The 71,138-nt window shown below is 43.8% G+C and overlaps 4 protein-coding genes across 5 annotated transcripts in view; all 4 read right to left on the bottom strand.

The window, feature by feature from the left end:
• Window positions 1-1,976: 1,976 nt before the first annotated feature.
• On the bottom strand, window positions 1,977-9,572 carry LOC311103471 (ATP-dependent RNA helicase DHX58-like). The gene is made up of 12 exons (XM_084145038.1): window positions 9,427-9,572; window positions 9,031-9,250; window positions 6,796-7,000; window positions 6,257-6,447; window positions 5,997-6,110; window positions 5,773-5,905; window positions 5,429-5,614; window positions 5,043-5,293; window positions 4,607-4,918; window positions 4,194-4,384; window positions 3,985-4,075; window positions 1,977-2,909 (listed from the first exon to the last, which is right to left on the bottom strand). The coding sequence occupies exons 2-12, from the start codon at window positions 9,205-9,207 to the stop codon at window positions 2,724-2,726; spliced, it is 2,037 nt and encodes a 678-aa protein (XP_084001164.1). The 5' UTR covers window positions 9,208-9,250; window positions 9,427-9,572; the 3' UTR covers window positions 1,977-2,723.
• A 530-nt stretch (window positions 9,573-10,102) lies between these two features.
• On the bottom strand, window positions 10,103-18,115 carry LOC311104127 (histone acetyltransferase KAT2A). 2 transcript variants are annotated; one of them, XM_084145800.1, is made up of 18 exons: window positions 17,893-18,115; window positions 17,428-17,554; window positions 16,661-16,806; window positions 16,436-16,525; window positions 16,154-16,335; window positions 15,777-15,968; window positions 15,547-15,653; window positions 15,270-15,380; window positions 14,935-15,071; window positions 14,550-14,758; window positions 14,310-14,436; window positions 14,026-14,136; window positions 13,801-13,944; window positions 13,507-13,621; window positions 13,366-13,402; window positions 13,171-13,234; window positions 12,910-12,994; window positions 10,103-12,677 (listed from the first exon to the last, which is right to left on the bottom strand). In XM_084145800.1, the coding sequence occupies exons 1-18, from the start codon at window positions 18,100-18,102 to the stop codon at window positions 12,484-12,486; spliced, it is 2,388 nt and encodes a 795-aa protein (XP_084001926.1). In that variant the 5' UTR covers window positions 18,103-18,115; the 3' UTR covers window positions 10,103-12,483. The 2 variants fall into 2 exon arrangements, with proteins under 2 accessions (XP_084001926.1, XP_084001927.1); XM_084145801.1 differs by lacking the exons at window positions 10,103-12,677; window positions 12,910-12,994; window positions 13,366-13,402.
• Window positions 18,116-19,179: 1,064 nt separating this feature from the next.
• On the bottom strand, window positions 19,180-44,217 carry LOC311104128 (ras-related protein Rab-5C-like). Its single transcript, XM_084145802.1, has 6 exons — window positions 44,020-44,217; window positions 28,220-28,586; window positions 26,583-26,734; window positions 22,021-22,143; window positions 21,704-21,797; window positions 19,180-20,528 (listed from the first exon to the last, which is right to left on the bottom strand). Exons 2-6 carry the CDS (start codon window positions 28,383-28,385, stop codon window positions 20,401-20,403), a joined length of 663 nt encoding a protein of 220 aa, XP_084001928.1. The 5' UTR covers window positions 28,386-28,586; window positions 44,020-44,217; the 3' UTR covers window positions 19,180-20,400.
• A 3,528-nt stretch (window positions 44,218-47,745) lies between these two features.
• Window positions 47,746-71,138, bottom strand: part of LOC311103882 (voltage-gated delayed rectifier potassium channel KCNH4-like) — a gene marked incomplete at both ends in the record, with an annotated part of 27,353 nt that continues 3,960 nt past the window's right edge. Inside the window, 15 exons of the mRNA XM_084145512.1 lie at window positions 47,746-48,831; window positions 49,323-49,399; window positions 49,663-49,742; window positions 49,992-50,347; window positions 54,833-54,871; window positions 54,966-55,180; window positions 55,479-55,728; window positions 57,131-57,330; window positions 57,628-57,822; window positions 58,456-58,663; window positions 59,350-59,507; window positions 60,049-60,292; window positions 61,878-62,011; window positions 63,720-63,866; window positions 64,388-64,621. Coding sequence (XP_084001638.1) covers window positions 47,746-48,831; window positions 49,323-49,399; window positions 49,663-49,742; window positions 49,992-50,347; window positions 54,833-54,871; window positions 54,966-55,180; window positions 55,479-55,728; window positions 57,131-57,330; window positions 57,628-57,822; window positions 58,456-58,663; window positions 59,350-59,507; window positions 60,049-60,292; window positions 61,878-62,011; window positions 63,720-63,866; window positions 64,388-64,621 — 3,623 coding nt within the window. The remainder of the gene's footprint in view (window positions 48,832-49,322; window positions 49,400-49,662; window positions 49,743-49,991; window positions 50,348-54,832; window positions 54,872-54,965; window positions 55,181-55,478; window positions 55,729-57,130; window positions 57,331-57,627; window positions 57,823-58,455; window positions 58,664-59,349; window positions 59,508-60,048; window positions 60,293-61,877; window positions 62,012-63,719; window positions 63,867-64,387; window positions 64,622-71,138) is intronic.

The following is a 71,138-nucleotide window of genomic DNA, read 5'->3' on the forward strand; positions in this document are numbered from 1 at the left end:
CAGCCTATAGGGAGGAGGTCAGAGATCTGGCCGTGTGGTGCCAGGACAACAACCTCTCCCTCAACGTGACCAAGACAAAGGAGATGATTGTGGACTACAGGAAAAAAAAGAGGACTGAGCACGCCCCCATTCTCATCGACAGGGCTGTAGTGGAACAGGTTGAGAGCTTCAAGTTCCTTGGTGTCCACATCACCAACAAACTATCATGGTCCAAACACACCAAGACAGTCGTGAAGAGGGCACGACAAAGCCTATTCCCCCTCAGGAGACTAAAAAGATTTGGCATGGGTCCTCAGATCCTCAAAAAATTCTACAGCTGCACCATCGAGAGCATCCTGACTGGTTGCATCACCGCCTGGTATGGCAACTGCCTGGCCTCCGACCGCAAGGCACTACAGAGGGTAGTGCGTACGGCCCAGTACATCACTGGGGCAAAGCTTCCTGCCATCCAGGACCTCTATACCAGGCGGTGTCAGAGGAAGGCCCTCAAAATTGTCAAAGACTCCAGCCACCCTAGTCATAGACTGTTCTCTCTGCTACCGCACGGCAAGCGGTACCGGAGTGCCAAGTCTAGGTCCAAAAGACTTCTCAACAGCTTCTACCCCCAAGCCATAAGACTCCTGAACAGCTAATCATGGCTACCCGGACTATTTGCACTGCCCCCCCCACCCCATCCTTTTTACGCTGCTGCTACTCTGTTAAGTATTTATGCATAGTCACTTTAACTCTACCCACATGTACATATTACCTCAACTACCTCAACTAGCCAGTGCCCCCGCACATTGACTCTGCAACGGTACCCCCCTGTATATATAGCCTCCCTACTGTCACTTTATTTTACTTCTGCTCTTTTTTTCTCAACACTTTTTTTGTTGTTGTTTTATTCTTACTTATTTTGTTTAAAATAAATGCACTGTTGGTTAAGGGCTGTAAGTAAGCATTTCACTGTAATGTCTGCACCTGTTGTATTCGGCGCATGTGACCAATAAAATTTGATTTGATTTGATTTGGGCATGGTCCGGGAGAAACAGTAAATTCTTTGCGTCAGACTCATTAAAGAAAAAATCTTCATCCAGTTTGAGGTGAGTAATTGCTGTTCTGATATCCAGAAGCTCTTTCCGGTCATAAGAGATGGTAGCAGCAACATTATGTACAAAATAAGTTACAAACAATGCAAAAAAACACTAAATATCACAATTGGTTAGGAGCCCGTAAAACGGCAGCCATCCCCTCCGGCGCCATTATGTCGATGGCTAAATCTAGCCTTTAGAAGTTGCTAAACCCAAACAAGTTTTTTCAAGGATGGAGTTGAGGAGCAAAGAAAGCTTTGCACTGGAAATAAATATTGCCTTTCGTGATTGACGTTTAAACGTTCCATTGACCAACCTTCTAGGTCTAACCTTCTCATTAGCCACTAGAGAACCAGGTAAGCAGACTGAATTACAGTTAGTGATCATATCTGCTCATTTCTGATATAAACATACAGTGCAGCAATGTATGCACATTTACTGAAATATCCCATGGATAGGAGAGCAATATCTAACTCTTCCTCACTCTTACACAGCCCGGGGTTATGGAATCTCAGCAGGGCCCGGCTCCAAAAACAACAGCCAGTATTCATTCATACACTCAAATCATTATTATTGGTCACATACACATATTTAGTAGATGTTATTGTGGGTGTAGCGAAATGCTTGTAAATGCTCCCTATACCTTGAAACCTATAGCAGCCAACAGCACAGACACCTGTTGATGACCATGGCCACATACACAATCTTCCCCCATACTAAACTAAAGGGCACAGGTTAGGGAAAGAAGGAATCTAAAAACATAAGTTCCCTCTACTGCAGGTATGGAAGTAGACATTGGAGGGCTAAGAGCGCCATCTTGTGCAAGAGTTTATGAAGACAGGAATGAAGGTGAAATCTATATACTTCTATTATTTATTTCTATTAGTTATCTATTATTTTATTTTTCATTTATAACATTCAATATAGACATGTGCAGACAAATAATGTCAAATTATTTATCAAGAATAAAAAAAGTAATTACAGTAGAACATTTCATTTGTTTTAGGCAAGGAAAGGCACACAGTTCTGAACACATTAATATAGCAAAAATATTTTGAAATCCCAATTTGAATGTTTTCATACATGATCAAGTAGCAGCAAGTTTCAGGCAGTATCAGGAGGGTGCATACGTTTCAGGTTCAAGCTAAAACAAAGACAGTACAGATTCACACAATCAAATTCATGACAAAATATGGACGATGCTGATAGTACTTTGCTAAAAATAGAAAAACTGATAATTTGAGTTAATCTTAGAACAGGGCTGCTAAGTTCATATGTTTTTGCGTGCTTGGCTGCGATGCAGCAGAAGAAACCCACACGTCTCTGGTGAGGGAGGGAGAGAGGACCTTGGGCATAAACAAAGCTGTCGTGCTAATTCTAACCCTGACCATTGTGTAACATGCTTTAGCACACTGCCGCGTCACACCGCCTACAGCAGCGTGGCGGCCAGACCTGATTTACCGGGCCAACCATACCCAAGGCACAGCATCTCTCCCCCGTCATAGGACTACGACACACTTCAGGATCATGCATAAGGAACACAAAAGTAGTCTAGACTAAGCAACACAGACTGAGAGACAGAGAGAGAAAGGAAGAGAAAGGTGAAAACCATGAAAACACCAGTTGTAGTCCTTCTTCCAGTGTAATAGTGTATCAATCGAACATGCCAGGGAACTTGTTATTACAGTACGTGGTGAAGTTAAACTCCTCCACTGTAAACTCAACGTCCTTCCACTTCTTGGCTAGTTTTCTTCCCTCTGGAGTCTCCATGGCAAAGTTCTCGATGGCCAGAATGGGCAGCAGGGCAATCTCCTTATATACCATTTCCATTCCCCATTGCTGTTCAGATATAAATATATAAACAAATATACTGATGTAGATTTCCATATATAAGCATGTTAAAAGACAATAGAATAGTCCTAGTAACATAAGATAAACGGAAAGGCTGCGGATACAAATTCTACTGGACCTTTCTTCCCGGGGTGTAAAAGTCCCGAAGTTTCTGTGCATGTGCAGGATTCTGTATTTACGCACAGTCTCTGCTCTACTCCTAGAGAACAGGCTATTCTGGCGAATGGTTCTCGTTTAATAAAGTGAGATCAAAGCTGAATCAATTTCTGCAAGATCACATAATGATAGTATTGTACATAACAGAACTGAATATACACTGAGCGTACACAACATAAGGAACACCTTCATAATATTGAGTTACACCCCCTTTTGCCCTCAGAACAGCCTCAATTCATCGGGGCATGGTCTCTACCGGTGTGCCTGGCACCTACTACCATACCCCGTTCAAAATCACTTAAATATTTTGTCTTGCCCATTCACCTCTGAATGGCACACATACACAATCCATGTCTCAATTGTCTCGAGGATTAAAAATCCTTCTTTAACCTGTCTCCTACCTTTCCGCTACACTGATTGAAGTGGATTTAACAAGTGACATCAATAAGGGATCATAACTTTCACCTGGATTCACCTGGTCAGTCTATGTCATGGAAAGAGCTGGTGTTCATGTACACTCAGTTTAATAGCATAGTGTAATGTTACTGTAAGACAAAAAACACCACCTCAGGTTTTAGAATGGTGACCTTTTTCTCTCATGCAGCCACAACACAACAGCGCGCCACTAGACAAAATATCTGCCTACGGATCCGCAGCCTCGGCCTAAAATAAAAAGCTAGAGATTAAAGGCCAACCTCACCTTGCCACAGGAATCTAAAAACATAAGTTCCCTCTACTGCAGGTATGGAAGTAGACATTGGACGGCTAAGAGCGCCATCTTGTGCAAGAGTTTATGAAGACAGGAATGAAGGTGAAATCTATATACTTCTATTATTTATTTCTATTAGTTATCTATTATTTTATTTTTCATTTATAACATTCAATATAGACATGTATGAAACCTCACCTTGCCACAGGCAGCACAGCTGATCACACGGCCTGGCTCCCAGTCCTCAAAAGTCTTCAGAAGGGTCTGCCCATTGGTTTTATAGTACCTCCTGAAAACACACACACATGCACAGGTTAACTCCTCACACACAAACACACTGATGCAAAAACACTTCCAATATGTGACAGTGACAGTATCGGGACAGACATTAGAGAAACACAACTTACTCAAAGTCAGGGTTGATGTTGACATGGTGTGCGTTTTCAATTACTTTAATGTCATTGCCGAAGGCCACGAGCACAAAACAGCCTCGACACGAGAGCTGAATGCTAGCAGCACTGAAACGACCCTTCTTCTTGATCTTCAACTGTTCTTTCAACTGTCTGGTCAACAACGCTTCTGTCTGGAGCTCAGTGATCTAATAGTGGAGACAGAGAGAGAAAATATCTAGTGAAAAAGAGATTAGAGAATGAGGAATTGGCATGCTCAACTCAAAAATAATTTGGGTGCCGGGTTCAAAAGACATATACTGGAAAAAAGGAAAGTGAGTGAGTGTAGGTTTTTCCAAAGAGATGAGATACTTGCAGGGGTAGTACATAGAGAAAGATACCAGCCTCACCACCATGAGGAATAGCCTCACCTTCATTTGGAACTCCCTGGGCTCCATCCTCTGCACTTCGCTGATGGCCCTGCCAGTCAATTCCTCCAGACATTCATTGAGATGTTCCCGACGCACCTCCCGCCCCCCTGCCTGGGCCACCACAGAGTAAACGCTGTCACTCGCCCGAGCCCGGCCACTGGCCTGCTGTTGTGCGATCTCATTGGTCAGCAGCCCATAGCGCACCACCAGGTTGCATTCTGGGATGTCCAGGCCCTCCTCGGCAACGCTGGTGGAGATCAGGAGGTTGAGGGAGCCCTGGCGGAAGTTTTTGATTGTGTCCTTCTGCTCATTCTACAAGCGCACCAACAGAAACACACAAACAGAGGTCAGTTGTTGGTATGACACAGGCATTGGCACTTTCCAACCCACCTTTCTATACCTCCAAAAGTTCTGACTGTGTTTAATGTCAGGTTACCTGGGTCATGTAATTGATGCCGTTGCCAGCGCCTGTCAGAATGGCTGCCCTGATACCAGCACGCTGCAGGGCTGGGTTCTTGGACACCCAGTCATACAAGCAGTGGGTGCTTTTACGGGTCTTGGAGAAGAGGATGCCTCTGGAGTGCTCACCCTGGTCAAACTGCTCCAGCAGGGTGCTCTGAAGCTTCCCCATCTTAGGGTTTTCAAACCGGTCATCGCCTGCCAGTTTCCTCAGCTCCACCTCGTTCTCTGTTGAGGATCAGGACACTGACTATCAATGTTCAGAAGTTGAACTTCCTATACTCTTAATATTCCCAAGAATCACACGCATACAGTATGTGAGAAAGTGGGAGAGATTGTTCCAAGGGAATTGCAGGTTCTCACCCTGGTAGAGTCCAAGCAGGAAGAAGTCAGTTCCATCCATGGCAGTGGAGCTCTTGGTGCTATAGTAGGCCTCTAGGACCCTAAAGGCATCCACCATGCGCACTGTGTCGTTGATGAGCAGGGCGTCGTTGTACTGACGCAGGTGGAGAGCACACTGTGCCAGTAGTCTGTTCCTGTCCGTCACACCTACACCACGAAACACACATGCAAAATAGGTTTTAATATGGAATTCAAAAGTATGGCATTGACTGAGGAAGGTTCCTTGTGTGATTTGGTGCATGAAAATGATTCCTATGCTTTGCTTCTATAATGTGGTATTATTTCATATTAAGAGGATGATTTACCCTTCTTCTCCAGAATCACCACGTCTGCCTCATACTCCTGCGTGCCAAACTCCCTGATAGAAAAGTCAGGACCTAAGGCCATGAAGTCATGGATAAACTGCATCATGAACTTCAGGTGATCCCCAAATGGGTCCTGAGACAAAACAACAGGAGTTTGTTGAATTCAAACCAATACAGCTCTCAAGTTCAAAGGCTATATGTTTATAGAACAGAATTGAACTCACCTGAGGTCTTCTGTCAACGATGTCAAACCTTTTCCTGGGTCTGGGGACCTTTTTCTTCAGCTCAGGGGCATACACTTTAGACGACACAATCACTGAGTCCAGGTTGGCACAAATCTGAAGGCGATAAATAACGAAATTAACTAAATGTAAAGGGTAAACATAAAGTGTTAGATCAGGGTCATTATTAGGTTTTACCCAGGGTGAACGTTTGGGCTGAAGAAATAGCATGTAAAGACCACCAGAGAGAGAGAGAAACTGACCTGCAGCACATGCCCCACAGCTCCTTTGATGCTCTTGGCTCCCCCTGTCCCAGGAGAGGCAGTGAGGCCCAGGATCTGTGGCAGCCGCCTCTCCCCCTTCAGCTTCTGCGCCACGTAGCGCCCCATGATCTTATTATAGACACCGTCCTTATGCGTGTGGTGGCACTCATCAATGATCAGCAGAGTGAACTCTATGGTGGGAGAAAGGAACACAATGGTATTGTGACCTCAATGGAATACAATGGTCTTACTGTATAATAGTTCAACATATGGTTTAAACCTAAGATTTGGACCAGTCTTTTAGGTGTGTTAGCTTAGGTTCCAGAGCTTTAGTGTGTCAGGTATAGATACTCTTTATCATGTAGTGTCTGTCAATTGGGATTGATACCAAGGGCTACTGGTGCACAGTGGAACAAAGCCTGGGAGCCATTTTACAACAACCTAACTTCTGAATAATTAGTAACAAGTAGCGTGTACTACACATACCTCACAGTAATAACATGATTCAATATGTGGTAGGCAGCAGAGTAGCCACTCACGTGAGAGCTCGACATGTTTTCCCTCCTCCTGGTTGGTCAGGGCATTCTCCAGTATCTGTGCTGTACAGATGACCAGGTCAGAGTTCTTGACCTCGCAGCCAAAGAAGTCCTTCTGGTCACAGTCCCCACTGATAGACACCAGGCTATAGTCCCGACCCAGGTAGGGTTTGAACTCTTTGTTGTAGTGCTGGTCTACCAAATGAACCTGGAAAACATAATGTAAACTGTAATGTCCCACTGTTTAGATTGCTTATCTTTTTAAGAACTGAGGTCGGGGCGTTCATATACAGTGAGGGAAAAAAGTATTTGATCCCCTGCTGATTTTGTACGTTTGCCCACTGACAAAGACATGATCAGTCTATAGTTTTAATGGTAGATTTATTTGAACAGTGAGAGACAGAATAACAACAAAAAAATCCAGAAAAATGCATGTCAAAAATGTTATAAAATGATTTGCATTTTAATGAGGGAAATAAGTATTTGACCCCTCTGCAAAACATAACTTAGTACTTGGTGGCAAAACCCTTGTTGGCAATCACAGAGGTCAGACGTTTCTTGTAGTTGGCCACCAGGTTTGCACACATCTCAGGAGGGATTTTGTTCCACTCCTCTTTGCAGATCTTCTCCAAGTCATTAAGGTTTCGAGGCTGACGTTTGGCAACTCGAACCTTCAGCTCCCTCCACAGATTTTCTATGGGATTAAGGTCTGGAGACTGGCTAGGCCACTCCAGGACCTTAATGTGCTTCTTCTTGAGCCACTTCTTTGTTCCCTTGGCCGTGTGTTTTGGGTCATTGTCATGCTGGAATACCCATCCACGACCCATTTTCAATGCCCTGGCTGAGGGAAGGAGGTTCTCACCCAAGATTTGACGGTACATGGCCCCGTCCATCGTCCCTTTGATGCGGTGAAGTTGTCCTGTCCCCTTAGCAGAAAAACACCCCCAAAGCATAATGTTTCCACCTCCATGTTTGACGGTGGGGATGGTGTTCTTGGGGTCATAGGCAGCAATCCTCCTCCTCCAAACACGGCGAGTTGAGTTGATGCCAAAGAGCTCGATATTGGTCTCATCTGACCACAACACTTTCACCCAGTTCTCCTCTGAATCATTCAGATGTTCATTGGCAAACTTCAGAAGGGCCTGTATATGTGCTTTCTTGAGCAGGGGGACCTTGTGGGCGCTGCAGAATTTCAGTCCTTCATGGCGTAGTGTGTTACCAATTGTTTTCTTGGTGACTATGGTCCCAGCTGCCTTGAGATCATTGACAAGATCCTCCCGTGTAGTTCTGGGCTGATTCCTCACTGTTCTCATGATCATTGCAACTCCACAAGGTGAGATCTTGCATGGAGCCCCAGGCCGAGGGAGATTGACAGTTCTTTTGTGTTTTCTTCCATTTGCGAATAATCGCACCAACTTTTGTCACCTTCTCACCAAGCTGCTTGGCGATGGACTTGTAGCCCATTCCAGCCTTGTGTAGGTCTACAATCTTGTCCCTGACATCCTTGGAGAGCTCTTTTGTCTTGGCCATGGTGGAGAGTTTGGAATCGGATTGATTGATTGCTTCTGTGGACAGGTGTCTTTTATACAGGTCACAAACTGAGATTAGGAGCACTCCCTTTAAAAGTGTGCTCCTAATCTCAGCTCGTTACCTCTATAAAAGACACCTGGGAGCCAGAAATCGTTCTGATTGAGAGGGGGTCAAATACTTATTTCTCTCATTAAAATGCAAATCAATTTATACAATTTTTGACATGCATTTTTCTGGATGTTTTTGTTGTTATTCTGTCTCTCACTGTTCAAATAAACCTACCAATAAAATTATAGACTGATGATTTCTTTGTCAGTGGGCAAACGTACAAAATCAGCAGTGGATCAAATACTTTTTTCCCTCACTGTACATATACATACTCAGAAGTATGCTGGCATTACATGGTTCACATGGTATATCACTCCCACTATCTGGCTACTGTAAAACATGGAACTGGAATCCCACAGTACGAATACACGGACTGGATTATGGCATAATGTTCATTACATTACATCAACAACAGTTAGCCATGGTTTCCATGGGAAGAGCAGAACATTTATTTTCTGGCTTTGTATAGGATTAACAACACACCCATACTAAAGGTCAGACTACCTAGATAACATTACACGGGTGGGTCAGTTATCTGGCCAGTTACTCTGAAACAACTGCTAAATAGGTCCAAAGCTCTATTAACCCCTCCCAACCTACCTTGTTTACCAGCACGGCCACCTTAGCTCCAGGGTTATTCTCCAGATGTTTTTTGGCCACATATACAGCAGCCCGGGTCTTTCCTCCTCCGGTGGGCAGCCAGATGATGATGTTCTCCCCTCGGAGAGCCCTCTGAACCACCTCCTCCTGGTACCCATACAGCCCAAAGTCTGCCATCCTACTGGTCTACTGGTCCACACACAACACCTGACTCCTTGTCCTTAGAAATAAAAACACTCATTAGACAAAAGGCACCACAAGGCTATTTTTAAACTGAAATGCAAAACACACTGCAAATGTCCTGCTACATGTCCTTACAGTACTACAACTTAATACTACTACCATTTGTGGCAGTCTGCTATATATGAAGTCAAGCCATTTTAAAACTCAGCTCACCAAGTGTTTCTGAAGCAGCTCTATGTTTTGGATCAGCAGCAGATAATGTCCATGGTCCGTTGTGGCCAGGTTTTGAGTACAGAGGGGTTTTCACTGACGAAGATCCACCAGAACTGACACCCAAATAGAAAAACGAAACCAAAAGCACTTCCGTGTGAAGAGGGGTCCTATTCAAGGGAGTTCTTGAGGTCCAACAAAGTATGTCTAAGTAAAAGAAGTGACACAAGGATATGAATTACAGGAAGATTAGAAGAGTTGTAGAGATATTAATACATGTAAGGAGCCGTTTCAGTCATGGAATCTAGTACTGTAGGTCTACCAAACTGCAGATGTGTTAATCTAGTGGTATTGTATTGAGAGGGACTGGTATGTTTGTAACTATTTGCAGTCCAGAAGAAAGCCGTTGCAGATTTCTGTCGGCCCCTGACAAAGCACCCAGAGCCCTTAATGGGCCCCATTCTTACCAGCTGTGACATCAGGAAAACAAAACTGCAAGTCACATTGGGAAACACCCTTACAGCATGTCTGAATGGCATTTAACCCTGCTGAATTAACTTTATGGTCACACCTACTAAACAACACTGCATGGTTACTGGAACATAAAAACACATTACTGTATACTGTAACTAGCTGCCATCTTATAAGGTAATATTAAGCACAGACATCTTTTACTATAAAAACTTTATTTTCATGAACAGTAATACAGTAAAGAGCTCTTCAAACCATATAACTAAAAGAAACTGTAGCAATCTTAATATTTTAACATTTCACTCACACAGTATTTTCAGAATCTTAATGCAGCATACATAGGTAGATTGAGAGATACATAACTGACAACCCTGAATAACGAAACACTGACATCACTTTAATTGCTCAAAGCAAGTCATGATTCAAGTATACAATAAACACACACACACACAACAGTTCAGTGGAATACTCAACCAGCAGGCTCAACCACCCAGCACAGACCAGTCATTTCCCCCACAACGTTTTACAAAATAGCAGAGAACCAAAGGCATCTCAAGAGGCAGACAATCAATCAGACACTGACCATGAACAAGAAGTGGGTTTGAGTGAATAGTCATGGCCATTTTAGTAAAAATATAACAGAAATTGATGCAGATTATAGTTCTACACCATGCAATACTGCTTGTGAGTATGGAGTGAATACCAAACCGGACACTTGTTTTTTGTGTGTTTGTCAGCCATTATCATAACAACACAATGCATATCCAACATAGAAGAGAGACAGAATCAGCAGGGAGGGTAAGTGCTGTGCATCCTCCACATACTGTATTGACTGGGCTCTATGGCCTTTCAGTGAAATACTGACATATCAAATGGTCATGTTCACCACTGTGGTTGGATCCTGTACTTCCATCAGAAACAGGTTATTTCTAGGACAAACAGAAACCTAAACAAAAGGGTGGCACAGTAACCCTCAGAATAGTCTCCCTAGGCAGATGGGTTGGCTCCCACATTAACAATGCTCCTGCTGTTGCCCTTGGTCTGGGATTCCAGAGACTACCCTCAGATCAGACAACACCATTAAAACAACAATGACACACTACTACGCCATCTCTGCTATTTCCCAAAGAAAAACAACCATGTTTGAGATCAGTGACATGGCCATACTGGCCCAGAAGAGAATGGGAAAAGAACAGTATAGACGACTGACTACTTACATTAGGCCCAAGTAACTTCAAATGTAGCGGTAGGTTTTCATTATACTGTTCAGGTGAAATAAAAAATAAATAAAAAGTTCAACATACAGTAGTTGTCGGGAAATTATTTGAGGGCAACCATTAAGTTTAAACGTATTGGTAAGATGGAAGTTTTTCTACTGACCAATCACATGATGTCAAATCCAACATAATGTTGTAAGTTGCTCTGGCGGCAGGTAGCTTAGTGGTTAAGAGCATTGTGCCAGTAACCGAAAGTTCGCTGGTTCTAATCCCCGAGCTCACTAGGTGAAAAATCTGTCGATGTGCCCTTGAGCAAGGCACTTAACCCTAATTGCTCCTGTAAGTCGCTCTGGATAAGAGCATCTGCTAAATGACTAAAATGGATAAGAGCGTCTGCTAAATGACTAAAATGTCAATGTAATGTCAGACAGGGATATCTATGATCACGTTTCAGGCTGACTACATTTCAGTTGTTGCATTGTATCAACCAATGGTTGCGTTTCCTGTTACATGATGTGGTAACTGATTGTTAAATACCTATCCAGGCCTTGTGAGATCTGGCAGGCGTCTGCGATGTAGTCAGCCTGGAACGTGACTGTAACCTGACTTTGACAATGTGAAGAGTCTGAACATGTATTGTGTTCTAACTCAAGGGCACATTGTATTTCTACCCTCCAAGTCTACTGGCCTCTTTTCAAGTGTATGTCAGTACAGGAAGGCAACAACGGCATAGGTCCCCAAGTTCAGCCTACTCACGTTTCCATGTCAGTACCAAACATAAAACTCCCATCTTGAGGAGCTGTGAGTGTGAATGTCTAAGCGGGCATTATTTTATCCGATTGAGAAACAATTCAGTGAAAATGCCATCCTATAATTTGAACGTAACCTATGTGGAAAGTTTGACATGATCTGCTGCGGGACCAATCATTTTGGTACAGGAATACGTTGCATTCTTGAGCAAGAATGAAACCAGAATGAGACAGCAACACACAGAGATTCTATACTACAGAGGGTAGTGAGAGAGAGATAGATGGAGACAGACAGAGAGGGAGGGATTGATGGAGTCATTTCGACAGATTAACTAACTTAACTGGCCCATAGAGCCTTTCCAATAACCTCCACAATTTTATCATCATACCCCACAGCTCCCTTCACCCACCAGTAATACAAACATGCATAAACACGCACAGCCATTCATAAAGGCTTCCTAAAAGAAAAGACAAGGAAAAAAGGGTTAAAATATGGCTAGCAATGATCCCCTGACTATGTCATCACAAGACAGTGTGTATGGTGTGTGTGTGTGTGTCCACGAACGCTCCTTCCTGCTGTTCCACAGTGGGGCTGTTGTGCATGGTGACCTGTGACCCTAGCTTCACTTCTCAATCAAGCCCCCTTCCTTCAGCTTGAAGTAGAAGAACTTCTCCAGTGTGTTGGCACACTTGCAGTACTCGCTGTCCGGGGGGTTGTATTCACGGCAGTTGGTAATGACGCGCTGCAGGTCTGCTATGAACAGCTTCTTGGTCACGTAGTATCTGTTCTTCAGCCTCTCCGTCATGGTCTTCAGATCTACAGGAAGGAGGGAGAGTGGAGAGGGGGACAAGTAGGTTATATTTGAAATATTCCTTCAGCGGCTTTACCGACATATCCAGACAGACTTACAATTAAAAGCGCATCGAGTTGGTGAAACATGGAATGCTTTTTTATATTTCAATATCAAAATTTGTTCAAATAAGTAGATAATTGTCATGGCTGGGACATATAAACAAGCCAGGGAATAATGAGCGGATGATATACTTACCAATGGGGAAGCGTATGATCTCGTAGTAGTCTGGAGCCTCAGACTTTTTCACAGGTTCCATGAAGGGCCAGGCATCAGGGTGAGTCTGGGAGAGGAACACAACCACAGTTATGACTTCCTTTCTGAATCCCAAATGGTCCCCTATTGAGTGCACTACTTTTGATCAGGGATTATATAGGGAATAGGTTGCCATTTGGGACACAGATCAGTCTGACCACTCCTAAGGTTGACCACTGACTGGGGTGCTTGTCAGTGTCTTACCTTGACCTGGGCCAGGAGATTCTTCAGCATGTTGTACAACACGTCAGGGTCTTTCAACTCTTTCCTACAAGACAGGATAGGTAATAGTATATCAATTCAATGACAAATGAGTGTGATTGTAAATGCTGCCAGTTGTTTTATGACAATACGGCATATAATTGTTTTTATTGCTGAATGACCAAACATTCAGCTTACACTTTCTCCTTGGCACTAGGCTTCCAGCCTGTCTCCCCTAGAGAGAGAAAAAGGGAGAGAAAACTGAAAACATGACATCAGACAAGGCATTAATAAGTCTGTTCCCTGAACATGGTATTGAAAGGACCCACACACACTTACTGATGCCAGGGATGCTCTCCACAGGGATCTGCCGTACCCCCTCTTTGAAGCAGGTGAGTCCTGGGTACACCTTCCTGATCTGGGTCTGCTTCCTCTCGATCAGCTTCTTAATGATCTGACCAGTCATGGAAACACAGGGACACGTTGACCAAAACACACCAACATGGACATTAACACTGTCCTTTCATCAACAAATGGAGCTGGAGGAAGGTAGAGGTGCATAACTGTCCACTGACATTCACCTCAACCTGTGTGCCCCACAATGTGAGGACTTCCCACAGAGAGTTATCTCACCTCTTTCTGCCTCTTGATGATATGAGATAGCTCTGTGTAGGGGATTCTGGGATTTAGCTCACACTCCATGAGGGTAGCCCCCTCGTAGTCCTTGATGTAACCAAGGTAACGACTCTTCGTCACTTTGATGTCTTTGGAAAATCCCTGTGATGACAAAACAAGCCAGAGGGGAGAGGTCAGAGGTGAGGTAGAGAGAGAGGTACATGTTATCATCCTATACCATACCTGCTTCTTGAAGTAGCCAATGGCGTACTCATCAGCGTAGGTGAGGAAGTACAGGATGCTGTGCTTGATGTGGTACTCCTTTAGGTGGTTCATCAGGTGAGTACCGTAGCCCTGAAACCACAATGGCAAACAATCAGGGGAAAATGTCGGCCTCTTGGTCCAACACATACATTCAAACTCTGACAGATACCGTGAGTACAATAACAAGCCATTAAGTCCAACTTACCCAGCTAATTTATTTCAGTATTTGTGCTGTTGCATGTAAAGGAGAGGTGTGTCCATACCTTGACTTGCTCGTTGGATGTGACGGCACAAAAGACGATCTCTGTAAAGCCCTGGGTTGGGAACATCCTGAAACAGATGCCCCCGATGACACGGCCATCCTTGATTAGGGCCAGCGTCTTGTGCTTCCTGGACAGAGAACAGTGCAAGAGAGTGGGGAGAAATGGTCAAAAAAAGTTCATTTCAAGAAGCTTCACTGAAGACATAACAGGTGAGAGAAACTGTTAAAACTGTCTACGTACGGGTCAAACACTAGGCGTGTGATGTACTCTTTGGGCATGCGAGGCAGCTGGTGGGAGAAGACGTTCTGCAAGCCCACCAGCCACATCAGGATCTTCTTGTTGGACTTCTGGGAAAGAGAGTTCCCTATGACATGGAACTCTATGATGCCCCGCCTCTCCTCCAGCCTGGCTGTCTCATCACGAGCAGCATTGGCAGACAGCAGACTCGTCTAGCAGAGAGTGACAGTGATTATCAACATAGTTCATTATTATATTCATTCTAACAAACATCCCGTTTCCATACTTAGATGTTAGACTTGATCAAACATATCAGTCAACATAAATATTCATGTTGCACTGGCGAATGGACATTAAATGACGCGTCTCAGTCTTGGGCAGCACTTACCTCTGGGCCCAACATGGCAGCCGGGTCAGTGATGGTCATCATTACCTCGTTGACCAACTCCATGGGGATGTCGCCCATCACCCTGATCCTCTTGGCGTCCTCCAGGGTCAGAGCTTCTGGAAGCTTCCTCTTCTCTCCTGAGGGGAAACAGTACAAAACATTACTATAACCACCATGAATTTATATGATGTTTATGTGTCTGAGGCTATCACACGGAGGCATTGGAAATACAAGCTCCCACATCAACAGGCAAGACATAAAAACAAACGTCAGCTATTACTTCACACCCAGTACAAAGCAAAAGTTAGCTTGGCGGGGCTGCCAGAGTTACTGACCTGTTATGGGCTCGGCCACGCCAGAGTCCAGCCCCAGACTGCCTAGCGAAGAGCCACTGTTCATGCCCTTAGAGATGGAGGGCGAACCCGACACTGCAGCAGGGCTGATCACTGCCAGGATCAGAAACACAGGACAATGACCGAGACCAGACAGGATTATTGAAAATGGAGAGAGGGAAAAGTATCATATCATCACACATTACATGTTGTACAACCTATAAGTGCCTTTATGGATCTTATGAGAACCACTTATTTAGTTGTAACAGGTACCCCCTACCTAACTGGTGACCCAGCTGGCCCCCCTCTGAGGCAGGCATGGTGAAGTCAGCCTCCCAGATGGGAGAGTTTTCCCCATAGATCTCCTCCTCTAGCATAGACAGAAACCTGGGACGCAAACACTTTGTTACAATCCACAGATTCACAGCGTCCATCTCACTCACTCCAGAATCTTGGTTTGATTGTAACTCGAGGGAGAAACACAATAAGTATCAACGTGACACCACGTACTTGGGAAAGTGTGTGAGGATTAGTGTGCGTTTCTCTGGTAGGAGCTTGTCCTTCTCCACTCTGAACTTCTCCAGGAGCTGGCGGCGCGTCACGGTGAAGATTGACTTGAGCAGACTGCGGCCAAACACCTGGGTGGTCTCATAGCGCGGCAGGCTGTCGTTACTCTGGGGGACATGGCAGTAGCACAGCCACCTGGGAAACAAGACACAGATTAGATTACAGTAGTTGTGAGTCACTTTTGATGGGAACAAAATGAGAAGTCAGCAGTGAGACCTCTACATTAACAGAAAATAAACAAGATGCAATACAACAACAAAAAACAAGACGCAATACATTGCAAAAAAACAAACATTTTCCACAACAGATGTCACACACACCTGGTGTAGTCCACTTTGTAGGCTGTGCCATCATCCTTCTGGGACCGCTGGCGGAACTGTGTGGGAGTCTCCAGCTTCCAGTAGTTGAGGCACAGGAGGAACATCTTGGAGAGCTCAAACATTGTCTGCCTCTCTCTGGGTGCCAGGTGGCTGAATTTGTACTGAACGAAGTTCAACACTCCCTGAGAAACAAAATAAAACAAACTTATACAAAAAGTATTTTACTGTTGGGCAAGAAGGAAAGAACAGCTTGACAAACAGGTAGGAAGGAGACTTGTCTACCTGCTCTATGTTGGGCTTCTGAAAGGGGGGACTCCCCAATGATCCCTCCACTATCGGCTGACTCATCTGCAAGATGCATTTTCTCAGCAGCTGGGGGATAGAGATGAAAAGAGAGAGAGGGTCAAGATGTGCAAAGCCAGATATTGACTCCAGTGGCAGGAAAGTGGAGGTTATGGCCATTTACACTTGTCTGTCTGGTTGGAATGGAGGGAAGTGATGTCATACCTTGAAGAGGTAGAAGTAGACCTGCTTGGTGTCAGTGTCCTCCTCCTTGTGCACAGACATAAAGAGGTTCTCCACATCCACCACCATCCCCAGCAGCCTGTTGATCTCCTCCTCTGACACGTTCTCTAGGTGGGACACATGGGCCGCTGCACAGGAGGGGTTCAATAACAGATCAGCATCTTAAAGTGTCAATCAGAAGTTGAAACAATAACAAAGGAACTCCACACAACTGTTTCGGTAAAAAGTTTATGAATGGGGCTGGAGAAAAGTAACTACTCTCAAATTCATAGACAGAGCTACGTATGCAAGGACTGACCATCCATAATATTAAAATGATTGTTTTAACCATGTTTTTAGGCTATACAGTGTTTCTTTACATTTACATTGTTTACAAACATTGGAGTAAAACAAGCTTATATTTTGGGTTCTGATGGGGTACGACAGTTGAACTAAGCTCATGAAGCATTTATAAGTTATAGTCTTCAAGAATCAATAGGTACATATCATTAATTTATAAGCACAAAAATTGATGTAGCAACTGCTGACTGCCCCTTTAAAGGGGGAATAGCTAAGGATTGTTACTTTACTACTCACTCAATAAAGAGATGAGGCTGAAACCTACATTGTGCAATTTATATGATCATAATTGCTATTATGGAATAGCATACACATTCTATATCTATGATGTGTATTGATGACATTAGGTTCAGTGTGATCATGAAGCATATATATCCTTCAAACTAGTGTTGAGTAATAAGGCAGCCTACCCAGGGCATGCCCGCAGCTGCGGCAGGACTCGCTCAGGCTGGCCGCTTGTTGCTGTAAGTCCATACTACGGGTGGCTGTCGGCGGTTGTGGGTTCTTCCAGCCATTGCACTTGCATGTGTCACTAGCCTAAAGATAAGAGGAAAATAAATCAGAAGCCCACACTAGCATAATAAAACAGATTCATGCTAGTTGGCTGCCTAGCTAGCTACTACCAAAGTTGGTTAGCCTTGCTGTTGCTAACTATATTCTTGACAGTAACGTTAGCTACGCATGTACGCCATATACATTTATGAAGGATATTATTGCATGTTAGAAACCAAATGCAAATGATAATGGTGTTTTGTTTCTGTTTGTTTAGACGGTTGTGCAAGTAGGGGAAATGGCTAGTTAGCTAGTCATTGTTTTGGTGAACTTGGCTATGCTAGCTAGCCTAGCCATATAGCTAACGTTAGCTATTTAGCTACCTTGCAAGCGGAGAAGACTCCGAGTTTCTCGAGCTTTTTCGCCCGTGGAAAAGCTCTGACTTGGGCTTTTTTCTGACTCGCCCGCTGTTGTTGGCTAAGACCTGGTCTGACTGGGTCACTGTTCCCCGATCCAGATCCCGCCCCAGCAGTCCCACCAGACTGAGCTTGATGTAGCCGGGGTTGCAAGGCCTGTGCCGCCGGGTCCGACATATCAAAACGCACGCTTCACTGCAGCCTGTTCCACTCAATGGTACGTATACACATCATTGGTTCCACTCCACCCCTTTTTTGGGTCGCTCACCTCTACCCTCGCCCTGGATTTGAAGAAAGGCAGTATGGGTACTGTAGTCTCAGTGGCCCCTGCAGTCTGCCTAAAGTATTGAAAGTAGCCGGAATTGTCAAAGTTTGCAATGAAAACATACAAATGCATTTACATAGAACAATACAGAATTACACTGTGTTGAATTAGCTACACTATTTATTGACCACCATTGAGTATAAATTCTACTTTAACGATCCAGTAGAGGTCAGTAGAGCACACTAACTTTCTAACTTCAATGAGGACTGTTGTGAGAGGTTCTTGTGTAACATGTAGGATAAATAATCGAAATAACTTAAAATGTGTACTTATCCCTTTGCGTTTGAAATGAAAGGTTTCAGCTTTGGGGCAACAGCTGTTTCCAATTAGTCTGGTAAAGTATAATCTGCCCCAGCCATTACTGTCATGTCAGAGAGAGAGCAAAGTAGTTTTGGCCAACTAAATCCACTGGCGGGACGACGACGACCACGACTGTGGAGCAGGAATGTGAGGAATTCAGTCAGACCATAGTGTGAGATTTTTCAGCAGAAAGAATCTCACTGAGCTCAGCTGGCTTCTTAGACTGATGAGGATCTATTGATGAGATTGAGAATTAGAGAAGATCGAGAATTAGAGAACAAAGGCTTCTGTATGACTGGAAACAACTACGGTACGCCCAACATGTCGGTAAAGATACTCATAGCTGTTAGGTGAAAACTAAGTGAAACATCTTCTACTCGAATACCCATTGTCATACAACAAATGAGAAGACAGGCAGACAATGAGATACCTTCCCCCTTATTTATTGGTAAAATTACAATGTTGTTTTGCTTTGTTTACCCCTGCCCTCCCCATGTCCCCCATCTCACAGCAGTGACAGCTGCAGGTACTGTTGTGCTAATCATTGATGTCATAACAGACTATCCCTCCCCGATATGAAAAAGTAAAAAAAGAACAGAGAAAAAGAAAAGCAAAAGAAACTGATAAAATCTGAAATCACAAGAGATGACAGAACCAGTGCACCCCATACCAGAGAATCTTCAGAAACAAAATAATTGTATACAAATAAAAAAGACATCTTTACATGACAAAAATAATTGAGGTTGACAAAGTATCATGCTGAGATTGGGAAGGTATTGTATTGACAGTAACTACTGACTGGTTACATATTTGAAGAAAATAATTATACAAATAATAGCAACATGTTTTCAATACACAATTGTGATTTTGGTCAGGAAAACAAATCTTGCTTTGTGTTTTATTCCACTTTCGTCATTGTATATGAATGATTCAGAGACATTATATTAATGCTAAAAATGACTTATTGGTGACAATGATGTTAATGCACTATGTATATGGTTGGATATCATAGATTAATGATTGGAAAACCTTAGGTGGTCTAGTCTTTGAAATCATACTGTTTAACTTGTGCCAAAAATAAGTGAAAGTAATAACAATAATAATAACAATGTAATAGTTCAGTTCATCTACACAACTGCTATATCTGGAAGGAAACAACTGTTCTCCTAACTCCTTATTTGGGGTTGAGGAGTTGAACACTCTCCCTTCTTTTGCCCAAGGGTGACGATCGGGAACAAGACAAAATTAAATCATGAGAATTGCTACATTCACCCACCACCAAACTAAACAGGGTTAGAACAGTGACAGAAGACATACGTTGAAATACTGTAGTATTATGGTAAAGAAATGACAAGAGAGAGGGAGAGACAGAAAGGAGAGGGCCAAAGAGCCTGTTCATTATTCCTCCCAGTTGCGTTAGATTTTTTCTTTTTCTTACAGAAATACAGTGAAACAAAGAAGAACAGTGCTCTGTTAAGTGCGATTGGTAAGGATTGATATTTTTTTCCTCCCTAAGTGGGGTTGTTGTTTTTTGCCTGGGTGTTGTCAGATGTCCATAGTTTCGTTGCAGATAATGGGGTTGTTATGTCCTCGGGTAAGTTAAAACAGTTGTAGGTCATCATGTTGGTCATAATTGTGTCATTTGTCTGTTGGTCGGATCATTGGAACCTTGGAGTTGTGTGTTGACAGTTGATTGGCCTGTGAGCTGGTTTGCTTATCAGTTGATCGGTGCAGTATTGGTGCATGGTGGTTGGTCAGACCGTCGGTTGGTTTGACCGTGGGATGTGTTTGTCAGCTGGTCTGGTCAGTTGGTTGATACTGCAGGTTGGTTGGTGTGTCGGTCCAGTTGGTTAGTTCCCACCTCCACAGCACTTGCTACCACCAGCCTGTGGGGCGGCTTCCTGCAGGTCCACTCCTGCCCGGCCACTGGCCCGGCCACTGGCTCCACCTGCTGGCTCGTTCTTAGGAAGCTTCTTGGCTACAGGAGAAGGACAAAAAGAAACAGTGAGTAGGAAGCCTTCATGGTTTCTACACATTTAATTTGTTCTGGGAAGAAATGTACACCGAGTATACAAAACATTATGAACACCTGCTCTTTCCATGACAGACTGACCAGGTGAAAGCTATGATCCCTTATTGATGTCAATTGTTAAATCCACTTCAAAATCAAGCGTAGATGAAGGAGAGGAGACATGTTAAAGACAGATGTTTAAGCCTCGAGACAGTTGAGACATGGATTGTGTATGTGTGACAAAGGAGATGATTGTGGACTACAGGAAAAAGAAGAGGACCGAGCACACCCCCATTCTCATCGACGGGGCTGTAGTGGAGCAAGTTGAAAGCTTTAAGTTCCTTGGTGTCCACATCACCAACAAACTAAGATGGTCCAAGCACACCAAGACAGTTGTGAAGAGGGCACGACAAAACCTATTCCCACTAAGGAGACTGAAAATATTTGGCATGGGTCCTCAGATTCTCAAAAGGTTCTACAGCTGCACCATCGAGAGCATCCTGACTGGTTGCATCAGTCAGGTTCTACAACTGCTAAAAAGGTTCAACTACAACTAAAAATTGTCAAAGACTACAGCCACCCTAGTCATAGACTGTTCTCTCTGCTACCGCACGGCAAGCGGTACCGGAGCGCCAAGTCTAGGTCCAAGAGGCTTCTAAACAGCTTCTACCCCCAAGTCATGAGACTCCTGAACATCTAATCAAATAGCTACCCAGACTATTTGCATTGGTATTCTTTCTTAAAATTGCATTGTTGGTTAAGGGCTTGTAAGTAAACATTTCACTGTAAGGTCTACACCTGTTGTATTCGGCGCATGTGACAAATAACATTTGATTTGTGTATGTGCTGGGTTTGGATTGTGTATGTGCTGGGTTTTTCACGCTTAACAGTTTGCTGTGTATATCAAGAATGGTCCACCACCCAAAGATCATCGAGCCTACTTGACATAACTGTCGAAAGCATTGGAGTCAACATGGGCCAGCATCCCTATGGAACGCTTGACACCTTATAGAGTCAATGCCCCAAAGAATTTAGGCTGTTCCGAGGGCAAAAGCGGGGGTGCAACTCAATATTAGGAAGGTGTTTCTAATGTTTGATATACTCAGTGTATACATGCACACATAATAATGTGGTACACGTACCTATGGCCATAAAGATCTCATTGACGTTCATGGCCGTCTTGGCTGAAGTCTCCATGAAGAGCAAACTGTTGTCATCTGCGTACGCTTGTGCTTCCTACAAAAAAACAAAGGAAGGACAGAGATCTTTAGAGGTCTATCACAAACATATAGATACACTCAGTAATAACCCAAAGCTTTGAGAGTTTGTGAGCATTCATGAATATCAACAGAAATGATAAAAATGTCATTTGTAGACATTCTACTGTTTAAACAACCTTAACATTTCCCACTAATAGTCCAGTGGGAGCAGCATCTAACTGTTAGGAGTTCCTCAGTACCTGGAAGTCCACAGCTCTTTTGTTGGAAAGGTCAGCTTTGTTCCCTGCCAGTGCAATGACGATGTTGGGGCTGGCTTGTCGTTGGAGCTCCTTCACCCAGTTCTTTGCGCGTGTGAATGTATCCTGCACAGGAAAAAAACACTTGTGATTTGATGAAATACACTGCTCAAAAAAATAAAGGGAACACTAAAATAACACATCCTAGATCTGAATGAATGAAATAATCTTATTAAATACTTTTTTCTTTACATAGTTGAATGTGCTGACAACAAAATCACACAAAAATTATCAATGGAAATCAAATGTATCAGTCTGTGGTGCAACGTGGCGTTGGTGGATGGAGCGAGACATGATGTCCCAGATGTGCTCAGTTGGATTCAGGTCTGGGGAACGGGCGGGCCAGTCCATAGCATCAATGCCTTCCTCTTGCAGGAACTGCTGACACACTCCAGCCACATGAGGTCTATCATTGTCTTGCATTAGGAGGAACCCAGGGCCAACCGCACCAGCATATGGTCTCACAAGGGGTCTGAGGATCTCATCTCGGTACCTAATGGCAGTCAGGCTACCTCTGGCGAGCACATGGAGGGCTGTGCGGCCCCCCAAAGAAATGCCACCCCACACCATGACTGACCCACCGCCAAACCGGTCATGCTGGAGGATGTTGCAGGCAGCAGAACGTTCTCCACGGCGTCTCCAGACTCTGTCACGTCTGTCACATGTGCTCAGTGTGAACCTGCTTTCATCTGTGAAGAACACAGGGCGCCAGTGGCGAATTTGCCAATCTTGGTGTTCTCTGGCAAATGCCAAACGTCCTGCACGGTGTTGGGCTGTAAGCACAACCCCCACCTGTGGACGCTGGGCCCTCATACCACCCTCATGGAGTCTGTTTCTGACCGTTTGAGCAGACACATGCACATTTGTGGCCTGCTGGAGGTCATTTTGCAGGGCTCTGGCAGTGCTCCTCCTGCTCCTCCTTGCACAAAGGCGGAGGTAGCGGTCCTGCTGCTGGGTTGTTGCCCTCCTACGGCCTCCTCCACGTCTCCTGATGTACTGGCCTGTCTCCTGGTAGCGCCTCCATGCTCTGGACACTTTGCTGACAGACACAGCTCACATTGATGTGCCATCCTGGATGAGCTGCACTACCTGAGCCACTTGTGTGGGTTGTAGACTCAGTCTCATGCTACCACTAGAGTGAAAGCACCGCCAGCATTCAAAAGTGACCAAAACATCAGCCAGGAAGCATAGGAACTGAGAAGTGGTCTGTGGTCACCACCTGCAGAACCACTACTACTCTCCGAGATGGGCATCTCCGGCGCGGCTCACTCCTGGATTGCGTCCTACCTGACCGGTCGCTCCTACCAAGTGGCGTGGCGGGAAGCTGTCTCCGCACCACGTGCTCTCACCACTGGTGTCCCCCAGGGATCGGTTCTGGGCCCTCTCCTTTTCTCCCTATACACCAAGTCACTTGGCTCTGTCATATCCTCACATGGTCTCTCCTATCATTGCTACGCTGACGATACACAACTAATCTTCTCCTTTCCCCCTTCTGATAACCAGGTGGCGAATCGCATCTCTGCATGTCTGGCAGACATATCAGTATGGATGACGGATCACCACCTCAAGCTGAACCCTGGCAAGACGGAGCTGCTCTTCCTCCCGGGGAAGGACTGCCCGTTCCATGATCTCGCCATCACGGTTGACAACTCCGCTGTGTCCTCCTCCCAGAGTGCGAAGAGCCTAGGCGTGACCCTGGACAACACCCTGTCGTTCTCCGCCAACATCAAGGCGGTGACCCGCTCCTGCAGGTTCATGCTCTACAACATTCGGAGAGTGCGACCCTGCCTTACACAGGAAGCGGCGCAGGTCCTGGTCCAGGCACTTGTCATCTCCCGTCTGGACTACTGCAACTCGCTGTTGGCTGGGCTCCCTGCCTGTGCCATTAAACCCCTACAACTCATCCAGAATGCCGCAGCCCGTCTGGTGTTCAACCTTCCCAAGTTCTCTCACGTCACCCCCCTCCTCCGCACACTCCACTGGCTTCCAGTTGAAGCTCGCATCCGCTACAAGACCATGGTGCTTGCCTATGGAGCAGTGAGGGGAACGGCACCTCTGTACCTTCAGGCTCTGATCAGTCCCTACACCCAAACGAGGACATTGCGTTCATCCACCTCTGGCCTGCTGGCTCCCCTTCCTCTGCGGAAGCACAGCTCCCGCTCAGCCCAGTCAAAACTGTTCGCTGCTCTGGCACCCCAATGGTGGAACAAGCTCCCTCACGACGCCAGGACAGCGGAGTCACTCACCACCTTCCGGAGACATTTGAAACCCCACCTCTTTAAGGAATACCTGGGATAGGATAAAGTATTCCTTCTAACCCCCCCCCCCCCCCCCCCCAAATTGTAAAGTGGTTATCCCACTGGCTATAGGGTGAACGCACCAATTTGTGAGTCGCTCTGGCTAAGAGCGTCTGCTAAATGACGTTAATGTGCCCTTGAGCAAGGCACTTAACCCTAATTGCTCCTGTAAGTCGCTCTGGTTAAGAGCGTCTGCTAAATGACTAAAATGTAAATGTAAATGTTTATTGGGGGTGTCTTGCTAATTGCCTATAATTTCCACCTGTTGTCTATTCCATTTGCACAACAGCATGTGAAATTTATTGTCAATCAGTGTTGCTTCCTAAGTGGACAGTTTGATTTCACAGAAGTGTGATTGACTTGGAGTTACATTGTGTTGTTTAAGTGTTCCCTATTTTTTTGAGCAGTGTACATGACAAAGATAGATTTCACAATGGATGTTTGTTTTTCACACAAGAGCTCTATTATATATACAGTGGGGAAAAAAAGTATTTAGTCAGCCACCAATTGTGCAAGTTCTCCCACTTAAAAAGATGAGAGAGGCCTGTAATTTTCATCATAGGTACACGTCAACTATGACAGACAAAATGAGAATTGTTTTTCCAGAAAATCACATTGTAGGATTTTTTATGAATTTATTTGCAAATTATGGTGGAAAATAAGTATTTGGTCAATAACAAAAGTTTCTCAATACTTTGTTATATACCCTTTGTTGGCAATGACACAGGTCAAACGTGTTCTGTAAGTCTTCACAAGGTTTTCACACACTGTTGCTGGTATTTTGGCCCATTCCTCCATGCAGATCTCCTCTAGAGCAGTGATGTTTTAGGGCTGTCGCTGGGCAACACGGACTTTCAACTCCCTCCAAAGATTTTCTATGGGGTTGAGATCTGGAGACTGGCTAGGCCACTCCAGGACCTTGAAATGCTTCTTACGAAGCCACTCCTTCGTTGCCCGGGCGGTGTGTTTGGGATCATTGTCATGCTGAAAGACCCAGCCACGTTTCATCTTCAATGCCCTTGCTGATGGAAGGAGGTTTTCACTCAAAATCTCACGATACATGGCCCCATTCATTCTTTCCTTTACACGGATCAGTCGTCCTGGTCCCTTTGCAGAAAAACAGCCCCAAAGCATGATGTTTCTACCCCCATGCTTCACAGTAGGTATGGTGTTCTTTGGATGCAACTCAGCATTCTTTGTCCTCCAAACACGACGAGTTGAGTTTTTACCAAAAAGTTATATTTTGGTTTCATCAGACATTCTCCCAAACCTCTTCTGGATCATCCAAATGCACTCTAGCAAACTTCAGACGGGCCTGGACATGTACTGGCTTAAGCAGGGGGACACGTCTGGCATTGCAGGATTTGAGTCCCTGGCGGCGTAGTGTGTTACTGATGGTAGGCTTTGTTACTTTGGTCCCAGCTCTCTGCAGGTCATTCACTAGGTCCCCCCGTGTGGTTCTGGGATTTTTGCTCACCGTTCTTGTGATCATTTTGACCCCACGGGGTGAGATCTTGCGTGGAGCCCCAGATCGAGGGAGATTATCAGTGGTCTTGTATGTCTTCCATTTCCTAATAATTGCTCCAACAGTAGATTTCTTCAAACCAAGCTGCTTACCTATTGCAGATTCAGTCTTCCCAGCCTGGTGCAGGTCTACAATTTTGTTTCTGGTGTCCTTTGACAGCTCTTTGGTCTTGGCCATAGTGGAGTTTGGATTGTGACTGTTTGAGGTTGTGGACAGGTGTCTTTTATATTGATAACAAGTTCAAACAGGTGCCATTAATACAGGTAACGAGTGGAAGACAGAGGAGCCTCTTAAAGAAGAAGTTACAGGTCTGTGAGAGCCAGAAATCTTGCTTGTTTGTTGGTGACCAAATACTTATTTTCCACCATAATTTGCAAATAAATTCATTAAAAATTCTACAATGTGATTTTCTGGATTTTTTTTCCTCAATTTGTCTGTCATAGTTGACGTGTACCTATGATGCAAATTACAGGCCTCTCTCATCTTTTTAAGTGGGAGAACTTGCACAATTGGTGGCTGACTAAATACTTTTTTTCCCCACTGTATCTACAGAAGTGTCAGTTACGAGAGCAAAGGATACTTGTTGAGGGTTTGAATAATCATCAACCTCAGCTAAATATAGATGCAGAGTGCTGACAACACTCAGGGGCTAGTTCCACACGTGACCAGCAGCAGTCACTCACTGTGTTGGTGATGTCATAGACCACGATGGCAGCCTGCGCTCCTCTGTAGTACATAGGGGCCAGGCTGTGATACCGTTCCTGCCCTGCAGTGTCCCAGATCTCAAACTTAACTGTTGTGTCGTCCAAGCAGACAGTCTGTGTGAGGAAGGCAGCTGAAGAAATGAAGAGACATATCATAGACTTAGTTTCAGGCGCTATTTTTATTTTGAGGTCTGCTAATGCTCTACACATAGAAAAGAGGTGTACATTTTACTTCGCCTGTACATTTCCTCACAGTGGAGTAATGCTCAGTATCTGTACAGGACAGGTATTCTGTTTTCTTCCTTTGATAGTGTCGTAGGGGTATAGTTGTCCCGATTTGACATGGCTGAGTTAAACTAGCACAAGGCAAACATAACCCCAACAGCCAAGGCCATGAGACAGTTAAGAGGAAACATGATCAGTGGCTTAATGAGAACTTGTGAGGAGAATTGGGAGTCTTCCAACGTTAGAGAGAGGAGGAAGGGACAATTATTATGTAAGTAAACAAGATTGAGTCGCAGAGCACTAAGCACTGGGTAAAATGTTACTGCGAGAAAAGTAGTGAGAGTAAAATACACTAAACAAAAGTGAGTGATGGAAAGAGAGAACAAAACATGTGGCTGTCTATTGGCTAATACACGGAACATAAGGATTCTGCTTATTCAGCCCATTGTGTCACATGGCTGAGGGAAATGTGCAGCAGCGCTCATAGAGGAAGCCCGCTCCATACTAAAGCTTGGTGACCTTAGACCAGACAGCTGACGACAGGTTTTAAAAAAAGAAAAAAAATGCTGACTCGTCCTAAGGCTTTGGCTAGTGTAAGCACCGAGCATCCTGTCTCTCCAGCCTCACCCTCCTGTGGCTCATGCTGCATGATGTGACTCGGTGTAAATCATAATGAAAGTTCCCAACACCTGTGTGTAGGTTTAAAACACTAGGTGAAGCTGAAAAGACATAGTTACTCATTACCCAACTTTTGCAGTGGAATTCTTTGAATGTTATAACAGAAACGTGAGCGCTCTTTGAGGACAGGTATCCATCTAGCCATCAAGTATTGGTTTCCAGATGCTATTAGAGAAGTTCCAGGACAAAATCCCATTGTTGACCGACTTCCTTCCTGTTTTAAAGAGTCCACAGAGAGAGACCCCCTTCTCTCTGCTCCACTCCGGCTAGCATTAAGTCAATACATACGTTATTAGACAGATGACAAGTACCTCTTTCTAGCACATATCTATTTTCTGTTTTCAGTTTGAACATTCTCTATAAGGCTTTCTGTGGCCAAGAGTCAGGACATCCCACTCCTTGTGGCATATTTAAAGTGTCAGTCTGAGAGGTTTGGCTGCTCATGCGAGAGTCAGGTGATCAGCTGCCAAGAAATAACTGGTTCTGCAGCTCAGGTCTGCTCCTGATCTGGCCTTGAACACAGCCCCAGTTAAGAAGGCATTGTAAATGGTCTTCCTTCAGTCTACTACACATTCACACTTCCATTCTATTTGATATTTATAACATGATACTGACTCAACACAAGGACAGCAATAAATCAACACAAACACTAAGCATGACTAAGACACAGTCAGAAGAATAACAATCCCAATGCAAACAGCGTCCCTACTCACCTCCGATGGTGCTCTCCTGGTACTCGTGGAACTGGCCCTTGACGAAGCGCAGCACCAAGCTGGACTTGCCCACCGCTGACTCTCCCAGCAGCACCAGCTTGAACTGGCAGATCTTGTTGCTGGCCGCCGCGCCGTTGGTCCGTGCTGGTCCTCCTCGACCTGCCATGCTGCTGAGCAGAGAGCTTCACCAGTGTAAGAGGCTCTTGGTGGAGGATGAGGCTGCTCTAGGTGGGTGTGTCTGGGGCGGAGGACTGGGGCTCTGAAGCTGAGCAGGTGCTGGAGCTGAGACAGGCCAGGCGAGGGTGGGCTAAGCTGGGTCAGGAGAGTCAAGGCGGGCTGGAGGAAGAGGGGACTTCACCTGTGGGGGCTGGAAGAAAGAACAGACTGTGACTAATAACATCACAAGTTGGCGGCCAGTATGATACAGGAAAACTTTAGTAAACTAGAGTGCCTTCAGAAAGTATTCATAACCCTTGAATTATTCCACATTTTATTCAACCACCTACACACACAATACCCCATAATGACAAAGTGAAAACATGTTTAGAAAATGTTACTCATTTATTGAAAATAAATAAATAAATATCTCATTTACATATGTATTTACAACCCTGAGTCAATACTTTGTAGAAGCACCTTTGGCAGTGATTACAACTGTGAGTCTTTCTAGGTAAGTCTCGAAGAGCTTTCCACACCTGGATTGTGCAACATTTGCCCATTATTCTTTTCAAAATTCTTCAAGCTCTGTCAAATTGGTTGTTGATCATTGCAAGACAGCCATTCAAGTCTTCCCATACATTTTCAAGAAGATTTAAGTCAAAACTAACTTGGCCACGCAGGAACATTCACTGTTTTCTTGGTAAGCAACTCCAGTGTAGATTTGGCCTTGTGTTTTAAGTTCTTGTCCTGCTGAAAGGTAAATTCATCTCCCAGTGTCTGGTGGAAAGCAGACAACCAGGTTTTCCTCTAGGATTTTGCCTGTGCTTAGCTCCATTTTGTTAATTTTTTTATCCTGAAAAACTCTCCAGTCCTTAACGATTACAAGCATACCCATAACATGATGTAGCTTAAAAATATGGAGAGTGGTACTCAGTAATGTCTTGTATTGGATTTGCCCCAGACATAACACTTTGTATTCAGGATAAAAAGTTAAATGCTTTGCCACATTTTTTGCAGTATTACTTTAGTGTCTTGTTGCAAACAGGATGCACATTTTGGAATATTTGTATTCTGTCCAGGCTTCCTTCTATTCACTCTGTCAGTTACGTTAGTATTGTGGAGTAACTACAATGTTGTTGATCCATCCTCAGTTGTCTCCGCCATTAAACTCTGTTTTAAAGTCACCATTGGCCTCATGGTGAAATCCCTAAGCGGTATCCTTCCTCTCCGGCAACTGAGTTAGGAAGGTTGCCTGTATCTTTGTAGTGGCTGGGTGTATTGATACACCATCCAAAGTGTAATTAATAACTTCACCATGCTCAATGGGTTATTCAATGTCTACCAACAGGTTCCCTTCTGTGCGAGGCATTGGAAAGGGACCTTACAGATAATTGTATGTGTGGGGTTCAGAGATTAGGTAGTCATTCAAAAATCAGGTTAAACACTATTATTGCACACAGAGTGAGTCCATACAACTTATTATGTGACTTGTTAAACAAATGTTTACTTCTGAACTTATTTAGGTTTGCCATAACAAAAGGGGGGGGGGGGGGGGGAGTATTTGATCCCCTGCTGATTTTGTATGTTTGCCCACTGACAAAGACATGATCAGTCTATATTTTAATGGTAGGTTTATTTGAACAGTGAGAGACAGAATAACAACGAAAAAATCAAGAAAAACGCATTTTAATGAGGGAAATAAGTATTTGACCCCCTCTCAATCAGAAAGATTTCTGGCTCCCAGGTGTCTTTTATACAGGTAACGAGCTGAGATAAGTGTGTGTATAAGCGCTATAACAAAAATGCAATGTACAGTAGTAGAAATATTAGAATGAGCTATGTGAATAATACAGTATATGAATACACAGTGTGAAAAACAGTATAAAAGAAACGGGAAGTGTCCAGTGTTTAATGTCTCTATGTACATGGGGTAGCAGAGTTGGCTGCTTGTGTACAGTTGAAGTCGGAAGTTTATATACAGTGAGGGAAAAAAGTATTTGATCCCCTGCTGATTTTGTACATTTGCCCACAGATAAAGAAATTATCAGTCTATAATTTTAATGGTAGGTTTATTTGAACAGTGAGAGACAGAATAACAACGAAAAAATCAAGAAAAACACATTTTAATGAGGGAAATAAGTATTTGACCCCCTCTCAATCAGAAAGATTTCTGGCTCCCAGGTGTCTTTTATACAGGTAACGAGCTGAGATAAGTGTGTGTGTATAAGCGCTATAACAAAAATGCAATGTACAGTAGTAGAAATATTAGAATGAGCTATGTGAATAATACAGTATATGAATACACAGTGTGAAAAACAGTATAAAAGAAACGGGAAGTGTCCAGTGTTTAATGTCTCTATGTACATGGGGCAGCAGAGTTGGCTGCTTGTGTACAGTTGAAGTCGGAAGTTTATATACAGTGAGGGAAAAAAGTATTTGATCCCCTGCTGATTTTGTACGTTTGCCCACAGATAAATAAATTATCAGTCTATAATTTTAATGGTAGGTTTATTTGAACAGTGAGAGACAGAATAACAACAAAAAAATCCAGAAAAACGCATGTCAAAAATGTTACAAATTGATTTGCATTTTAATGAGGGAAATAAGTATTTGACCCCCTCTCAATCAGAAAGATTTCTGGCTCCCAGGTGTCTTTTATACAGGTAACGAGCTGAGATTAGGAGCACACTCTTAAAGGGAGTGCTCCTAATCTCAGTTTGTTACCTGTATAAAAGACACCTGTCCACAGAAGCAATCAATCAATCAGATTCCAAACTCTCCACCATGGCCAAGACCATAGAGCTCTCCAAGGATGTCAGGGACAAGATTGTAGACCTACACAAGGCTGGAATGGACTACAAGACCATCGCCAAGCAGATTGGTGAGAAGGTGACAACAGCTGGTGCGATTATTCGTAAATGGAAGAAACACAAAATAACTGTCAATCTCCCTCGGCCTGGGGCTCCATGCAAGATCTCACCTCGTGGAGTTGCAATGATCATGAGAACGGTGAGTAATCAGCCCAGAACTACACGGGAGGATCTTGTCAATGATCTCAAGGCAGCTGGGACCATAGTCACCAAGAAAACAATTGGTATTGGTAACACACTACGCTGTGAAGGACTGAAATCCTGCAGCGCCCGCAAGGTCCCCCTGCTCAAGAAAGCACATATACATGCCCGTCTGAAGTTTGCCAATGAACATCTGAATGATTCAGAGGAGAACTGGGTGAAAGTGTTGTGGTCAGATGAGACCAAAATGGAGCTCTTTGGCATCAACTCGCCGTGTTTGGAGGAGGAGGAATGCTGCCTATGACCCCAAGAACACCATCCCCACCGTCAAACATGGAGGTGGAAACATTATGCTTTGGGGGTGTTTTTCTGCTAAGGGGACAGGACAACTTCACCGCATCAAAGGGACGATGGACGGGGCCATGTACCATCAAATCTTGGGTGAGAACCTCCTTCCCTCAGCCAGGGCATTGAAAATGGGTCGTGGATGGGTATTCCAGCATGACAATGACCCAAAACACACAGCCAAGGCAACAAAGGAGTGGCTCAAGAAGAAGCACATTAAGGTCCTGGAGTGGCCTAGCCATTCTCCAGACCTTAATCCCATAGAAAATCTGTGGAGGGAGCTGAAGGTTCGAGTTGCCAAACGTCAGCCTCGAAACCTTAATGACTTGGAGAAGATCTGCAAAGAGGAGTGGGACAAAATCCCTCCTAAGATGTGTGCAAACCTGGTGGCCAACTACAAGAAACGTCTGACCTCTGTGATTGCCAACAAGGGTTTTGCCACCAAGTACTAAGTCATGTTTTGCAGAGGGGTCAAATACTTATTTCCCTCATTAAAATGCAAATAATTTATAACATTTTTGACATGCGTTTTTCTGGATTTTTTTGTTGTTATTCTGTCTCTCACTGTTCAAATAAACCTACCATTAAAATTATAGACTGATCATTTCTTTCAGGGATCAAATACTTGTTTTCCCCTCACTGTACTTATTGACTCAAGACGTTTCAGCTTTTAATCAACTTGTAATATTTCAAAAAACCTATTTCCACTGACATTATGGGGTATTGTGTCTAGGCCAGTCCAAAAGAAATCTAAATATAATCCATTTTAAATTCAGGCTGTAAAACAAGGGGTGTGAATACTTTCTGAAGGCACTTTATATACAGGTTATAGTACAGTTGCAGCCAAATATGTCCAGAAACTGGGTCTCCATTGAAGGTTGCGGGTTTTCCAGCAGGACAACGACCCCAAAACACACATCAAAAAGCACCCAGGAATGGTTCAATAAGAAATGCTGCACTATTCTGGACTAACCAGCGACGAGTCCAGATCTGAATCACATCTATGACCTGCAACAGCAGTTGGTGGAGGATACCCCTCAAACATTGAAGAATCAGAGCAGTTTGCTGCTGAAAAGTGGGCAAAATTGTCAGTAGAAAGGCGTAGCAAGCTCATTGATGGCTACAAGAAGAGTTTGTCTGCAGTTATCTTGGCCGAAGGCTGTGCAACCAAGTACTAGCTCCAGGTTGGCAATAATTTTGTCCATGCCGTTTGTTTTAATTTTCTAAATTAAAATTGTAAACATAAGTTTACAAAAATAAAAATTGGTTATGCCAACTGAGTGTACGAAACAATAGGAACACCTAATTTTGCCCTCAGAACAGCCACATTTCATCGGGGCATGGACTACAAGGTGTCGAAAGCCTTTCACAGGGATGCTGGCCCATGTTGTCTACAATGATTCCCACAGTTGTGTCAAATTGGCTGGATGTCCTTTGGGTGGTAGACCATTCTTGATACACACGGGAAACTGTTGAGCATGAAAAACCCAGCAGCATTGCAGTTCTTGACACACTCAAACCTGTGCATCTGGCACCTATTACCATACCCTGTTCAAAAGGTACTTAAATATTTTGTCTTGCCCATTCAACCTCAATGGCACACATACACAATCCATGTCTCAAGTCTTAAAAATCCTTCTTTAACCCGTCTCCTCCCCTTCATCTACACTGATTGAAGTGGATTTAACAGGTAACATCAATAAGGGATCATAGCTTTCACCTGGATTGTCATGGAAAGAGCGGGTGTTCCTAATGTTTTGTACACTGTATTTGGCCTAGGGATGTTAACATTTAACCGTTAAATCGGTTAGCTGCTGAAAATACATTTGACCGGTCATGCTTATCAGTCTATAGGTTAACTTGCATAATTTAGTGGAATTAAATTGTTGTGTATGTATTTTCATTAGTCGGCATGTATCTTATCACACGCGAACAGCATACAGAGCGTAGTTTGAGGAGCGTAATGGCCCATCACCTGTCAGACAGTGTGAGAGCAGCCCCTTAAAAAAGCTGGTACTGGAATGAAACGTGCTTTTATAAGCCCAGTCATTGCGCAACAAATAACAATTCTAAATGCAATCGCGTGTTAAAACCGGTTTTGATGGCCACGATTAAAAAGAGGTACTATTTTTATTTCTCAGTCTCAACTCGTAATTAAAGCGCACCTCCCATTCATTCGCGTGCATAGGCTATAGTCAACGGTTGGCAGGCTATAGTCAACGGTTGGCAGGCTATAGTCAACGGTTGGCAGGCTATAGTCAACGGTTGGCAGGCTATCAGCACGGCACCCACCACTTTGCAATGTGAGCTTGAGGCAGTATAACTGTTTGAAACCTGAACGCTTTACTTTACTTCAAATAATGAGGAATGCTTTGCGTGCTTCAAATTAGCCTAGCCAAAATCCAACCATAGAAACGGGGAGGTAATTATTTTATAAAGACATCCTCATACCATTAACCAGCATTTCTCTCCTGTTCTATTGGTTTTCATATCAACTTTCTTTCAATATCCAGCAGCCAAAGGCACAATCATAGTCATATTAGCAACCCATCCAAGTTGTTGCTATTAGATTCCCCCTCTTTCTAAGTTTCTAAAGGAGATGTTCCTCTCTGTCATATATGGAACTGCTCGCCATTAGGTGCGCTCTTTAGAACAGTGTTTTCCCTCTAATTGCATTTGGCAAATTTTGAGAAATGAAGTTTTATTTGCTGCTTCATTACAGCTGTTGCATGTTCAATAATAGACTTCAGCTTTTTGACTAAGATGACAGGCTTGATATTGTTGCATGTTTTCATTAAGCTCTTAACAAAGAATATCTGTTCCTTGTATGCATGCATAGTATTTTCTGTTGGTCATGTCATGACTGTTTGGATTTTTTTTTTTACCCTTTATTGGCTGGTTATGAGGGTCGGTTATTCGGCTGCAAAATGGACCAAAATGTGCATCCCTTACAGGAGCAATTAGGATTAAGTGCCTTGCTCAAGGGCACAGACAGATTTTTCACCTAGTCAGCTTGGGGATTCGAACCAGCGACCTTTCGGTTACTGGCCCAATGCTCTTAACCGCTAGGCTACCTGCCACCTAAATCATAGGCTGATCTGCATTCTTTGTAAATATAACCTGTATATAGTTTACTCAAGTTGTCCTGCATCATACTGGCCACCTACTCGTTTTCTTTCCTGGATTACCTGCCATTTAGGGGCCTACCTTCCACTGTCTTCATCTCACCAGTAATAACATCACCAAATTACATATGCTTACAATCAATAACAGTTTCTATGCACGCCATTTAGAGCCAATCGAGGTGAATATAAGAGTAATTATGTCCATTATCATTTCTTATAGCCTTGCCTAAGCAGTGAGCAAAGTGTTGAGGGCAAGGAGACAATGATGTCATACCAAGCAGGCTACTCCCAAAAGTGTCTGGTAAAAACTCATCTGCTTTCATGTTCCAATGTAGTGCGTTCTTTGTATCTTAGCCTTTGACTGGGCTTATTATTCAGGTTCAAACAAACCTCTTCTTTAAAATGGTCCTGATGTGCATCAATTCCTCATTAAAACCCCAAAATGCCTAAAATCAATGCCTAGCAGACTAATTATTCTGCTCCAGTTGACCAGTGTTGTAAATCAATAATGTTCTGATAAACACTATTGTCGGGGAACATCTCAGTGCTTCTAAACACCACCATAGTTTGACAAGAAAACAGGTCAAGGTTTAAATGAAGGTTATTTTCTGATAGGTCTACTGAACCTACATTATGTGGTCTGGACGTCTGTGTTTCAATGTAGCCAGGACAGGACAGGGAGATAAGCCTTGCCCTCTTATCTTTTAATTATATTTACTTTAGACTCAACAGTCAAATACAGCAGTGAAGGAAATATCTTGGGGTCAAAAGCAACATTTAGATATGCAGACTAGGCCATGATGAGTATGACCACAATTAACCGTGAGCATTCACAATCATGACGCTTGAACGACACATTTTTGGGGAGATAAGCCCCCCCCCACACACCTCTGTTTCGAGGGAAAGATGAACGGAAAGCCGAATTCAACTCTGTGTACACATCCAACCCAATGCAACCCGTTTGTGTTGTGTGTGTTGTGGTCAGTGTGTGTGTATGTGTGTGTGTGTTCTCAGAGACCACAGAGCTGAGGACCACAGTGAAAATACAGAACAGGAACTGATAGTCTGAGTCGCCTGCCCCAATGACTCCTGTTTCTGTGTTACAATCCACCTGGGCCTGTACACATCCATCTTAAAGTAGATAGGTCTACGTTAGTTACATGATGATGTGCAGATTGAGTACACTGGCCCAACCATAAGATTACAGAGTCCAAGTGGAGGAATATGACTACAGTAAGATAAACTGTTAAAATCTAATCTTCCATAGTGCTACTTTACACGAGGTCAGTCAGCTTCTGCTTGGTGAAAGGGACAGGAAACTGAATGAATATCAAAGCAGGAAGTGAACATTTCAGAAGGACAGAGTAGCACATACATGCTGTACTGTTGGCCCTTTATACTAAACCATTTGCTGTTAGGACAACTAGCCTAGGCTAGCCTACAAAGCTAAAATCCATAATAAGTGTGAAACATCACAAAATAGGTCTACACAACACTCTACAGTGTATAGGCCTCTTTCAGCAGTGAGTGCATTCAAAGATGGAAAAAACACACTTGACTAGAGGGGGGAGAGTAATGTCTGGGGGGGGAATTAACTTGGGCAAATTAATTACTTTTCTAATAAATTCAATACATTTTTGAATATTGTTGAATTCTGTTTTATTGTCTGGATTCCGTGATTCCGTCTGCAGCACGGATTTTATAGGGCCCTGGTTAAGGAGAGAGAGGTAGGCAAGCCAGAGTGGGGTTGCTGTTGGCGCTCAGTCTGTCCCAGGCCAGGCAAGAGCCTAATCTTCTGCATGTGACAGAAGATCACCCTGTGTTGGTACCCCACACTGGCCTGAGAGGGTCAGCCCAGCACAGAGCAGACAGTACAGCAAGGTAGCACACCACATATACATTACACACCGTCCGAGGGATTCCTAGACGCACCACAGTGAGAGTCTGGGGAGAAATAGCAGCATGTTCATTGGCTCAACATGTAATTCCCCTACGTGTCAAATATGATGAAGCTGAGGTTCAAACAAGAGAGGAAGTTGTAACAAAGCTAACATAGACCAAGGCAGTGGAACTAAGCCTAATGTCTTTGTGTTTCTGAGAAGAATGTAGAAACATCCTGGTATTTCTTCTAATTAAGCTAGCCTAAGCAGGTCACTTCTGTCAAATGTTTTGAGGCACTTTTTACACAACATGTTTACCCTTACCTGTCTGTCTACCTCTTGGCATTCTAAGGCAAAACAACAGGTGTGACTGCTCTCCAAACCTGATAGCCTACTACACACACACTATGGAAATGAAGAGGTCAGCATGCCGCACTGCCCCAGGACAGGGCTCCACAGCTAAGGACAGGGAGGGAGGGGAGGGAGAGAGAGAGAGAGAGAGATTCACAGAAACCAAAACAACAGTAAAAGAGTGAGAACATTTAACCTAGGCTAGTCATATGAGCCCATATTGTACATTAGTGTCAGTAACACTGATGTTAACACTCAATATAATATAAACACACGTAGAGGACAAATATAACAACTCAAATCTGATGCACATCAAAAGCCCTGTGTTCAATCCACCATTATAAACTAAAACTGTGGATTTAGGCCTGTGAGTTTAGGACATGGTTATTGAACAGTATAGTGAACAGGCTGTCCTGTTCTCCTAGGTAATATGATTGACTGATTGCTAGAGGGCTGCAGTGGCTGGCCCAACACTCACTCACTCACTCCTGTTCTGAGAGCCAGACAGAACAGCATCCTGCATCTAAGCAGCCATTTGCTGGCATCTTTAATAGGCTCTGGAGACCTCCACACTGAAGTGGGTCAGAGAGATGGAGGGAAGAAAAGATGGGTCAAAGAGAGAGTGGGCGAGGGGGATGGAGAGAGAGAAAGGGAGGGATAGTGAAATATTCATACAGCCTCCCGTGGGCTTTGCTGCCAGCTTGACATCCAAGCACTTAGTGAAACACAGCCACTGAGAACTAGTAGAGCCACACACAATTAACTACATACATACAGATATTGCATGCATTGCCCTCATGATCCAATCAGCAGTTTTTCACTCGCATGCATGGGGTAGATTTTAACACTATACAAGACAATACATGCACAGATCTATCAAATGAAGAAGCTACGTTTATGACGGACATGATGACCAAACCGACTCCGCGCGTGCATGTTGATGTCTATCTCCACCAGACGCGTTCATGACACGCAGGTTAAAATACCAAAACCAACTATGAACCACCTATATTAATTTGGGGTCAGATCGAAACACACATTCATCGACATTTAGCTAGCTTGCTGTTGCTAGATAATTGGTCCTGGGAGATAACCATTGGGTTGTTATTTTACCTGACATGCATATGGTCCTTTTTTAGCTGGATCTTGGTAGAATTTGGACCCCTTTTGAGTCATACAAAACTGTCTTCTCTACAGTTTGGATGAAATTATTGAATAAAATGAATGTGTACATTTATTTTGCAACACTCCGGCACACAATGCGGTCAGTTTTGTCAGCATGTTAGTAAGTCTGAAAAAGAGTGTGGGGAGGGGAAATTCTCAGTAACTGTTTAGTTTCTATTTAACATGACCAGTGAAATCAGTAACCATCACCTTGTTGGTTTCGTCTTATACTTGACATCCCAAACATCACACACACAAAATGACTGGTCCACACACCTGGCCTTAAGTTGGCTAACTTTGGAAGTACCCACTCCCATATTTAGCCTTGAACCCCATCCGCTATACCCCACACTACTCTTAACTAGGGCCGGGACGATACCAGTATCACGATACTCGTTAGTATCGTGGCAAGGAATCAAAACACTAAGTGGATTTAACTTTAGGTAAACAGCCCTAATGTTGGAAACAAACATCATTATGTTGTCATCCAGAGTAACATTTATATTTTTTCCAAGCTATAGCACATACAGCAGGTTTTTAAAGGACCAAAGAGTAAGGTCTGCATCATGTCTTAATTTTTGCCATGGAAAAAGCCCTCACAGCCAACCACATTGTTGACCACAACTAGCCTAAAGGTATGCTTCAGTCACAGCTCACAGAGAACATACTAACTAGCCTCTCCCACTCTGCTCTGCTGTCAGGTACAACTTAGCCTGGGTGCCAGTCCTTTTCTGCTCTCTTGACAACTCCTTATAGAATTGTCATGCCAAACACGGCTGAAAGGCTTGACAATGACAATGGAGTAGGCAAAAGCACAAACAGATCTGGAATTAGGCTAGGTAAAACTCATAGGCCAGTACTGGTCATGGTAATCAGCAGAGGGTGGAACAGGACTGATCAGAAAGAGTAACTGATGTTACTGGACTGGACAGAAGGTAGTTGTACTATGAGAATGCACAGAATTCCTTTAAAACAACTGATTAGGCTAGCACTGCTAACAATACACAGCCCAATAGGCCTATGAGCTGTGTTCCCAAAGGACAATTCAAACAAACAGTCTCCCACTCCTACAGTACTCCTGTTGAAACATCAGCTAGCCCATTTCCTGGCACAGCCATTATCTACAGATGTGTCAACGTGCATTCATCATCAATGTCATGGAACTAGATGTGCAACAAGCTGTCAGGAAGGCAGACTACATTTAACCAGTTACCTAGGAATAAGTGGTGATATGACAACAGGTTCTCTGAACTCCAAGGGTGGAGGGACCAGAGGAATTAGATGTAATGGGGAGGGAGGGAGGAGCTAGCAGCAGCCACCCTGCCTGGCCTGCATCCCGCTGTTAGCTTTCATTTGAAGTTTAAAATGGTTGGGCCTGGATGGGAAACCGTCAGGGAGGATAAACCCAGAGACGGAAGAGAAAGCGAGACAACCCAACTGCTGTTTTTTTCTGATTCAATGAAAGTCAATGAACTAAGTAGATCAGACCCAGCTGCTATTGCACTGGTGTCTATTGGAGACAGACCCTGTTAAGTAAACTAGAATTGAAAAAAAGTAATCAATGGTAAACGCCCTGAGTGAACTATCTTCATTTATTCACCATCTTTGATAAACCCTGTTGCTGCTGGCCTGGATGCTTAGAGACTGAAAAGCCAGTGGGGGGCATATTTCCTGAAAAGGTCCTGAGCTGAGTGTGACATAACTAGACATTCCACAACCTTTATAAACAGGGGAAGAGGAAACCTTTCTGAACATTGATACAGGGAAACCGTTAGTTTAGAATAGCCTAGTTCACCTCTGATGATAAAGGTCCGGCTTCTGGGACTGGCTAAAACCTTTACATGTGTTTGGTTGGTAACCTTTTAGGGAGTACTACAGTGGACTATTTGAATATGTCTGCATGATAAACTATAGTATGATGACTAAGGGATGGGTCAATTGAAAGGGGAGAGGAATGGTGACTAAGGCTGCGTTTAGACAGGCAGCCCAATTCTTATCTTTCTTTTCACTCATTGGTCTTTTCACTAATCAGATCAGCTCTAAAAAAAGATCTGATGTGAAAAGACCTGATGTGATTGGTCAAAAGACAATTAGTGAAAAAAATTATCAGAATTGGGCTGCCTGTCTAAATGCTGTTTAAAAGGCACAGTCAATTTAGTGTATGTAAACTTCTGACCCACTGGAATTGTGATACAGTGAATTATAAGTGATATAATCTGTCTCTAAACAATTGTTGGAAAAATTACTTGGGTCATGCACAAAGTAGATGTCCTAACCGACTTGCCAAAACTATAGTTTGTTAACAAGACATGTGTGTTTTTTTAACCAAATAAGATCGGTTTAAAATGGAGAAAATAGAATGACAAAGCTGTAAAACATCATACTAAATATCAACCAACTTAGTGAATACCATATTGGTGTAAAATACAAGGGTTTCAGGCAGCATAAAATATCCATTATATATATTTTTACACACTTGTATTTATTTTCCTATGTCAATATGTCTTTGTAGTAAATGTTTTGGGGCCAAACTGGTGGCAGTTGTGGAAAAAGACAATAGTTTCATTAAGCATAGATCCTTTTTTCATGAATTAGGCTATTTTCTCTTGAACCATATGGTCCATCTACTAGAAACTCATGGACAATACGGACACAGAGATATATATATATATATATTTAAAAAAAGGAATACTATATTAATATTTGTTTCCCACATTAAAGTATAAATTACCAAAGATTCAGGTAACTATTGAAAATTACCAGTAGCTTTGCAACCCTATGTGAGATTTTAAAAAAGCATCTGCTTTTGCATAGGCCTACTAGGCTAAACCCCAACCCCCCATTCAGTTTGAGCATGGTGCTAGTGTGAGAGATAAGAGCCCCAGACAGGACCTTTCACACTGTGCTCCTCAGCTGCAGAGATAAAGTGTCAGGGTGGGGTTAGTGGGTGAGGAAGCACACGCACACACACTTAATTATTAATGACTCAAACTTAATGAAATAATTTCCCATTTGTTTAGGCCTAAAATTGTTGTGGTTTAACCAATAGGGGGGAAACGCAATAGGCATACATTGATCTTGTCAGTCTCAAACAGGCCTGGTAGCAAACTGACCACCGACCAGTAACCACTGCACATAGAACTCTCCAGCTTGGGTAATAGAAAAATGCGCACACCTACAGGATATCTTCACTTTTGCGAAGTCATCAGAATGACCTGTTGTGAATGGGCATGCTTCTCCTCCTACACACTCGATTCATTCATTCCTCCATCGACTCCATTTATTACAACCTTTCTGAACACACTAACGCATACCAATTAGGCTAGGCCTACTTCGGATTGAACATTGAAAATCTCCCGAGTGGCGCAGTGGTCTAAGTCACTGCATTGCAGTGCTAGCTGTGCCACTAGAGATCTTGGTTCGAGTCCAGGCTCTGTCGCACAATTGGTCCAGCGTCGTCCAAGGTAGGGGAGGGTTTAGCCGGCAGGGATGTGGGTTCGTTTCCCACGAGGGGCCAGTATGAAAAAAACATGTATGCATTCACTAACTGTAAGTCGCTCTGGATAAGAGCGTCTGCTAAATGACGAAAATGTAAATGATGGATGTTATTTTACTAGCCATTCTGTCAGGAATATTTTAAAATATCATTGAAACTTTCTTAACTAGGCTTACAACACCAAATCAAACAAACATTTTATACCACCTAGTAATATTGCCTTTTATATAATGTTTGCCTGTGTGTCAAAATGTGTCACCACTCTCTATAAGGACAAGGTCCACACCATAACATGGCAGCAGCTTAGGCTAGTTATTAAAAAACCCTTCTCCGCTCCATTTCAAAAAGGTCCAACTCTAGTCCTGTTATTGAGCCATAACACATCAACAAGTTTCCAATGATGATTTACCCTGGTGTTTTACCGAAAATACTCAAGCCTAGGCCACTTTTCAGCTTGCAAGAGCTGGCACTCCAGTCTCCTTTTCACCCCATTTAACAATTGATTTACATAACAAAAGGTATATCTCAGTAGGAGGTCCAGGTAAGTCATGACATAGAACAAGAGGGAGGGGGGGGGGGGGGGGGGGGGGGGGGGGGTCTTCCTCTTTGGTTCTCTACGTTTTACATTTAACATTTCAGTAATTTAGCAGACGCTCTTATCCAGAGCGACTTACAGTTAGTGAGTGCATACATTATTTTTGTATAGATAAAAAAATAAATCATACTGGCCCCCCGTGGGAATTGCTCCTCAAGCAAGTTTTGTTTTGCCCTAGCACTACACAGCTGATTCCAATAATTAAAGCTTGATGAAGAGTTGGTTATTTGAAACAGCTGTATAGAGCTAGGGCAAAAACATGCACCCGGAGGGTTGGGAAACTCTGCTGTAAGGTATGCAATGACTGACATGACAAGAGGGAAACGGATGATGCGCTACCCAATTTCATAACTGCACCTTGTGCATTCTACTATTACAACTTTCAAGAGTAAGTTGAAAGCCGAACAGAGTTCCGGGGGACTCCCGCGCCCCGCGCCCCCCCCCCCTGCCGACCCCACAGTTTGGGAACAACTACCATAGATGACCTGCAGTAAAGGTGAAGCAGTGAACAAGGGTACAGGACTGATGAGACAGTAAGTTATGAGGGACACCACATACCACCATAGACCAGAGAAGAGGTGGCATGCATTCACACAAAAGTAACATGACACAGACTCACACGATGAGGGTTACATCAGACAACTGACCTACCTGTACCACCATTGACACACCAAGTACAGACCCAAACTGTAACTCAGCAATGATGACATTCAAAATGATGAACCTAATTAGACACAGCCATGAACTTTGAACTCCAATTACGCAAAAGGAAGAAATTACTATGTTTTGAGACCTAACTAAGTAAACAATTAGAATCAGTGGCAAGATAACAATTAACGTAATAGACCAGGTGACATGTGGGTTACTGCAAGATGGAATGTTATGTGATCATTACCAGGCAGGAACCATAAATAGCTATTAAGTTAGTGGGTTTCAAACTTCCTCATACTATTGGTCATCATCACAGATACCAAGAGCCTGCTGACGCCAAATGGCAATGAGCTAAAATACTCGGTTGAAAGATAGAAATCAACATATGAAATGTTTATCAAATTGATTGGACCAAAAGGAAAATCTACTCGCTATATAGTTAGTTAGCTGTCAGTTAAAGGCTAACTAGCTATGAAATACAATAACAAATCTAACACATGACATTACTGTAATTTAGCTAGTTAGCCCACCAAGTCACAGTAACTAGTTAGCTTTTTAAAGCCAGACCATTTTTAAACTGTTATATAATGCCACTAAAAGCTGAAGTTGAGTAGCTAGTTAGCCGAGTAGACAACGACAAAAATATGTTCACTGTAAATTAACGTTACTGCCAGTAAAAACAAAACAGGACGACAGTGACGATAGCTAGCTAGCTCCCTAATACTGGCTAACTTGGCTAAGTTTATGATGACATCGCACAGAAAAGACGGGGTAAATCAAACATCTAAAGAGAAATAACTATTTGGTCAAATGATGAACAAAACATTTTATTGTTTGCTAACTAGTTACCTCATTAGTTATCTGGACAAGTAATCAGTCCCATTTAACATATCAATCTGACAGTCGCTAGTTAGCGTCTATCTGGCTATATAGGTAGCTAGCTAACGTTAGTTTACTGTCTGGTTGATTGAGCAAAATTTGACAGTGGAAATCTGAACCAAAATAATATAGTTTACAGCTTACCGTTAAAGGCAAAGGTCAAATATGCTTTCCCTTTTCTTCGTATACTCTCACTTTACACAATTTTGACTGACGACTTTTCTCACTATCACAGCTCACATCGACTGCTCAACACATAGGCCCCGGCCTTCACTTCTGCTTAGTGCATTTTTTTCCGGTATCCTCCCACTTCCTGAAGGTGTGGCTTCCCTCTGATTATCTATCGTTGGTAACCTGGGAACTGTAGTTTACTAAATTAATGAACACACTTGGTCAGGGCTGATTATTTAGGAGTAGTCTCCTTAGACAGACTTGTTGCCTCCTACAATGTATTAATGCTACTGGTTTTGCCTAGGATCGGGTTTACGAGAATAATTTAGAAGTGGCAAGCAGTGGCAGTTGCCACTTACTCCCCAGTGCAAGATTAAAACCGCATCCGAGATTTAAATATATAGCAAAATCAGTAGCATTAATACATTGTGGGAGGCAACAAGTCTGTCTAAGGAGACTACTCCTTATATATATATATTTAAATCTCGGATGCGGTTTTTTATCTTGCGCTGGGGAGATAATAACAACCAACTAGCGTTTACACAGGCAGGCCAGTTCTGATATTTTTCCACTAATTAGTATTTTGACCAATCACATCAGATCTTTTAACATAAGATATTTTTCAAAGCTGATCTTTTTGGTAAAAAGAAACACCCCTGGCACCAGATAGGCAATCAACAACTCAAGATTCTGTCCCATAGTTTTTCAAATGTATTTAATAAAATATTTACAGAGGCTTGCTTTAAATATATCACCATCTAGTGGCGCTAAAGACCATGATATTTGCCATCACCTGACATCAGTTTAGATCTACATTTTGTTCATAAAAGTAAACTCACTGACCAAAACTTTCATGCTGTGGGCATCAAATGCAGAAGTCCCAGTATTTTAGGGTGGGTCTATCTAAAGAGATATTGTTGGATGTTGAGTGATTGACTAACATGATTTATGTAATTGTGTACCACTACTGTGACCTGCTCAGTTTAACCTTTCATGTTATTTAATTTTTCACTTTTGATGTAATTGTATTTCTCAGGGTCCCTGTTTAAACAATTATAAATATATATATATATATATATATATATATATATACAGTTGAAGTCGGAAGTTTACATACACTTAGGTTGGAGTCATTAAAACTCGTTTTTCAACCACTCCACACATTTCTTATTAACAAACTATAGTTTTGGCAAGTCGGTTAGGACATCTACTTTGTGCATGACCCAAGTAGTTTTTCCAACAATAGTTTAAAGACAGATTATTTCACTTTTAATTCACTGTATCACAATTCCAGTGGGTCAGAAGTTTACATACACTAAGTTGACTGTGCCTTTAAACAGCTTGAAAAATTCCAGAAAATGATGTCATGGCTTTAGAAGCTTCTGATAGGCTAATTTACATCATTTGAGTCAGTTGGAGGTGTACCTGTGGATGTATTTCAAGGCCTACCTTCATACTCAGTGCCTCTTTGCTTGACATCATGGGAAAATCAAAATAAATCAGCCAAGACCTCTGAAAAAAAATTGTAGACCTCCACAAGTCTGGTTCATCCTTGGGAGCAATTTCCAAACGCCTGAAGGTACCACGTTCATCTGTACAAACAATAGTACGCAAGTATAAACACCATGGGACCACGCAGCCGCCATACTGCTCAGGAAGGAGACGCGTTCTGTCTCCTAGAGATGAACGTACTTTGTTTTGCGAAAAGTGCAAATCAATCCCAGAACAACAGCAAAGGACCTTGTGAAGATGCTGGAGGAAACAGGTACAAAAGTATCTATATCCACAGTAAAACGAGTCCTATATCGACATAACCTGAAAGGCCGCTCAGCAAGGAAGAAGCCACTGCTCCAAAACCGCCATTAAAAAGCCAGACTACGGTTTGCAACTGCACATGGGGACAAAGATCGTACCTTTTGGAGAAATGTCCTATGGTCTGATGAAACAAAAATAGAACTGTTTGGCCATAATGACCATCGTTATGTTTGGAGGAAAAAGGGGGCTGCTTGCAAGCCGAAGAACACCATCCCAACCGTGATGCACGGAGGTGGCAGTATCATGCTGTGGGGGTGCTTTGCTGCAGGAGGGACTGGTGCACTTCACAAAATAGATGGCATCATGAGGAAGGAAAATTATGTGGATCTATTGAAGCAACATCTCAAGACATCAGTCAGGAAGTTAAAGCTTGGTTGCAAATGGGTCTTCCAAATGAATAATGACCCCAAGCATACTTCCAAAGTTGTGGCAAAATGGCTTAAGGACAACAAAGTCAAGGTATTGGAGTGGCCATCGCAAAGCCCTGACCTCAATCCTGTAGAACATTTGTGGGCAGAACTGAAAAAGTGTGCGCGAGCAAGGAGGCCTACAAACCTGACTCAGTTACACCAGCTCTGTCAGGAGAAATGGGCCAAAATTCACCCAACTTATTGTGGGAAGCTTGTGGGAGGCTACCCGACACGTTTGACCCAAGTTAAACAATTTAAAGGCAATGCTACCAAATACTAATTGAGTGTATGTAAACTTCTGACCCACTGGGAATGTGATGAAAGAAATAAAAGCTGAAATAAATCAGTCTCTCTACTATTATTCTGACATTTCACATTCTTAAATTAAAGTGGTGATCCTATCTGACCTAAGACAGGGAATCTTTACTAGGATTAAATGTCAGGAATTGTGAAAAACTGAGTTTAAATGTATTTGGCTAAGGTGTATGTAAACTTCTGACTTCAACTGTATGTTTATGTATGTATATATATGTGTATATGTGTACATATTCTGTTTGCATCTTAAATCTTTTTATTTTACAACTAATATCAGTTACAAACAAACAAAACTATATAGAACTCTTTCAGTCTGCACACATTGTTAAAATCTTGCTGTAATTTGTACGCTTCCTAAGCTGTTGTGCTTGTACAGTAGGCTATACATTGCACATCTTATTTCAGTCTCTGTTACCAAAGAAACAGTCAAATATACAGCATAGAAAATGTCAAGACACAAGAGCAAAAAGAGATGCAGAGCTATGAATAGCCATATTGCAGAGGAGGGTAGAGGGAAAAACACAAATAACCATAGGTCCTCTGGCAGGCTAGCCAAGAGACCATTTCTTAAAATAATGAGCACAAACATTGGTTGTATGCTGTAATGTCCAGACAGCTTGTAGAATGAGCTCCACAGTGTGTTCACAGATAATGAAATCACATAAAACCACATGTCAAAATAATGCTCATTAGGTGATGATACTTTCTATGTAAACACAATATAATGAAGGAAAGGGGTGGGGTTTGCTGTTTTACATGGCTGCCAGGTCTCAATATTATATGTATAGAGATACCCTCTGGTTAGTAACACCTAACGTTCAGTCCACAAAAAATGCTTAATAAACACAAAGCTGAATCTTTTAGTAAACTGAGTCAGCTTGTCTTCATAATCTCTGGTCCATATCAATATTGTATTTACAGTCAAATTAAATAAACAGTACATCAAGTAGTAGTACATTCAGTGCCGATATTATGTAGTGTGATTGCTGTGTTGTGTACGTTTTGGACTGTAAAGCAATCACACATTTCTCAGATGTAAACATATGTAGCATAAGATATGCAACCAAAAAGGGAGAGTTGAGTTGATGAGCTCAGCGTTACCATGCAGCAGTAATGTTCCAGTTCATTTATCTGGTCTCTGTGGGGCTCCAGACAGCTGCTAACGTGTCACCTCCAAGCCCCAGAGAGGCTCGACTTCCAGGGCCTGCTGTGTGCTGTTGTCGATCCCCTGGGTCTGGGACTCTGCCTGCTCAGCATCACTCTGCATCCTCTCAGGTCTCTCCCTGCCCTGTGGGTACTCAGTCTTAGGCCCTCCACAGTCTGGCCCTGCTGACTGCCCCACCAGAGGTAGGGATGAGTCCAGTGTGTGGACAGGGCTGGAGCCGACCAGGTCATTCTGCCTAGCTTTGTTGAGAGAGCCCTGCCCCTGGGTGGTCTGGTTGTGCGTCTGGTTGTATGTTGGGCTGACAGACGTGTAGACCCCAGAGTGAGAGCTGAAGGTGGTGTGGAGCTGTGGTTGGCCGGTAGGCGTCAGTGAGACATGGATAGGTGTTGGGGAGCTGGACGGTGAATGGCTGCGGTCAGAGTTGACCTGGACACTCAGGGAGGGGTGGGACTGGCTGAGGCTGCCTGGGGAACATAGGGGATGAAAGGTACTGATGATGGGGATGGAGGCTTTGTACTCAACGTGACAAGGACCCGCACCTGGGAGTACTGGGAAGGCAGAGCTGAGGTCCAGAAGAGATGGCCCAGTCCTGCCTTGGGAGTGGCCCATGTAGGGAGAGTTGGGTGTAGTTCTGGAGGTCTGGAAAGGCCTGTACTGGGCTTCAAGTCCCTGACCAGTGGTTCTGCCTCTGTCCGAGCAGCATGGATGTAAACAGGATGACCTGGGATTGGACATCTGGTGAAGGTGCTCAATCTCCACCTTCTGACCCATGGCGGGACCTCTGCCCTGGGGGGGCACCCCACTGTAGGCCCACACATTCCTGACAGGGTGGCTGAGGGGGTCATGTTGGAGGTGAGATGGGTGAGGTCCAGCGGGCATACTGAAAGGCACCCGTGTCTGCCAGTCGTTGGCAGCAGTCATGTTGCTGCTGGGGTTGGGGTTGGGGGCCATCTGCAGGCCGTAAGGATAGGTGGAGATGGCAGAAGGGTAATGAAACATGGTCACATGGGCCTGCAGGAAATGCATCATCTCGTGGAGCTCCTTTTTCAGGTTGGACACCTCCTGGTTAAGGGTATTCATCTGGAAAATAGATGGCATGCAGAAGAATGAAAGCTAAAATCTGTTGCTTGGTTGAATAGTAATTATTCCAAGGCAGGAGATGTAACAGTTAGAGTTCTATTGTTGCTTTCTAGGTCAGAAATGGTGGAAACTAAAAACAAGCACAGTGATAAATTATCAGTCGGTGTTACGTGAGCTTTCAAATCTGGAGCATCTCCAATTTAACAATCCTACATTTTATTTGAGGAAAATTGTATTTAAATGTTCTCTTGCCTACATAGCCTGAGTTGAATTTAATGCTGAAAGTGTGTCAGAGATGTCCTGTTTTTAGACACTCTTTAGGGTACAGAGAAAGTAGAGTACTGAAAATGAAGTGGGAGAACAAAAAAGTTTGTGTCTCTTGAGCTCGCTCTACCTAGATGGAGCATATCATTAATTTATAAGTTCATTGATACATCATTATGTTGGTTTATGTGTCAGTTTATTCCGTCAATGTGATCGTATGTTCATACCTCTTTGTTTAGCTGGCCGATGTTCTGTCTCACCATCTCTGTCTCCAGAAGTAAGTTGGCGCTCACCTGGAATGGGTCTATGAGGGGGATGGGATGGACAAGGATGGATGAGATCACTGCTTTCACAACCCCACTCCAACATACAGTACTTTCCTCATACCATTTCATTTGTATGCATAGCCTACTTGTACTGCTTCGGATCATCCTAAAACAGCCATTTTCTGACCAATCAATTCAGTATCCTTGCCTAAAATATTTGTCTATTTACTGTTAGAAAACCACTGTTAGAAAAATATTGTTTTTTGTAGTTAAACCATTGTTTAACCTGTGAGACCATTACCTTTGCTATTGGTCTTTGCCTCGCCTTGTTCCACATTAAAGTGAAATGACTGCCCATTATCCTCAATTCCATCCACAACCCTAGAGGAGATAGGAAACAGAGGTTCATACTTAAGTGGGTTATGATTAAATGTGAAGTGATTTTCAGTTAAATAAATTGAACTGTAATCTGTCTTTGCCGTTATTACCAGGTAAATCCATTGGAAAATGTGATTTACATTTTGGTTAATGGTTATAGTCTTACAATCCTACAAACCTTAGGCTCAGGTACTGGGCTAATCAAATACAAACATTAGTCATTTTGATTGACCTTTATGTCTCATTACTCACCTGGGGCTGAGGTTCAGAGGGCTGACACAATGTAGGGAAGGTATGAGCAGCTTGGCTGGCCTATGGCACGAGCTGTGATCTGTGACCATGGTGGGCACTGGGGCGGGAGTAACCTCCTCACTGGACGGCAGCTGAGGGGAGGGGTAGCGGCAGAGACGAAGCGCACTGACATGACGAAGCTCCTCCCCCAGCAGGCTGCTGAGGCCGGGGTGGCAGACGGGGCTGCTCAGGCCATGCATCAGGAGCAGCTGTCCTTGGTGGGATGAACCAGTGGGACAATGGCCCATGGCCTCACCAGACTCCACATCTTCTGCCTCCACAATGAAGGGAAGCTTGTGGTCCTTATCAGCTCGCTCCTGAGGGGCAGAGGGTGGGAGAGGAGAGGCATGAGTAACAGGTTCTCTGTAGGACTCACAAACAACCATACATGCCCTCCAGTAGCCTACTGCCGGTGGAGGAGGAGAGAGAGTGTGGAGTGATACACACAGAGTTTGATTAGATTTTAGCTGCCGGTCACGGGCAGCAGGGGTGTCATGCACCCCAAAAATCTGAGGGGGCACAGAATACGTGAGGATGGCTGGGGGGTGGCCTGGAGGGGGGCTTGTTGGATAATCTTTATATTTTCAAACACCTGAAACAGCTTTCTCCTGCAATCTAGCGCCATAGCATTTTGTATGAAGTTGGCTTTAGCTAGCCAGCTAGATAGGTTCCCAATCTCCCAACCTCATAACTAGCTACCAAGCCATTTCAGGCTATCAATCAAGTTAGAGTAGCTTTTCTAACTATCTTAGCTGGCATGCCTGCTGGCAAGGTTGCTATACTTTAGAAAATCAAGCAATTACTAAATGTACTGAATAATCTTAATATTTTACTCAGATTTTAGCAGAGATGCAGAGAAGCATATTTAGTTTCTTTAAAAAAAGAACCACCAGACCGGTCAAGAGGTACGCTTAGATATAGAAAAAATATACTTTGTTTAAATGTAATCTGGCACCTTATGCTAATATCATGATATTTGTGTATTAATTATGATGCCATGATATGTGCTTGTATTGATGATGTGTGTTATGATCCCATGTACTGTGTTGTAAATTGGATGTAATATCCTAGGCATGTTAGTGCGGTATATTGAGGTGTGTGATTTACAACAGTCAGAATAACACACTCTGGAATGTGTAGAATAGAATTAGGCATAATGATTATGGCTGTCGATTGCAGGAAAAATATGTTTCAGGTGTTTAAAAAAAGCCGGTCTACTGAGCCACCGGTCTGAGCACACCACCTCGGCAACACCTGAATGGAAACCCAACGCACCCTAATTAACTCCAGCGCACCTGCACCTCATCATCTCATCACCACCCCCATATAGCCCTGGACTGTTCAGTGTTGTGTGTGTGTGTGATTGTTAGTGTCATGTCGTGTACTCGCTCTTTGTTGTTCTCTTGATCAGTGTTAAGTAAACCTTTACATTGTTGATTCCTGCGTCTGCATCCTGCCTCTTCGTATCCTCAGCAGGGAACCTTATAGATAGGGAGCTGGTCTCTGAATGGGGGTTGCCCACCGTGCCACTGCCATCTCCGCTACACGTCACCTCACTGGACAATAAACCCCTTGGATCAGGCACCATTACACACGTCACTCTCCCCTTCACTATCACCATTCCCACACTACCGGAGCACCACGAGGAGCTGTCATTCCACATCGTCACGTCACCCCTTCACCAGATTGTCTTGGGATTGCCCTGGCTCAGACTACACAACCCCACCATCAATTGGAGCACCAAGAGGATCACAGCCTGGTCCACCTCATGCCGGAAGACCTGCCTGCCGGTGGTTTGTTGTTCCACGTCAGTGGAGAGTCTGGAGTCCGCCCTACAGCCCAACATTCCACGTGAGTACGCAGATCTCTCCGATGTCTTCTCTTCATTAAAGGCTATGTGTCTCCCTCCTCACAGGCCCTGGGACTGCGCCATTGACCTGCTGGAGGGACAACACCCCCCGAAGAGTCGCATTTACCCCCTTTCCATGGCGGAGACTGAGGCCATGGAGAAGTATGTGGCGGAGACCCTGAAACGGGGGTTCATCAGAAGCTCTACCTCTCCTGCCTCCGCCAGCTTCTTCTTCGTGGCCAAAAAAGACGGAGGACTGAGGCTGTGCATTGACTACCGGGGGCTGAACGCAGTCACCACCAAGTACCGGTATCCCCTCCCTCTGGTTCCGTCGGCCATCGAGCAGCTGCGAGGGGCCCGGTACTTTACCAAGTTGGACCTGAGGAGTGCCTACAACTTGAGCCAAATCCGGGAAGGAGACGAGTGGAAGATGGCATTCAGCACTACCTCAGACCACTATGAATACTGCGTCATGCCCTACGGCCTCGCCAACGCACCTTCCGTGTTCCAGTCCTTCGTCAATGACGTGTTCCGAGACATGCTGAGTAGACAGGTGATGGTGTACATCGACGATATCCTGATCTACTCGGCTACGTTCGAGCGGTCCTACTCCGCCTCTGGGAACACAGCCTGTTGGTGAAGTGGGAGAAATGCGAATTCCACCAACAGGCCATCTCCTTCCTGGGATACAGGATCAGACCTCAGGGGGTGTTCATGGAAGGAGTGAAGACAGACAGGTCATGGCCAGTTCCCACCACCATCAAGGGCCTACAGAGCTTCCTGGGCTTCGCTAATTTCTACTGGCGTTTCAACAGGTTTTTCAGCTCCATAGCTCACCTCTCTCCTTAAGGGTGGTCCTCAGAAGCTGGCCTGGAACCCTGAGGATGACACTGCCTTCAAGAGGCTGAAGAAGGGGTTCACCACAGTGCCCCTCCTAAAACACCCAGATGCAGGTCGTCCTTTCATCCTGGAGGTGGACGCATCTGAGGAGGGTGTGGGTGGGGTCCTCTCCCAGCGGCAAGGTAAGCCAGAGAAAATGTATCCCTGTGTCTTTTTCTCTAAAAAGCTTACCCCAGCAGAGAGGAACTTTGGAGTTGGATACAGGGAGCTGTTGGCGGTGGTCCTCGCTCTGGAGGAATGGAGACACTGACTGGAGGGTGCAGTCCATCCATTCCGGATTCTCACTGACAACCGGAATGTGTAGCTCATACGGGCAGTGAAACAGAACGTCAAGCCAGGTGGGCCCAATTTCTCACTCGCTTTCAGTTTATTCTGTCCTACCGCCCAGGATCCCAGAATGTGAAAGCCGACGCACTCTCCAGGATGCACCATACCGGAGAAAGGAAGGATCTGGGGGATCCTGCCTCCGTCTCTCATCGTGGCACCTGTCATTTGGGATGTGGACGAAGACATCCACCTGGCGGCTCAGGAGGACCCAGCGCCTGCCAACGCCCCTCCAGGGCGCGTGTATGTACCCACCAGGGTCTGTGACCGCCTGCTGATCTGGGCGCACACCACCCTTACGGCAGGGCACTCCGGTATTACGCGCACCCTACATTCTCTCTCACATTGGATACTGATGTCTCCCGCTATATCAACTCCTGTTCCGTATGTGCCCAATTGAAGACACCTCGGAACGCCCCGGCAGGCAAACTAGTTCCTCTCCCAGTGCCTCAGAAACCTTGGTCACACCTGTCCATAGACTTTGTCACCGACCTCCCACGTTCTGACGGCTTCACAACAGTCCTGGTGGTCGTAGATCGGTTCTCCAAATCATGCCGAGTGGTTCCGCAGGGCCGGACAGGTCTGGGACGCCGCCCATGTCCATCTCCAGAGGGCCATCGTCGGCAGAAGGACCAAGCCGACCGTCACCAAAGTGAGGCCCCTGTATTCCAGCCTGGGGATCGTGTCTGGCTGTCCACTAAAAACCTCCCTCTCTGCCTGCCCTGCAAGATTGTTGATGTCTGCGTCCTGCCTCTTCGTATCCTCAGTACTCGTCACAATGACTCCCCTGGTAACAAGCGATTGTGTGTAATTTCCTTCTAATAGCTGTGAGTCAGTGCTGTTCCTCTCTCTTAGTGGCAAACACAGGAAATTAGGTGCATTGAGGCGAACTGCCTGCTTGGCATTTTCAGTAGGAGTCAGATTATTTAGCTGTTATGACCTCGTCGTGGCTTATAATCGTTATTCCTCAGAGCAAAATGTTTTCTGTCAGATTTGTATTATTTTTGTATTTTATTGCTACCAGACAATTTTCACATTCAGGTAAATCAATTTTGAGAGAATCGGTTAACTCCCACGCACAATGTAGAAACAATAACACGTGGACACTCACATGTCATAGAAACACACATGCAAGCACGCACACACACACAAACAAACACCACATAAAGGCATACGCCTACTCCAACACCCACTCAAATACAAAAAAATACAAGGACAAAATCAGCCTCACAGAGATACACACTAATGACAGCCCTTTGTTAAGCTCTCAATAAAGGTGGGAAAGTGGGGCTGTGAGAGTTGCAATCTTGCTTCTTTCAGAGTGAAGTCTGCAAATGTGCTAGATCAGAACATTGCATTCAGCCTTTTATCAAGTTATATGTTCACCTGAGAGGGCAGGGCAATAGTTCAGGGACCAGAACCCTCATATCAACCTCAATCATGTCACTGTCCCAAACAAAATATTCAAACGCTTTGAAAAATGGAATGATGAGTCACAAAGCCTATTCACATCTCAAGGTATAAATATTTCATTTGGGCATTTAGCTTGAAAGATTCTGGCTATGACTACAAATGTTCTGAGCTCTGACTTGTTGATAATGTGAAGCTGTGACTTTGTAGATATGTTGGCTGTGGCTGTAAGAGCATCCCTGAGTTATCTGTCAGTAGCAGACTGCCAGGTCATAGTAATTACCCGCTGTAGTATAATAATAAAGAGGCACACATTTACCTGAGAGAGCCGAGGGGACCGTGAGAACCTTGTCAGCCCCTGTAAAGTGAGTCAGAATGAATCACAATTCCATTACAGTTTACACAGGCCACATAGTGTAAAGTTTGAGTGAGTGAGCATGTGTGGTTCTCACCTCTGCCTCGCTGCCCTCTCTCAGGTTGTAGGTGAGGTTGTGGTGGATATCAGAGCTGAAGCGACTGCCATACTCTGGGTAGAGGCCCAGGACCTCCCTAAGGGCTCGGACACTGATGTGCTGCAGGTCACAGTAGGTCAGAGCCTTCACGTCCGCATTGGTCTTGATCACCTGGTCTTGCCCTGTCAGGTCTGCCCCAATCAGATCACCTTTGCCTAGAGACAGATGATCCAATTAATAATCTGAATTGATTTGATTCTTCTCTCATACAGTATAATGACAACATCCATATTGCTGAGATAGCAACTGAGGGATAAAGACAACTCCCTATTTCCTATATAGTGCACTACTTTTCTGTCCCAAAGTATTGCACTCTAAAGGGAATAAGATTCAATTTCAGATGCTGCCAAAGAGTTGATAACAGAGACAGAACACCAACACGAGAGAAAGAAAAAGGAAGGTCTGAAAAGATAGTGTACTCCAGAACAGGGAAGGGAGTTGTCTAAGACGTACCCAGGATAGCAAGGACCATGCCGTCCTTCAGCACCTCTAGAGACCCAGAGCAGACAAAGTAGTTGGCCTGCAACGCGTCCCCCTGGCGAATGAGGTACTCTCCCGGGGCGCAGAAAGAGGTCTTAATGTGCAGGGAGAGGGAGCGCAGACACCCCCTACTGGCCCGCTCAAACACTGGCAGCTGTAGGATGTCCTTGTTCAGGTGCATGGCGATGTCCGCACGCAGTTCGTCTGGGAAGTCATGTAGCAGCTGCCAGGAGGAGAGAGGGAGAACTTCAACACCCACAATTCAATGGTTTTGTATCAGATTACAGAGGTACCAGAGATGGACAGTGGTGTCGGAGGATCAAGGCTAAAGGAATGCTCTTGTCAGATGAGATGATAGACAGTAGAAACCAAGTTCAAGCCTATGAACACTGTGTGGACAGCCAATCAACAGTTTTTCACAAATACAGTATGTATTAGATTTATTGTTGAAACAAACACAATTCTCAGTGAGTATACTGTATCTTGTATTTTGTGTTGGACTCTAGCTGTATTTTGGCTAGTGGCTACACACTTCAATGTACAGTAGTTGTTTTCATGCAAGCCTTCTTAGATGACTCAAATCTCTACATATAATGTGCACTGTAGGTCTGTTTCACTAGTGCTAGCCTGGCAGTAGCACCAGCTAAGAGGTGTTAGAAATCTGCGAGTTCTCTGGATCCTTCATAGCGTCTGTTGTCACGCCTTCAGCAGAGAATAAATGATGAAGCTGATGATGAGAGGGTGTAAATGAGTACCATCTTTTCTATTCCTATCTCTGTAGTCTATAATGAAGGGACTTAAAAAAGGTTTTATTAACTTGTATTTATTCAGGGTAGCCCAATTGAGACCAGGGTCTCATTCCCAATGTTGTCCTGAGTACAACAATGTTCTCACAAACAGGAAGAAAAATTTACATTACAAATAAAACAAGAAGAATAAAAAATTACCTCAACACCACAATTTCAACATATAATACTCTAGAATCAATCGAAACAACTGCAATCCTCAATGAATGAGTCCTAAACTGCTGTAGCGACACCAGGGAATCAAGATGCAAGGAATTGTGTAGTTTATTCCAACAATGGGGAGCAATTTTAGCCAATACTAGGTCTAAGCCCATCACTGTGAGCAAAATACTACTTTCTAAAATAACCAATCTAACCTCAGTGGGCAGACTGAGAGCAGATTGGGAAAGAAAGGTGGAGATGACCTAGATGTAAGATTACATGTCTGATTTAGAATCTTCCACCACACACAGAGACACGACTAGACCACGAGACCATCTATGTCTGAATGTGACAATACACAGCCACATTGTCAACACCATCTGATAGAAAGACCTTGGCAGTGATACAAAAGATGACTTTAGAAAATTAACTAACTACTCCCAATGTAAGGTGTACTTTCTCTGAGAGGCTATTTATTTACATCAGAAAGTATATAAAGACCAGTCTGTCAGTACAGTATGTTTGTGTACCCTAATGGCTGCATCCCAATTTTCCATCCTGATCCTAAAGTGTGCATTTGCACACTCCCCATCAGAGATTTGAAAGCATTGGATTGTTGTAATCATTGGCCAGAGTTTGTTTCTACCATTGTTAAATACATAGTATCATGTGACCCACCTCATTGGCGTTGATGCCGTTGTTGACAGACCAGGTAGTCTGGAAGTACTCCAACATCCTCTGTTTCAGCAGCTGGGGCAGACGGTGCACACGGATAAAGTCCTTGAGGTCCTTCATATGCGTGTGGTAGAGTGAGCGCCGAGAGTACATGCGCTGGATGATGGCCGTCACGTTACCGAAGACCACTGCATGCATCAGGGCTGCAGGTCAGACGAGGAACAGGAAACATGGGGGTCAAGGAGTGTTACAAGATTACTCATTTGTGCTCAAAGCACATACATATGCAGAAGAGAGTGCCATCACCATGCCTTGAGACGTTTTAAGACTTTTCTTAAGAGATTTGTGAAGACATCTCGAGACATCTTAATACATGTCTTGAAAGAATGAAGATAATACTGCTAAAGATTTCTTAAAAACAACAAGTCTCTTCAAGAAGTCTTAAGACAGCTTGTGTCTCAAGATGTCTACTAACACTGCCTCTCTTCCAATGAACTTACCCCCCATGAGCATGATGCAGATGGAGAAGATCTTCTCGGCGTCTGTGTTGGCACACACATTGCCAAAGCCCACACTGGTGAGGCTGCTCAGGGTGAAGTAGAGGGAGGCGATGTAGGCACTGTGCATGGAGGGGCCGCCCATCGTACTGTTGATGTATGGGGTCTCCAACCGCTTCCCCAGCTCCTGCAGCCAGCCTGGAGAGCACAGTGGGACAGGGGTAACAGACAGACAGACAGACAGAGAGAGAGAGAGAGAGAGAGAGAGAGAGAGAGAGAGAGAGAGAGAGAGAGAGAAAAAAACAAAGGAAGAGAGAGGAGGAGAAAAAGGAAAATGCTTTACAGTGATCTGATAGGAGACCAGTGAAAGAGTTTGGGTTGCTTTTTTCCTTTATGTGTGCTTGACTGATGATTCTCTCCATCCAGAGGTGATATTATAGAGTGTGAGGCATCCTTGCTGGGAGCATGGTTAAATTAGATAGTCACTGTAGGGGGGACCAGCCAACCAGTCTCTGTCCATTACTCTGTGACCTACACTTCCTGTGAGGTGGACTGAGAGGGTGTTATGGAGGGAGATGGACTGAGAGACCAGTTCAGAAGCATTCAGGCCTGTCCAGGGACCATGTGTGCAGAGGGGCCATAGCATCTAGCTGTCAGGCAAAATAAATGAGTTGCTGTGTTACAGATACATGTAGAGGGAACAGTGGTCACGCATGGCTGCTTCCCTATAGCAAGCCGAGGAGCTCGCCAAAGGGAAACATTCTGTTCATGTGTCTGCTGTGTGAGAGTGGTCCAACAACCACACACAAACACAAACAAACAGGCGCTCACCTATGTCCCAGGTGACAGGGTCGCTGCTCTCTATCTCCTTGCGGCCAATGACGTACCAGACGCAGGCCATCCAGTGGGCGAGCAGGGCGAACACAGACATGAGCAGGGTCAGGACCACAGCACTGTACTGGGAGTAACGGTCCAGCTTCTGTAACAACCGCAGCAGCCGCAGCAAACGTACCGTCTTCAGGAGGTGGACCAGGGAGGTCTGGACAGGAGGTAACATACAGGTTTACATGCAATGATTCATGTAGAAATGACAATTTGCAACGTGACGTGTTAAGGTCAAAAGAGGTTAGAGAGTTGAGTCATAGTCTGGTTAAACTTGTCAGACATTATATACAGTCAATCCAGACAATCTATCCTCTGTACTGAACTGATATCTCCAAAGGCACGCTCTAACTGAGATACAGTGAGAAAACATTTCTCCTACCACTCCAATATCCCACCTTCCCCAGAGACTAAAGATACATTCATCCGTAAAGAACAGCACATCTCTTGGAAAGCTTGAGAAACAAATGATTGGTGGAAAAGGGGTAGTTGAACAGTATCACATCTCAGAAGCCCAGGTAAGATGAAGTGAGAAGGCTATTGGAATGAGAACAGTGAGACAGAGAGAGAGTGATGGGGAGTGCAGCCTGTGGATAGGGGCAGGGACACTAGAGAGGAGGAAGGAGCAGCTCATTAAAGCATGGAGGTGGCAGACCTAATCCGTTACAATTCAATGCTCAGGGGAAATAAAGAGGACCAACAGAGGGAAAACAATTATTCTGGGAAGGGCTATCGAACATGCACTGTCTGTTCAAAAGATAGGATAGGGAAGTGCACATACTCGCAACGCCACACGCCCATGACGCCCATACATGCACAGTCATGACACCCATACAAACTCACCACTGTGATGTTGAAGGCGTAGAGGAGGTCAAAGGGCAGAGCAGCAATGAGGTCTATAAAGAACCAGGTGCCACAGTAATGGAGGTAGATGGAGCGGGCATCGTACACCACCTGACCCGACTGACTCACGTAGGTGGTCCTAAAGTTCAGGATGATATCTTGGGAGGAACAGGGAGAAAACCCAGCAGAACATGAGCAAAATAACGTATTTTATTATCAGTGAGTTGATAGGCTACATTCCAGCATTGTTCCAGGTGAGCTGTATATGCTAATTATGGCATGACACCAACGATTTAGAATAACACAGGATGTGATGCTAATTTTGTACATGAATGTCACTGTACATAATTACCATTTCCTCAACTTAAAAAAGTCTGAGCCCCATCACAGCTGTTTTAGGATCACACATCCATTGGAGACAGGAAGTCTCTAATTGTGGCTCTAAATGTGAGCTGTAACCAGGGGTGACACAGACACCATGATGAGTGGGTGATGAAGGTGGGTGAGAGAGTACAGTCAAATGTGACCTATTTCCAAGGAAACCACCACTGTCACAGCAGGAAAGCACTATTCTTGATCAACTATATTCCAGAGGAGCTAGCTACTGGTGCCAATTAATTTAGCCACCGGAGTGATATGCCATTTACCATTGGAGTACTATGTTGCCACTCTCAGTACTGTTATACCACAGTAAGTTACCTAGAATGAAGAGCATTTCCACGGCGATGTCACTGACAATGGTACTGCGGGAGTCACAGTCGTTGTCGTCCTGGTGACTGACGAAGCAGACATTGAAGGGCACGGTGACCGCCACGTAGAAGGTGGCCAGGAGGATCAGCCAATCCCATAGGGCCTTGGACACGCTGTAGTGGAGCAGGATGAAGCGGGACTTCTGCACCGCCGCCACCTTGTACTCTGGGAGAGAGGGCTTCTGGAATACACTCTGCAAGGAGACAGGGGCCAAGGGCCACAGGTCATAGGTCCCAGGTTACACACAAAGCCCAAAACACCGCGCTGGCACAGTGGCCCTTGTATCTATGATTACATATCAAGAATGCACTGAAACCTAATGGCCCTAGATACATAAAAATCAGTGTCTGCAGCTCTCACTTGGCCACAATCCAAACTCCACTGTGGCGCAAGAGAGGAGAAGGAAACATTCCTTTTAAGAACAATGGACATCAAATCAAATCAAAGTTTATTGGTCGTGTACAAAGTTTAGCAGATGTTATAGCGGGTGCAGTGAAACGCTTGTGTTACTAACGCTTGTGTTACACAAATAATCCAAAACAAAAAATCAAGAAACATCTTAAGGGTTCAATGGCATCTTTTCAAGACAGAAATAACCAGCATGCAATGTGTGGCCATTGGATCACAGGAGTAGTAGCAGCAGCAACAGTAGCAGGTCATCTAACAGGCCTGGGGATCAAATGGAACCTTATTTGACTGTACAATACATGAAAGACCAGGAGAGACAATTATCGACATGTTCTTTTCGACACATATGCCGAATCACTGACTTTATCCTCCATAAATGACACAGTATGAGGGAGATGAAATATGGATGAGGAACTAAGGAGATCCCTTGAGGTAATGAGATCTGAAAGTAAATTCCCTCTGTCGTTCTTCAACATGACTAGAGATGTGCTGCTGAATAGGTCGGCAGAACCTCGAGGTGGGAACCCTTCGTGGGATAATGGCTGGGTACATTATAGGAGATAATTACTTGGTAATTGCACATGGAGGATTTAGATGCACAACAATGGAACGTGTACAGAACTGTACACATGTCACAGCAAAAGTGCAAATGAGAAATATTTTTAAAGCATGCAATGCCCAATAGCCCATGCTGTTGTCAATGGTAAGCAAATTTTTTACACAATCTTAAAAAACATTGACTGATCACCATCAAGTATGTAATAGGTAGGATTTGGAGAGAGTGAATTTTCATTAATTTTATTGATATTTTAAAGTTTGAAGTCTCTCAGCATTTAACGGTACAATTGACATATCTTTAAATAACAACTACCTCATATAACATGTGTTTAAGAGAGGAGGAGGGAAAAGGATGAAAGTCCTTGGTTCTGTCTGTTCACTGCTGTGTCAAACTGTGACACAGCAGTACTTTCCTTTAATTAGTGAGATGATACCATAGCTTTCCCATGTCCCAATCTGCAAAGGCCACACCACGTCTCTCTGTTGCTCTATATATACCAGCACTACAAAGACCACACTCATCAGACTGGAGCTTCAAAGGCTGCCTGATCAATTCCTCTATCTGTGCCAAGCTCAACCTTCCTCAAATGGATAGGTAAATGTCACCTTTCTCTATATACTCCATAACACGTCTGCTCAAATATGATTTGATTTGAATGTGGTGAGAATGTGATTTTACATGTAGTATGAAAACAAATGACTTAATCTTTCAGAAAGCAGTTGGTAATATAATGAAATTGTGCCTTTCCTATAAAGAAACAGTTCATTTTTTGTCAATGAGTCAATACACTCTACTGTACATGGGAACTCACATTGGGCAGTTTCCCCTTGCCGCTCTTGGAGAACTGGTTGGTGAGGTGGTACAGGACAGTCCTTCCCCTCTCCCTGGCTTGGGAAAAGTGGGAACGGCTGTGTTTTCTGCTCTGATGTGCGTCTTCTGAGATGCCTGATGACATAAGGACCATCATTAATGGGTTACTACACTTATAATATGAAAGCCTTCCTCTTATGCTATCATTGTACAAAGCATCATAGTCTAAACTACAGTGGCTTGCGAAAGTATTCACCCCCCATGGCATTTTTCCTATTTCGTTGCCTTACAACCTGGAATTAAAATTGATTTTTGGGGGGTTTGTATTATTTGATTTACACAACATGCCTACTACTTTGAAGATGCAAAATATTTTTTATTATGAAACAAACAAGAAATAAGACAAACAAACAGAAAACTTGAGCGTGCATAACTATTCACCCCCCCAAAGTCAATACTTTGTAGAGCCACCTTTTGCAGCAATTACAGCTGCAAGTCTTGGGGTATGTCTCTATAAGCTTGGCACATCTAGCCACTGGGATTTTTGCCAATTCTTCAAGGCAAAACTGTTCCAGCTCCTTCAAGTTGGATGGGTTCCGCTGGTGTACAGCAATCTTTAAGTAATTCCACAGATTCTCAATTTAATTGAGGTCTGGGCTTTGACTAGGCCATTCCAAGACATTTAAATGTTTCCCCTTAAACCACTCAAGTGTTGCTTTAGCAGTATGCTTAGGGTCATTGTCCTGCTGGAAGGCGAACCTCCGTCCCAATCTCAAATCTCTGGAAGACTGAAACAGGTTTTCCTCAAGAATTTCCCTGTATTTAGCGCCATCCATCATTCCTTCAATTCTGACCAGTTTCCCAGTCCCTGCCGATGAAACACATCCCCACAGCATGATGCTGCCACCACCATGCTTCACTGTGGGGATGGTTTCCTCGGGGTGATGAGAGGTGTTGTGTTTGCGCCAGACATAGTGTTTTCCTTGATGGCCAAAAAGCACAATTTTAGTCTCATCTGACCAGAGTACCTTCTTCCATATGTTTGGGGAGTCTCCCACACCAAATGTGTTAGCTTATTTTTTTCTTTAAGCAATGTATTTTTTCTGGCCACTCTTCCTTAAAGCCCAGCTCTGTGGAGTGTACGGCTTAAAGTGGTCCTATGGACAGATACTCCAATCTCCACTGTGGAGCTTTGCAGCTCCTTCAGGGTTATCTTTGGTGTCTTTGTTGCCTCTCTGATTAATGCCTTCCTTGCCTGGTCTGTGAGTTTTGGTGGGTGGCCCTCTCTTGGCAGCTTTGTTGTGGTGCCATATTCTTTCCATTTTTCAATAATGGATTTAATGGTGCTCCATGGGATGTTCAAAGTTTCTGATATTTTTTATAACCCAACCCTGATCTGTACTTTTCCACAACTTTGTCCCTGACCTGTTTGGAGAGCTTCTTGGTCTTCATGGTGCCGCTTGCTTGGTGGTTTCAGAACAGGTGTATATTACTGAGATCATGTGACACTTGCACACAGGTGGACTTTATTTAACTAATTATGTAACTTCTGAAGGTAATTGGTTGCACCAGATCTTATTTAGGGGCTTCATAACAAAGGGGGTGAATACATATGACGCACCACTTTTCCGTTGTTTTTTTTTTTTTTTTTTTATTTCACTTCACCAATTTTGACTATTTTGTGTATGTCCATTACATGAAATCCAAATAAAAATCCATTTAAATTACAGGTTGTAATGCAACAAAATAGGAAAAACGCCAAGGGGGATGACTACTTTTGCAAGGCACTGTATAAACGGTTAAATAATGTGCAAGCCACAGTGTTGCAGAGTTGGTAGAATACCTGTGGCCTCCCCCTCTCTCCTGTTGCTGTGATGGTGGCTTTTTCCGTATGACTCAGTGACATCCTTGAAGGAGAAAAGGAATAGAACCACCTCACCCTTCTCATTCTTAATTGGCACAATGTCAAGAAGGCACCAGAATGGGTTTCCTGTGGAAGCAACATTATAGAAGAAGTTAGATCAGTGGTATTCCATTTTATTCAGCGGGGACCCAATTTCTTCCACCAGAATTTCTGGGGAACCCATTATTTTCTCAATAATTTCTCATGACTCCCACACCAAATCTAATGACACAACCTAAATCAACAAATAACCTTCAATTCATTGCATTTTCATCTCTTATCAAAATGAAAATAAACCAAAATACATTTACTCAAATGATCTTTCTCAAAAACTTTTATATATTGTCCCATTAAATAATCTGCACTCTAATTTAAATGACTTTGAATACCACTGAGTTAAATTATAATGACACTTGTGGAGTTGAGGATTGTATTTTACTCTACTCTCTCTTCATATTGTGCAGAAGAGAACTTGGTGTATGTTGCATCCTCTGTCCATTGTTCTAAAAATACATTCAAAAGATGGATCTGGTTGGATTATGTTGTGTTGATTTGACAAGGGCCACAGTATCGTGTTGAGGGCCACTATGTGTTGACTGAATGCTCACCATTCTTCATGTAGAAGCACACCTCCCCCTGGTACTCCTGCTGTCCCTCCAGGGCCTTGTCCACCTGCTGCCTCACCCTCTCACTGGTCTCCGCCCCGTGCAGGAAGCGACATGTGCATGTTTTCTGCATCACCTCAGTACGCACGAACCCTGTCAGCTCGCAGAAGCCATCCGAGCAGTACACGATGGGGTAACCTTGGCGACCCTGGGCATTCCCAAGCAGGAAGTTGCTGTCTGTGGAAAGCAAGGAGAGAAAATAAATTAGAGACAGAATATACCTCCCGAATGGCGCAGTGGTCTAAGGCACTGCATCGCAGTGCTAGCTGTGCCACTATAGATCCTGGTTCGAATCCAGACTCTGTCGTGACCGGGAGACCCATGGGGCGGTGCACAATTGGTCCAGGGTAGGGGAGGGAATGGCTGGTAGGGATGTAGCTCAGAGCATGACCCTAAGCATGCTGCTAAAGCAACACTTGAGTGGTTTAAGGGGAAACATTTAAATGTCTTGGAATGGCCTTGGTAGAACATGGCGTTTGCAACGCCAGGGTTGTGGGTTTGATTTCCATGGGGGGCCAGTATGAAAGATAATGTGTGCACTCACTAACTGTAAGTTGCTCTGGATAAGAGTGTCTGCTAAATGACTAAAATGTAAATATACTGTACTCTGTCTGCGTAATGATTGCTGTTGAAGTGGTCAACCAATTATTTCTGTCCCTCAAGTACGCTGTGTGATTCAGACATTAAATGGATGAATGTCCTTGCCCCTGGATGCTGAATTAGGTTATGTAATTAACAATCAAGCTTGTGTTGAATACAGCCATCTATGAAGGTGGAACATAGGGTCAGGGATTCAGTCGCTTGCAGGTTTCTTTCTGAATCTCTCTCTCATCTCCCTCTCTCATTTTCATCCTTTAGCTGTCTGGTAAAAAGCCAGAAAAAGAGCTCTGTCTGTCTGTCTGGGTCTCAGTCGATCTGTCTGTCTAGCACATAGAGCCCACCCACAGCAGCCTGCAGGGACATCAGAGCAGGCTTTGAAGTTTAGGCCTGTGAAGTCTGGTGGATGTGATAGGAGAGAAGAGGGGACCTAGTTCACTCTATGGGGGCCCACAGCCCAGGCCCCCCCCCCCAGCAGGTGCCTGGGGACACTAATGGGGACAGGAAATGAGCATCATGTTTAGTATCCTCACATCCTCCTGTCCATGTCACCAAAGTCAGAGCCAGCCAATCACAGGACAGGCTGGAGCTTCTGATTCAGTAGCTGCCTTTTGATTCTGTCAGACTCTACTGAAATACCAACCACCTCTCAGAGCTGCACCCATCTGTTGAACTGTGGAGGCACTCAGGCTAAGCGGAAGGGAAGATGTACTTTCAGCAACAAGAATATAGGTGCGATGGCACAGTCAGTCCCCTTTCTGAAATGGCCAAGTCACGTTTCAGCTATGAATCATTTGTGTTGTATTGTTATATTTACATTTGAGTCATTTAGCAGACACTCTTATCCAGAGAGACTTAGTTAGTGCATTCATCTTAAGATAGCTAGGTGGGACAGCCACTATCAGCAAGGGCAGTGCTAGTAGGGAAAAAAGTCAAGTGCGAGTGTTAGTTCACGAAAGGCAGGGGTGTTATTGATTTTTTATTTATTTTTATGGGAGGATAGAGGGAGGATGGAGGGTGTGATTATTTAAGATACTCTTTTAACTTTTTGTTTAAATTTGATTTGCGTGATTTAAATGTACCTCTATTTAGCTGCTATTTACCTGATTACTCTTTTGAGAGAGAGAACATAATTGTGTTTTTGCTACAGCTATAAACATTTATGAATGATATATTCCTCCATAGTGAGTTGAACAACCAATCTCCATTAAAACAAAATTGCAGGCAGCTGTTTAAAAGGACCACCTCCCTCCCCTCTGTTCCAACCTTTCTAAAGGGTTGCAAAGTAGACTGTATTGTAGCACTGTGCCTCATTGTGCAGAGACAATCACCCATCACAGATGTCTCCCACAATCCAATGCCTGTCCGTTGTCACCTGTCCCTAACTATCAAGTTCGTTAGGTCACTCCAAGTCCATTGGGTCACTGCCGTATAGAGTTTCATAGGAAATGATTCTACTGACTGAATTCAATTCCATAATTGATCTATTCATCCACTGCTCTTCCACACAGGGGTGGTTTGACTTGAACAAGATAGAATTTCATGGCCAGAGTTTCCTATTATCTCTGTATTACGTAAGTGGTACATGTGATGATGGTCTGATCATATCCTGTCAATCAATACACCAATTAGCTCAGTTATTATTAATGCATAGTGAGATCACAGTTTGAGTCTTTTCATGTGCAGTCCATTATCATTAGCGAACGAGGCAATCTGGATAAGTCCTCCTTCAAACACAAGGAAAAATAGACATTTGCATTGACAATACTGTAGATGTTGTGTCAGATAAGTATTATACACACACTTAATACACATGTCTAATAGATCATTAGTTCACACAGAGTGGTGAAGAGGACCTAAGTGCTCCAGATCTCTTGTTAAGTTTATTCTGTCATTTGAGGTGAGCCACAGTTCGACACCCAGCCAACACTCACAGCCTACTGAGCCATGGACTATGTCTGGCTGCTGTTGAAAGGTGTAGAGATGGAGGATATCTTTAGATTGAGATAGGTTGCATACTGTTACTGTATACAGTATTTCCTGTAGAGAAAGACATTAAACTCCTGAAATGTCTCAGTCTCTAAGTGATGGATGTAGAGATAATTAGTACAAAAGCCACAGTGGCTTGCGAAAGTATTCACCCCCCTTGGCATTTTTCCTATTTTGTTGCCTTACAACCTAGAATTAAAATTGATTTTTGGGGGGTTTGTATAATTTGATTTACACAACATGCCTACCACTTTGAAGATGCAAAATATGTTTTATTGTGAAATAAACAAGAAATAAGACAAAAAAACAGAACACTTGAGCATGCATAACTATTCACCCCCACAAAGTCAATACTTTGTAGAGCCACCTTTTGCAGCAATTACAGCTGCAAGTCTCTTGGGGTATGTCTCTATAAGCTTGGCACATCCATCCACTGGGATTTTTGCCCATTCTTCAAGGCAAAACCGCTCCAGCTCCTTCAAGTTGGATGGGTTCCGCTGGTGTACAGCAATCTTTAAGTCATACCACAAATTCTCAATTGGATTGAGGTCTGGGCTTTTACTAGGCCATTCCAAGACATTTAAATGTTTCCCTTAAACCACTCAAGTGTTGCTTTAGCAGTATGCTTAGGGTCATTGTCCTGCTGGAAGGTGAACCTCCGTCCCAGTCTCAAATCTCTGGAAGATTGAAATAGGTTTCCCTCAAGAATTTCCCTGTATTTAGCGCCATCCATCATTCCTTCAATTCTGACCAGTTTCCCAGTCCCTGCCGATGAAAAACATCCTCAAAGCATGATGCTGCCACCACCATGCTTCACTGTGGGGATGGTGTTCTCGGGTGATGAGAGGTTTTGGGTTTGTGCCAGACATAGCGTTTTCCTTGATGGCCAAAAAGCTCAATTGTAGTCTCATCTGACCAGAGTACCTTCTTCCATATGTTTGGGGAGTCTCCCACATGCCTTTTGGCGAACACCAAAAGTGTTTGCTTCTTTTTTTCTTTAAGCAATGGCTTCTTTCTGGCCACTCTTCCGTAAAGCCCAGCTCTGTGGAGTGTACGGCTTAAAGTGGTCCTATGGACAGATACTCCAATCTCCGCAGTGGAGCTTTGCAGCTCCTTCAGGGTTATCTTTGGTGTCTTTGTTGCCTCTCTGATTAATGCCCTCCTTGCCTGGTCTGTGAGTTTTGGTGGGCGGCCCTCTCTTGGCAGGTTTGTTGTGGTGCCATATTCATTCAATTTTTTAATAATGGATTTAATGGTGCTCCGTGGGATGTGGTCCTCTGTAGCTCAGCTGGTAGAGCACGGCGCTTGTAACGCCAAGGTAGTGGGTTCGATCCCCGGGACCACCCATACACAAAAATGTATGCATGCATGACTGTAAGTCACTTTGGATAAAAGCGTCTGCTAAATGGCATATTTATTTATTTTATGTTCAAAGTTTTGGATATTTTTTTATAACCCAACCCTGATCTGTACTTCTCCACAACTTTGTCCCTGACCTGTTTGGAGAGCTCCTTGGTCTTCATGGTGCCGTTTACTTGGTGATGCCCCTTGCTTAGTGGTGTTGCAGACTCTGGGGCCTTTCAAAACAGGTGTATGTATACTGAGATCATGTGAGACTTAGATTGCACACAGGTGGACTTTATTTAACTAATTATGTGACTTCTGAAGGTAATTGGTTGCACCAGATCTTATTTAGGGGCTTCATAGCAAAGGGGGTGAATACATATGCACGTACCACTTTTCCGTTATTTCTTTTTGAGAATTTTTTGAAACAAGTTATTTTTTTCCATTTCACTTCACCAATTTGGACTATTTTGTCCATTACATGAAATCCAAATAAAAATCCATTTAAATTACAGGTTGTAATGCAACAAAATAGGAAAAACGCCAAGGGGGATGAATACTTTTGCAAGGCACTGTACATGAGACTTAATGTGCCCAGGCTTGAGTTGCGATAGCAATTTATAAAACATTTTAAAATAAAAAGCTAATGGCAAAGCTGTTATTTCCACAGGGAGGAGGTAACCAGGATGCGGTCCCTTTTTTATGCAGGAAGAACACAAATAGATTCGCAATAAGTTAATCCTATGGGAAAACATACTGAGCAGTATCTGGACCAATAGGGGGGTTTGTTACAGTAGCTTTATGATCATCATTGTTACTTGGCTTAGACTGATATAGACCAGTGAAACAAGGTTGATTTTCTAAACCAAAGCAAACAGATGGTAAGTCCTTTCTCCAACTCTATTGTTCTGCTAAAATGCACCCAGTCTACCGGTCTTTCCCTCAGTCTTTCTCTCTCTCTTCTTTTTATCTGATGGAAGAATGGCAGAATCGAAGTTCATAGTGAAAGCCACGTTGAACCGTCAAAGCTCTAAGTGCTTCACTTTCTCATTCTCTCTCTCATTTTCTCTCAAAATAATTTCTGAGATGACTGTCCGCACGACAAAAGGGACTTCTCCATCGTAGTGAATAACACTGGTCCTTTCTATCACAGTTCAGTTCATGCACTTGTAGCTTCAGTAATTGACATCAGGTGGTGAACAGCAAAACCCAAACCAATCTACTTACATTACACAAGCAAAACAGCCAGGCCGTTTGCATCAATCACAACAACAATAATCACAATTTGTGAATTGAAATGGAGGGGAAATGCTATTAAATAATGGTATGCCTCAATTAGGAGGGGGAAAGCTGTGTGTAGCTCCCAGCCACACAGATAATTAGACTGAATCATTCTGTGGAGCGACAACGAGACAATAACGAGAGCTTTCGCACTATTACTGCATAAACGCTGCAATCGATACATACAAACTAGCGTCCATAACTTCACTCTGACATCCCGGCACCATAATCCACAGAGTACAACCTGAAATGTACATAGAAATGGGAATAACTGTACAATGTGTACTGTATGGTCCTACTGTATTTAGTCATTTGTTTGCATTCTGGCAACGACTAACTAATGTATTAAGAATGAAATGAGACATTATATAATGGATTGTTACAGGGGGAACTGGGTATCTGTCCTTCATTACAGCCTTCTATATTCCACCAGACATAATGTAAAATGAGTGGATTCAAGATTACTAGGGTTGCTCATTTTGTTGTGTATGGGATTGATGGAGTTATGTATATTAGCCTACTTTTACAGAGAGTGGATGACTGATATCGATACCCAGGTGCTGTTGGACTGACGCTTAACCCCTGCATAATTAACTGTAATTTATGTCCCTGCTCACATGTTGGGGTCATTTGGCTGTCACTTTTATTCATTCTGTAATCGCTTGGTCACATTACACAATGGAGAGGGTCATTTAGTGGAGGGAGGCAGTCGGACATGCATTACATGTTGCAAATATACCCACATCCACCCACCAGTTGTTGAGCATGCTATTAGAATATTATGTCATAGGTCATACGTTGAAGTCAATTATTTGAACATCTATCATACACTGTGTGTGCTCAATGAAGAAGCTACCCAGAAGGTCTTGAACTCGGACAGAAGAAAGTCAAAGTTTTGGACTATTTTATCAGCTCCCTACAGGCATTTCAAGCTCCAACTACATCTCTTCCCTTTGGATAACGGCTCCCTGCACCTCCCACTTCCCCCAGACTGGTTCTGTCTTGTCCATTAAAGCTTTTGGCCAGCTCCTCCACCCACACCATGACACAGAGGGCCTGTTACCACCAAACTTGCGAAAAAAGTGATTGTGACTCTGTATTTGTATTTGTGTGTGTGTGTGTGTGTGTGTGTGTGTGTGTGTGTGTGTGCAGCCTGGTCTCATAAACTAGATGTATTAGTATGATATGTTACATTTGGTATAGTTACATAAGACAGCAGGTTACTTAAGGGAAAAACAAAAGTAGGGTGGTTGGTCGGGGTAGATGGGTAGGCAGGCAGGAAGGCAGGCTGGCTGGCTGGCTGGCTGGCAGGCATATAACGCAAACGTCTAGCAACCCAAAGGTTATGTGTTTGAATCTCATTACGGACAATATTAGCATTTTAGCAACTTTGCAACTACTTACTACTTTTTAGTTACTTTGCAACTACTTAGCATGTTAGCTAACCCTTCACATAACCTTAACCTCTTACCCTAATCCCTAG

Source organism: Coregonus lavaretus (assembly GCF_964263955.1).
Source record: "Coregonus lavaretus genome assembly, chromosome: 28".
In the NCBI taxonomy this organism is placed as follows: Eukaryota; Metazoa; Chordata; class Actinopteri; order Salmoniformes; family Salmonidae; genus Coregonus; species Coregonus lavaretus.

Excerpts from the sequence above, each read along its gene's own strand:
- LOC311103471 (XM_084145038.1), bottom strand. The coding sequence starts at position 9,207 with ATGGCAGACTTTGGGCTGTATGGGTACCAGGAGGAGGTGGTTCAGAGG. Across the intron at positions 6,111-6,256 it reads CTGTGGGGCATGTGCTGCAG|ATTTGTGCCAACCTGGACTC; the intron begins GTCAGTTTCTCT and ends TATCGCCTTCAG. Across the intron at positions 2,910-3,984 it reads GCTGTGCTGCCTGTGGCAAG|CAATGGGGAATGGAAATGGT; the intron begins GTGAGGTTTCAT and ends ATATCTGAACAG.
- LOC311104127 (XM_084145800.1), bottom strand. The coding sequence starts at position 18,102 with ATGTCGGACCCGGCGGCACAGGCCTTGCAACCCCGGCTACATCAAGCT. Across the intron at positions 15,654-15,776 it reads ATCCTCACACACTTTCCCAA|GTTTCTGTCTATGCTAGAGG; the intron begins GTACGTGGTGTC and ends TTTGCGTCCCAG. Across the intron at positions 13,235-13,365 it reads CCTAGTGCCAAGGAGAAAGT|GAAAGAGTTGAAAGACCCTG; the intron begins GTAAGCTGAATG and ends CCTGTCTTGTAG.
- LOC311104128 (XM_084145802.1), bottom strand. The coding sequence starts at position 28,385 with ATGGCAGGTCGAGGAGGACCAGCACGGACCAACGGCGCGGCGGCCAGC. Across the intron at positions 26,735-28,219 it reads CCAGGAGAGCACCATCGGAG|CTGCCTTCCTCACACAGACT; the intron begins GTGAGTAGGGAC and ends TCATTTCTTCAG. Across the intron at positions 22,144-26,582 it reads TCTATGACATCACCAACACA|GATACATTCACACGCGCAAA; the intron begins GTGAGTGACTGC and ends TTTCCTGTGCAG.